Raw genomic sequence first — 57,459 nt, 5'->3', positions numbered from 1 at the left:
CCCATGCCCTGCCTCCCGGCGGCATTCACTGGCCCTGCTGGAGGTGACTGTCGGCCGGGCTGAGCTGCCAGTGCAGGTCCTGAGGCAGGGACTCGCTCTGGCCCCTCGGGAGCAGTGTGATCAGCCAGGCCAGGGCCTGCCCCAGGCGGCCTCCCTCAGGACCCACTTGCCTGGAGGGGCCCAGCCAAGCCCCCCATATTGTTCCCCCCAACTGGCTGAGACCGGCCAGGCTTCTGCATCAGTCCCAGACGGCTCAGCTCCAGGGAGACAGGTGGGGCCCCACAGGCGGTGGGAAGCAGAGACTGCCTGGAGCTGGGGGGGTGCTGGGGTCTGCCCAGGGGGCGAAGAGGAGCCTCGGCGAGCAGGCCAAGAGGCGCAGTGCGGGGCGGGGTGGAGGCGCAGGGAGCGGTGTGCTCGAGCAGGGCTGAGGGCCTCTGGGGCGAGCGAGCGAGGACCGCTCCGCCGCGCCGCTCTGACAGGGCGAGGCAGGGCGCCGGACACGCCCTTGAGCCTGAGCCGCCTGCCCGCGCGCGCGCGCGCGCGGCACGGTCCCGCCGCCGCCGCAGCCCGGCCCTACGTGAGCGGCGAGGGGAGGCGCCGGCCCTGGCGCGGCTGGCGCTCCGCCCCCGTTTCAGTCAGAGGGCCCCGCCGGCTCCTCCTCCCCGGTTGCTGAGTCGCTTCTGTGGCAGCAGCGGCAACAGCAGCAGCATGGCGGCCGTGGAGACCCGGGTGTGTGAAACGGCTGGGTGCAGCCACGAGGCCAAGCTGCAGTGCCCAACCTGCATCAAGCTGGGCATCCACGGCTCCTACTTCTGCTCCCAGGTAAGCCCCGGCCGCGGCCCTCTGCCCCGGGGTGCTCCCTGCCTGGGCTCACGCGGCGGCTGCAGTCAGGGCTCTGCTTCCTGTCCGGACACCCCCGCCAGGCTCCCGCTGCTCTCCCAGCTGGGGTGCGGGGAGCCAGCTCTGAGCGGGAACCCCCGGCATCTCCCTGCATTGCTCGGGCGCTTGCCGTAATTTCGGTTTGTCTGCGAAGTCCTGTGATTTTGGGTTGCAGTGAGCAGGCGCTTTCAGGTGGAGAGAGGGGGCAGGTATGTGACTCGGAGAGAGTGAGGAGCAGATGGGCCTGTGATCCTTCCAGCGAGGCTTCCAACTTTTCCCCCTCTTTCACTCTTTCCCCCGAGATCCGCGTTTACAGTGGACAGGCAGAAACACACACTTGGTTTTTCTAGGCTTAGGCTGGGTGGTGTGTTCCTTTTGCAAAGGCGAAGTGGGGGAAAGATTGTACTTGGACCCTAGAGGAAAGTTCACACCAGAAAATTAGACCCTGAAGGAAGGTACTTTACTAGGGACCATGCTTCTGGGCTGGCTGCAGGCATGTGGAAATGCTGAAACAGTTCTCCTTTTGTGTCTTTCACTACTACAGTTTAGCACCCTACATCTCTTTTCAGCTCTGTCATCTATTTCCGTCTCCCCCAACCCTCTTTTGCTGGACTTAATTAACTGCAAGTTAATTTGCAGTTCAGCTTGCTCTGTCAGATTCACAGTGCATTTCAGAAAGAAGGGAATGAGGCATTTCAATGGAGGGGGGGGGTCAGTGTTTACTTTTATTTTCACAGAAATCACATTGTTATTGTGTAGGAAGTTAGATGATGTGGACTAGATTTTGTGTGTGTAAATCACTGCCTCTGTAATCCCATATATGTTTGTAATATTCCAATCTCGTGTAGACAGAGTAATTGTAGCATGAAAGAGTTTTTCTCCATGCCTCACATTTGTTGTGTCCTCTTTTAAAATATGTGCTTAATACTTTAAAATGGAACCTGATAATCAAATGGCTTTAAAAATGTTCTTGTGCCTAGGGTAACATGGACTTATTGCTTTGAAAATATGGCTTTTCTTTTTTTATGGATAGGTTAATTAAACAAGCTCTTGGGGAAAAATGTTATAGGCTCTGTAGATTTAAGGTAAAATAACTATAATTCAAGCATGGTTAATCATTAGAAAGATATAAAATAAATAGTAAAACAAACAGTTGAATCCTTGCCCATTGGCCTTAGTGAATAAATAGTAATGTTTTGGTTCATAATTAACTGGTGCAATTAATTGTCAGAAGTATCATTGATGACGAGAGAAATAGGATTATGATACATTTATTTATAAGGCACACGAATCTTACTGCTTCAGGGTATAAGCCAACTATTAACTGCTTGGGAAGAAACTTCCCAAATGGGTAGGTTATTCCATATTTATCCACTACAGAATCCTGTATCTTCCTCTGAAGCATCTGGTACTGTCCATTGTCAGAGACAGACTGCTAAACTAGATGTACCACTGGGCTGATCCGGAATGGTATTTCTGATTCTCTTGGTCCTAGGAGTGTTTTGTGTATAGAGGATTTGTGGGCTTGGCTCCACCATCACGACCCATTGTAACCTGCTGCCTTATGCAAAACAGGCAATATAGATTCATCTTCAGTATGTACTATATATAGATATTACTTGGTGAATACAATGTGTTTTAAGTTAGTAGATAAATCAATAAAAGTCTGTGGACAAATTCTAGCAGTATCCATAGGGTTTTTTTCCCCTCTCAAGTCTTCAGAATGTAGAAAGGATTCTTATTTTCTACTCTTCTACCTGAATACCAAGTACTGTTGTAAGATACAAGGAAAGTTACTCAGAATTATAGTACAGCAGCTTATTTTCTAAAGCTCAAATCATGTGACACAGATAAGCAATGTGACCTAGTGGATAGAGCACTGGTCTGGGACTTGGGAGACTTAGCTTCTGTTCTTGGCTCTGCCCCTGAATGACTAGATAACCCTTAGGCAAGTCACTTCACTGCTCCGTGCCTCAGTTTCCCCATTGGTAAAACATGGATAATAACACTCACCTCCTTTGAACAGTGCTTTGAGAGCTGTGGATGAAAAACAGTATAGAAAACCTAGATATTATTAAAAGCCAGGAAACCTTGCAAGGAGCCACAGCGGGACAGGTATTGCACTACAGCTGTGCCGCTGTAGTTCTGTAATGTACATGCTGCCTACAGCAATGAAAGGGATTTTCCTGTCGCTGTAGTTAATCCATCTCCCTGAGGGTATGTCTACACTACGAAATTAGGTTGAATTTATAGAAGTTTTTTTATAAATTGTTTTTATACGGTCGATTGTGTGTGTCCCCACACAAAATGCTCTAAGTGCATTAAGTCGGCAGACTGCGTCCACAGTACCGAGGCTAGCGTCGACTTCCGGACTGTTGCACTGTAGGTAGCTTTCCCACAGTTCCCGCAGTCTCCACTGCCCATTGGAATTCTGGTTGGAGATCCCAATGCCTGATGCGGCAAAAACAGTGTCGCGGGTGGTTCTGGGTACATGTCAGGCCACCCTCTCCCGCCCTCCCTCCCTCTGTGAAAGCAACAGCAGACAATGGTTTGGTGCCTTTTTTCCTGGGTTACCTGAGCAGACGCCATACTACGGCAAGCATGGAGCCCGCTCAGCTCACCGTCACTGTACATCTCCTGGGTGCTGGCAGACGTGGACTGCATTGCTACACAGCAGCAGCTCATTGCCTTTTGGCAGCAGACGGTACATTACGATTGGTAGCCATCGTCGTCGTACTCCTGGGTGCTCTTTTAGCTGACCTCGGTGAGGTTGGTCAGGGGCGCCAGGTCATTTCCATTTTCTGCTGAGCACCCAGGAGATGACGATGGCTAGCAATCGTACTGCACCGTCTTCTGCTGAGCATCCAGGAGATGACGATGGCTAGCAGTCGTACTGCACCGTTTGCAGATGTAAAAGATAGATGGAGTGGATCAAAACAAGAAATTGACCCGATTTTGTTTTGTGAAATCAACGGCCTGCTAAACCCAGGGTTTTGAGTTCAATCCTTGAGGGGGCCATTCTGTGTGACAGTTGTTTGTGTTTTCTCCTTAATACAAAGCCACCCCTTTTGTTGATTTTAATTCCCTGTAAGCCATGTTATCAGTCGCCCCTCCCTCTGTCAAAGCAACGGCAGGCAATTGTTTTGCACCTTTTTTCAGCCCAGAACCAGAAGCTGCAAAAGCAAACCCAGGCGAGGAGGCGACGGCAGCGCGATGACGAGAGTGATGAGGACATAGACGTGGACATAGACTTTTCTCAAAGTACGGGCCGGGCAGTGTGCCCTGGCAATGTGCACATCATGCTGATGAGCCTCTGCATGGTCACCTGTTCTGATCAGTTCACCACGCTGGCCAAACAGGAAATGAAATTCAAAAGTTTGCGGGCCTTTTCTGTCTACTGTCTACTTGGCCAGTGCATCTGAGTTGAGAGCGCTGTCCAGAGCGGTCACAATGGAGCACTCTGGGATAGCTCCCGGAGGCCAATACTATCGAATTGCGTCCACACAACCCCAAATTAGATCCAGCAAGGCCGATTTCAGTGCTAATCCACTCATCAGAGGTGGAATAAAGAAATTGATTTAAAGAGCCCTTTAAGTCGAAACAAAGGGCTTCATCGTGTAGACGGGTTCAGGTTTAAATCAAGGTAACGCTGCTAAATTTGACCTAAAATCATAGTGTAGACCAGTGGATGTAGTTAGGTCAACGGAAGAGTTCTTCCATTGCACCCAGGGTTAGGTTGGCTTAAGTAAGTCACTCGGGTGTGAAAAATTCACAGGCCTAAGGTTCCAGAGAAAATAATAAATTCCTTGGGAAGATCCTGAATCCATTCATATTCAGTACATATTTCCACACTCAAAAATGGTTTCTAATTAGTAGTTTGTTTGCTCTTGGCATAGGTTGGAGAGGATAGTCTCTGTGTCCTCATATAGAAATCCATGTACCGATTTATAGAACTGCCCAGGATATGGAAAATGTCTAAAAATATAAGTAGTAATATATAATTCAATACAAACAGTTAAATTTATGCAATAGTAAAGCTGAGTGTTTAAATGCAGAGCAGTGAGGAAATTAAACATTTTAGCTCTTTAGGGTTTTCTATAGTGCCCATAGTCATAGTATTTAAGTGTACTTTCCAGGTAAATTATATCTGGATGGCGAGGTCCCTAGTGGTCTATAGTCATCTTCATTTCTCCTTTCCCTGGTAAAGGTCACTTTTCTTGTAAATGAAGTTTTTCTCCTCTCTTTCTCAGAGAGAGGAGGTTTTAGAAATTTGCCCTAAACATGGTTACTCTGAATTTGTCTGACCCTTTCTTGAATTTTGTTTCATGTCTTAGGCCTCTTTAGTCTATCTAAAATTAATCTTTCAATTTCAATTGAATACGGTATTCCTCTTTGCTTCTTGTCCTAAACTGTTGGGTAATATCCATCTGTTTTGTTACCCAGCTACTCTGTTCTACCCCCAAAATTGCTTCATTTTAATGGTGGGTAAAGTCAAGGTACATTATCATTACTTTTCCAAAAGGTTATTGTGAGGGTTAACTTATAGTTATAAAGCATTTTGAGATCTTCAAATGAAAGGTGCTGGAAAAGTACAAAGCATTTTTTACTCTTCATTGTGTCTAAAGAATGATTATCTTTATTTGTGATTAATCCTTTCCAGTAGCAAATTGAAACAGGTGTCTTGGTATCCCAGATCAGGAAGTTGATACATGGAGCTGAAGCAGGATGTGTTTTTTCTGGTAGTAGTAGCAAAGGCCTCTTTTTGGGCAGGGGTTCTTGCAACAAATTTTTTGGTGGCCACAGAGTGCGGCCATCAACTCTTGCTGGTGGCTACTATGGCAATTTTTCCTAAAATACTTAATTAACTTTAGGAAAAAAGAAAAATAGGCACATGTGTCCAAATCACAGTAATTTATTTATGTACGGTTGGGATTTTTTTTCTGACTTAATAATAATAATAATAACAATGAACAGTTGTCTCTATTCTTTACTGGACCTAACCAGAATAGAAACACAAGGTTGCATGTTCTTGTCTTTTTTGTTGTTGTTTCTTTTGCTTTCTTGGTTGCCTATTTTTTTTTTAGATTTGCTAGCTAGAAAGTCTGCTTCTGTGAAAAATGATATTTGTATGTTTGTTAATATCACAAACATACAAATGTCACTTTTCACAGCAGACTTACTCAGCTGGGAGACAAATTAAGCCTTGGATGGCAATGTAGGTAGGGAGGCAGCGAGAGCCAGGGGTGATGGGGTGGATGGGTGAGGGGCAGGGGTTGGCAGCAGGGGCTATGGATGACTTGGGGGGAGATGAGCCTGAAGCCCAGCAGCCATGGGACAGAGCCCATGGCTGCGCAGCCACAGCCTGGAGCCTGAAGTCACACGGTTGGAGCCCAGGGCTGGGGCCAGCTGCCGTGTGGCCTGAGCCTGCTGCCCGCCACCCCAGGGTTGAAGCCGGAAGCTTGAGCCCCACAACCTCCAGGAAGGTGGGGGACTCACACTGGCTGTCTGTTCCTCTGGTGTTTGTGGCTCCAGAGGGGGGCAGGGCCCAATCCCTCCTTGTGGCCCCAGGGGAGGGGCCGCTGCTTTGCTATCCACCCCTGTCACGACCCAGGAGGCTGTCGCCGCAAGAAAAAACCCTGGTGGCCTGCCACGGTGGCCATATTTGAGAAACAAAGCTTTAAGGTATATGAATAATGCGTGCACAAAGAGTACTGTACACACGTTCCATAGACTTCTTATTCCTGTGGAGATCTTCCTTCTAAGTAATGGTCAGACTCAGCACTACTTAGATTTAAAAACCATATGAAATTCAGCAACTACATATTCAGTTAAGTTCCCTGTGATTTTCCTGATTTATTTATCACATTTTATTTCAAAACCAAAAGTTTTCAAACTTTTAAAAGCTCACACTCCTCATGAATTTTCTAGGGAGGTTGTTGAATTCTCATCATTGGAGGCTTTTAAAAACAGGTTAGACAAAAATCTACCAGGGATGGTCTAGGTATACTTAATCCTGCTTCAGGGTGGGGTCGGACTAGATGACCTCTTCGAGGTCCTTTTCAGCCCTACATTTCTATAATTCTTTGTATGGGGACTATGTATTTAAGAGTGTGAAATTTTAAGGCTAAACTGTTTTTTTTTTTTTTTAAAGTTCATTCTCACATTTGTGCATTTAAAAAAGTTTGTTTCATATTCAGTAACTAAAAGCTGTCTTAAATGCCCTCAACCCTCTCCAGTTGAGTCCCGTAGGCAATTTTTGAATATTGTGAGCAGCTTAAATATCCAGTTTTAAAATGGAATGTGCCGCTTAACTCTTGGCCTTCTGGCTAAGAGAGGTGAAAACATTATCTAGTGTAACATATAACTCCACAATAGGAAAAAATGGACAATACATTTTGGGGCCAGTTCCTTGACTTGTGCAACAGGGAGGTTGCACAAGTCAGCGGTCCCCAACCTTTTTGGCACCAGGGACCGGTTTCATAGAAAAAAAAATTTCCGCGGACCTGTGGGATGGTTTTGGGACGATTCATGCGCATTATATTTATTTTTGTACTTTTATTTCTATTATTATTGTAATGTATAATTATTTCATTATATAACTGACCATAATGCAGAATTAGTGGGAGCCCTGAGCTTGTTTTCCTGCAACTAGACGGTCCCATCTGGGGGTGATGGGAGACAGTGACACCTGAAGTGTGTTGCTTATGTCCAGTCTACTCCGTAATCTCGTTTTGGTTGCTGTCACTGCAGAAATCCCTATGTTGTCAAAACTGAAATGCTCAAAATAGCACATGCATGTGAATGGACACAGGGTGCTAAAATTAAATTAAATTAACCCAGGGGTTCTCAGACTGGAGGTCAGGACCCCTCAGGGGGTCACAAGCTTATTATTGGGGGTCATGAGCTGTCAGCCTCCACCTCAAACCCCGCTTTGCCTCCAGCATTTATAATAGTGTTAAATATATAAAAAAGAGTTTTCAATTTATAAAGGGGGGGGTCGCATCAGAGGTTTGCTATGTGAAAGGGTCACCAAGACAAAAGTTTGAGAACCACTGAATTAGCCCCTCTGAAGCCTCAGGGAATGCAGGGGAGGGGGGGGTTCTCCCTTGGTAGGGTTGGGAAGGATATTGCTTTTCTCATGTGATCCTTCCCCCCAGTGGCTAATTTTAAATGAAGCTACCCTCCCCTGACATGAATCTCCCTATGGCACTGAAATTACATGTAGACTATAATTTGGCATTTGAGAAGTGAAAGGGATGGGAGCCCTAATGGAAAAGCTAACAGCTTGGCTCTCCTGCAAGCCTCAAACTGCTGAATGAGCTTTAGGGTAGGGCAGGCTGTGCCTCCCAAACAGCCTGGCCCTGCCCCCTATCTGACCCCCACCCACTTCCTGCCCCCCCGACTGCCCGCCCCCCTCAGAATCCCCGACCCATCCTGCTCCTTGTCCCCTAACCATCCCCCAGAGACCCCCCCCCCACCACCCTGGGACCGCACCCCTGCTCCCTGTCTGCCCCAACCCCTATCCACTCCCCCAGAACGCCCACAATCCAACCCCCACCCCATTCCCTGCCCACCCCCCCAACCTCTGCCCCCTCCCTGTGCCCTGACTGTCCCCAGGACTCCCTGCCCCTTAGCCAACCCCCCCCCCGGCCCCAGCCTCTTACCCCCGGCTCCCTCCTCACCCGGAGCCTCAGCGTCTCGCAGAACAGCTGCAGTGTGTCTCCGGCGGGGCCTGAGCTCCGTCCCGCTCAGAGCCGCGTGGGGAGGGGGCGGGGCTGGGAGCTCCGGGCCGAGCAGAGGCAGCTGAGCTCAGCCCGGAGCTCGCAGCCCCGCCCCTCACCACGCGGCTCTGAGCGGGCGGGGCTCAGGGGCCCTGCCGGAGACACGCCGCTTGATGTGCTAGGGGTCGGTTCGCGGCCCGGTTCCTAACAGGCCGCGGACCGGTACCGGCCTGGGGGTTGGGGACCCCTGGCACAAGTCACCTCAAGCAGAGTTGGGAATAGAACTTAGGACTCCTATGTGCAGATCCAAGTCTTAGCTACTAGCCGCAATGCCTTTCAGATTGAATTGATATGCTAAATATATGTGCTTAGATTATTTAGCAATAGCCACTACACAACACTTGCACCTGCCTCTCTGAGGCTGGGTTAGATCCTATGATTCCTGAACTGCAATATTTAAGTAGTTGCACGGTGGATCTGATTTAAATCAAATTGATTTAAATCACTAGTCAGGAAGACTCGATTTAATCATGGATTTCTACATAAAAGTGCATTCTTGTTGGTTGTTATAACCTTAATACATATTCTTCACAACTCATAGATGTAGGTTTCATTTTTAGGAGGTACACACTGTACATTTTTAAAGTGATTTATTTTGAAAACTTTTCAGATTAGTTTTACAGTTATAGCAGAAAATGAATGAATGATTGGTTATTTCATCTACCAAAAGTAATTGAAGCAGATATTTACGAAGTCATTGGGAGGTGAACAATCTCCAATTCACTAATATTTGGAGGATTTTCTTGCCATGCTGTATTAGGAGGAGAACCTCACCAGATAGACATTTAAATTGTTTTATTTAACTAAAACAACAACATTATGTATTCTGGACTTTTTTTTCCCAACAGCAAATATATAATATTTTAACAAAACAAGCATATGAATTTTTGAATTTAGTTTAACATTCACGTTTTTTAAAATGAGGTTTGTGTTTGTTAAAATTGTTTTTAACTAAAATAGTTTATAAGAAATATTTTGTGTTGTGGTGTTCTTTGTTTTTTTTTTAAATCAACGATGTCAGCCAGGTCAACGTGAGAAACTTAAAATATTGGCTTCTGCAGCTAACGCAGTCATTTTCACTTTCATTTTCCTGTTTGTTCATAATCTGGAAAGGGAAAACAAGCTTTCCTGCTTTTTCAGATCCCAAACAATTTCTCAATTTGGAATGAATTAGTCCAAAGGAAGAAGATATTATTTCTACACCATCAGAAGAAGCTACTGCTGTTAAAAGTGAGATTATCGCTTCGACTGTCTCTGAATCCAAGTGCTTAAATGACTTCCACCAATTCACTGATGTGACTTTCTTTAAAACATCATCAGCAAACATACATTCCTTGAATGGTTCGCCTTTAGCTCTGAAGTTTATTATAGTTGGCATTATGGAGGGATGATTGCTCATGTCATAGCCAGCTCCTCTTCTTCAGCAGTTAATGTTTGACCTTGGTACCGAGTATTGAGAATATTTGCAAGAAAATGAGCTGGAGATAGTGCTTGTCCCATTCGCTTTTTTAATGCTTGTAATTTAACTCTGTCAATGCAGTGAGAGGCAAAAAGGCATCCTTTAAAAAGTGGAAGTTAAATCCTAGTGAGGGAAGTAGAAAGGAGCATAAACTCTGGCAAGTGAAGTGTAAAAATATAATTGGGACAGCCAACAAAGAATTTGAAGAACAGTTAGCCAAAGACTCAAAAAGTAATAGCAAAAACAATTTTAAGTATATCAGAAGCAGGAAGCCTGCTAAACAACCAGTGGGGCCACTGGACGATTGAGATGCTAAAGGAGCACTCAAGGACGATAAGGCCATTGCGGAGAAACTAAATGAATTCTTTGCATTGAGCTTCATGGCTGAGGATGAGGGAAATTCCCCAACCTGAGCCATTCTTTTTTGGTGACAAATCTGAGGAACTGTTGCAGATTGAGGTGTCATTAGAGGAGGTTTGGGAATAAATTGATAAACTAAACAGTAATAAGTCACCAGGACCAGATGGTATTCACCCAAGAGTTCTGACTCAAAATGTGAAATTGCAGAACTACTAATTGCAGTTTGTAACCTATCATTTAAATCAGCCTCTGTACCAAATGATTGAAGGATAGCTAATGTGACGCCAATTTTTAAAAAGGGCTCCAGAGGTGATCCTGGCAATTACAGGCTGGTAAGCCTGACTTCAATACCAGGCAAACTGATTGAAACTATAGTAAAGAACAGAATTGTCAGACACATAGATGAACATAATTTGTTGGGGAAGAGTCAAAATTTTAGTAAAGGGAAATCGTGCCTCACCAATCTACTAGAATTCTTGGAGGGCATCAACAAGCATGTGGACAAGGGGGATCTGGTGGATATAGTGTATTTAGATTTTCAGAAAGCCTTTGACAAGGCCCCTCACCAAAGGTTCTTAAGCAAAGTAAGATGTCATGGGATAAGAGGGAAGGTCCTCTCATGGATTGGTAACTGGTTAAAATATAAGAAACAAAATGTAGGAATAAATTGTTCGTTTTCAGAATGGAGAGAGGTAAATAGTGGTGTCCCCCAGGGGTCTGTACTGGTCCTTGTCCTATTTAACATATTCATAAATGATCTGGAAAAAAGGGTAAACAGCGAGGTGGCAAAATTTGCATCTGATACAAATCTATACAAGATAGTCCCAAGCAGACTGTGAAGAGCTACAAAAGGATCTCACAAAACTGGGTGACTGGGCAACAAAATGACAGATGAAATTAAATGTTGATAAATGTGATGCCAATTTTTGGAAAACATAATCCCAACAATACATATAAAATGATGGGGTCTAAATTAGCTGTTACCACTCAAGAAAGAGAACTTGGAGTCATTGTGGATAGTTCTCTGAAAACATCCACTCAGTGTGCATCAGCAGTCAAAAAATGAACAGAATGTTGGGAATCATTAAGAAAGGGATAGATAATAAAACAGAATATATCATATTGCCTCTATCTAAATCCCTGGTAAACCCAAATCTTGAATACTTGGTGCAGATGTAGTCGCCCCATCTCAAAAAAGATATATTGGAATTAGAAAAGGTTCAGAAAAGGGCAACAAAAATGTTTAGAGGTATGGACCAGCTTCCATGTGAGGAGAGATTAATAAGACTGGGACTTTTCAGCATGGAAAAGAGATGACTAATGAGAGGATATGATAGAGGTCTATAAAATCATGACTGGTGTGGAGAAAGTAAATAAGGAAGTTTTATTTACTCCTCATGCCACAAGAACTAGGGGTCCCTAATGAAATTAATAGGCAGCAGGTTTAAAACAAACAAAAGGAAGTATTTCTTCACACAACATGTAGTTAACCTGTGGGACTCCTTGCCAGAGGCTGTTGTGAAGGCCAAGACTATAACAAGGTTCAGAAAAGAACTAGATAAGTTCATGGAGGATAGGTCCATCAGTAGCTGTTAGCCAGGATGGGCAGGGATGGTGTCCCTAGTCTCTGTTTGCCAGAAGCTGGGAATGGGTGACAGGGAATGGATCACTTTATTACCTGTTCTTCTCATTCCAACTGGGGCACCTGGCATTGGCCTCTATCGGAAGACTTTATACTGAGCTAGATGGACCTTTGGCCTGACCCAGTATGGCTGTTCTTATGTTCTTATAATTAGTATATATAATTAGCTGACCTAAGCCCCAGTGTAGACAGCAGTAGGTGGATGGAAAAATTCTTTCATCAGCCTAATTACTTCTTTTTGGAGAGGTGGATTTACTACAGCGATGAAAGGGGTTCTTGCATCGCTGTAGTAAGAGTCTACATTACAGTGCTAAAATGGCACAGCTGCAGCATTTCTAGTGGAGCCTTAATCTCCTCCTATGACTTGCATTCTTTTTAATTGAATTCAAGTCTGACTGCAAGAAATGATTTTGTAAATATTTAAAAGATGGTGTGGGTGTTTTATAAAGATTGTGAGAAGAAGTATGGTCCAGTATTTAGGATGCTGGTGGTCCAGTATTTAGGATGCTGGTGACCCAGTTTCAAATCTCTGCTCCACCACATCCTACCTGTGTGACCCTGGGCACAGCACTTAGTATCTCCGTGCCTCAATTCCTCATGCGTAAAAGTTGAGATACTAGTGCTTCTCTACCTCACAGGTTTGTTGTGAGGATAAATCTACAAAAGATGGAGGTTCTCAGGTACTGTGGTAATGGGGACCATTCAATATAATAGCTAGAAGTATCCTGAATGACTGCTGCAGCAAGAGCTAACCTGACATTTGCTGTATGAAGAGCAGGTCAGTGAATATGTTGTAGAATTGTCTGTTTTACAGCTTTTCTTACATACTGTTTACTGATTATATGTAACATAACATTTAACCATCATTTGTAGTACACGTGTGCCAAAAAATGCTGTTGGCAGCAAAGCAATGCTCCAGTGCGTACCTATATCAACATTTCAATCAGCAGATGTTAGCTGGCTCCCTAAGGTAGAAGCCAATTGGATCGACTGACAGAAACTGGCTCTGAAAGGGAAATAATCCCACAGATTTTAATATTGATTGTATTTGGTTACTCTTTTGGATTCAAGTTAAGTTGAACACATTGCTCCTAATGAGCATCAGGTTGAACTCATGTCTAGGTACGGAATGACTGTAATTGTTTGTAGTGTTTTGAAACCAAAATAAAAGTGTGAATTTGAAAGGGACAACATCAAATTAAAATTACAGTTCTGTTTTTCATGCTGCTGTTTCAAGTTACATCTGAGATTACAATAGCCAAGAGTTGAGGACAGTTTTCCCCTTAGTTTTTCAGTTTATTTTGTATGTAGTAATTTTCACTGTTTTCTCTTCAAGTCAGTTTTCCCCTTTATGCGGTGCTCTCATACAGCAATAGAAGAGAGAAATACATTTTGAAAAAAATTGGTTCATATGACTGTAAACCACAGAAATTGTCAGGAGGAGTCATGGAAAATGGTTCTTCAAATGGCTTTTAACTTTTAAAAATTGATTAGATAACTTTTCCCATTGAAGTCAATCATTGTTTTCAAACATAGCGACACTTTTAAAAAATTTGTGAGTCCATGTGTTGTGTCTCATCTCCTCTCCCATGCCCCCACACTTCACCACCCTGGGAAGAGAGAGGCTAATTGAGTCTCTCTTTTTGGTGTGTGTGTGTCTTCATTTTAATGTTAAATTGCACCCTGTAGTTTTCGGACCTGTTGTAGCAGTCAGGGGTTGAGTATGTGCACACACCAGTTTTAATAAATTGCTGGCTGTGGCTAGCAGTTTAAAATTATGATGATTCATCAGTAGCACTAGGCTTTCCTTATAAAGGAAAAAAGAGCTTATTTTTTCTCAGAAATTTCAGCTGTTGGTGTAAATCAGTGGAATTACCCTCTTCCAAACAGTTAATGTGAAATTGCCCTCTTCCAAACAGTTAATGTGATTAAATACAACCAAAAAATGTTCATGTGAATAAGACTTTCATCTACAAGAACAGACAGTTTAGAGCTAAGAATAGAACACCATTTGCAATTAGGCTTTCAGATATATGGAGGAAGACTCTCAATACCTGCTGTTTAGAGAGATGTGATGCTTAGCACAATGGGGAAAGTCAGTGACTTTCACTGAGGGCTGGCCTGGAAGAGTCAGGCACCCTGGCCATACTCTTTAGGCAACTCATCAAAGTGTGAAAGGCATTGTGTGATACTGTGTGTATGCATGCATGTATGTATATATTGTGCATGGTGTGTGCTATGTCTACACTTAAGGTGGCGTGTAGAGTATGTACGCTGCATGCCCCCTAGCATGGGTATGAATAGCAGTGTAGATAGCGAGACATTGCTCAGGTGAGTAAAAACATGCCAGAACCTTACTTTACATGGCTCTCTATGCACCCAAGCAGTGCCTCCCATGCCTACCCTGCTACTTTCAGCAGTGTAGTGTCCCACTGCCTCCCTGCTGCTGGGGTCTTTCCCTGCCACGCTGAAAGGCTCCACTGGCAGGGAAAGGCTCTGGTAGGGGGAGGCAGCAGGGAAAGGCTCCAGTAGCTCCTCACCGCTGGAGCCGTTTTCCACCGCAGGGAACTGCTGCCTCCCTCCCCCCGCCAGAGCCTTTTACTACTTTGTGTAGATAACATACTGCAACGTGAGGGGAGTTCGTTTTTCTCTGTGGCATGTAGGATACATGCTGTTGCAAGTGGAGACAAGGCGTGTGTGTGTGTGTGTGTGTGTGTGTAGAAAATCACATACAACCCATTGCTGTCAAATCCACCTCTTTCCCTACTCTCAGAAATCCATCTGCTGTTCTAACAGGGATTAATTTAGATTTCAGCTTCCATGCTGTCTTCTCCCAAATACCAGCCCCATTTAGAAATGGCATATTTTGGCCTGCCAGCGAGGGAAGGGGGTTCCTTTTCTGCACCTTATTCAGCCACCCTTCTATTTTAATCTCTTCTTCCCTCACTGTTTTTTACCTTAACCTATTGCTTGCCCTCAAATCCTTTCCTTATCCTCTGCTTCTCTCCTTCAACTCTTATCCATTTTCTTTTTCCCAACCATTTGCTGTACCACCCCCTGCCCATTCAGTGCTAATTCATTCCTTTGCTTTTTCCTATTCCCATGAAGTCCTCTATTCATTCTTCTTTCCATCTACATTTTCTCTTTCTTCTCCCCATATGCATCGTTCCATTTACACACATTTTTGCCATGCTTTACATTCAGGCTCACTATCTCCATTCATTTTTCTACATTTCCTATTTCTGTTCTCTCTGTCTAGTGCATGCATGCACACATATACCCATATATTTTTCATTTGTGCGCACATCATGCCAGTTGAACCCTGTTGCTGCCCCTACAGAGGTACCCAAACAGAGGCAGGCAGAATGCATGCTGCAAGAGGAATTATTCTGCCCCAACAGCCCAAGGAGGGGACCATCGTGGTCCCAGGCCTGGTTCTCAAACATTTTCATATTGCGAATCACTTCCTATGCTGGAGAACCTCTTCTGCACACCTCCCTTCCCAGTTGAAACACTAGGAAATGTGGTAAGCACCTAGCATGCATTGGCAGGGAGGTGGACTGGATGATTGAATGAGCCTTTTCACCTCTGACTGCTGTGATTCTATGAACTGCCCGATACTACATCATCCTTCTTGCAACTATAGTGCTTGGTTACACAAAAAAGTAATAGTGGGACAATATCAAGGAGATGAGAGGAAATCAAGTTGCTGTAGTGGAATGGTTGCAGCTGTTTGGCTCAGTTCCCTCCCTTTTGCATTATAAACCTGTTGAATACAGTATTTTCCAGTCTTGACACTGGCAGTTAAAGCAGTGTTCTTAAGTGTTGCTAACATAGGTAATAGAATCCTTGTTAAATATAGTTTGTCATCCGTTTTGTGGAGGTCACGTTCTGTCCCAGACAACGGTGATTTTTATATTATTTTCACTTTCAGGAATGTTTTAAGGGAAGCTGGGCCACTCACAAGTTACTACACAAGAAAGCGAGTAAGTAAGCTCCTTATCCAGTCTTTATTCAGTATATTTGTATATGAAGATCAACTATTCATGCTATTGCAAGTGTTTGTTTTTTTCAATCTAGTTTCAAAATGCAAAATAAGGGCTATATTCTGTCCTAAGTTATACAGTGTACTCTGATTCTATGCTAATGTGCATGCATGCATAAGCATCGTTGTGGGTTTTTCTGAGATACATGGCAGCGTGCACTGCACATTGGAGATTCAGCGTAGGCCCTAAACTGTTACTATAAATCTAGGTAAAACTAAAGGGTTTTGGCATATAAATCTCTTTATTTCTATTCATGCCACACCCATGTCTGACTGAAGTATTGCTGAGAGCTAAACTGTGAACAGAGAAAGGAGAACAAATTATGGCAGTGACATATTGCCAGATTTTTTGCATTTTGTGTTTTTAACGCCTGAGGCACAAGGGAAAAAAAAAAGTTTGAATGGTTATACTAAAATTGAAATGTCCCAGACAGCCAATCAGAGTACAGCTATGCTGGACATTTAGTGCTTATGTATGTAGAAAAGCTCTGTAACATCTTTTTACATTAGCACTACCAGTGGTGGAAGCTGTTGTGAAACCAGGTTACACAGTTTTTAGTAGGTGGCACAGTAGTAGAAATGTATGTGCTCGGCCTACGCTACAGGTTCCGCTATCGGTAGCACTGGTGCAGGAAAAGGCTGGCAAAGTTTCCCTAGTGTAAACTCATTTATATGTTCCACAACTGTAGAGTTGTTTGTGTGTATGCAGTTCCTTGAACTCGGATTGTGGGTGTCTAATTTACATGCCTGTGTGGTTATTTCTCAATAACAATACTTCATATATTCAAATCGCTTTACTTTGGCTGTTATAATCCATTTGCTCTGACTGGATGCATTACTCATAAAAGTCCGACATTTAGAAGAACGTGGGGAAGAAAAATACCCAACAACAAAGAAATAGATGAAAGGGAAATCAGCATTAAAAATAAGTGAGAGGGACAGAAGCCAAACTCTTGACTTCCTTCCTCCCACCCCCCACGTTACCTACCTTAAGCTCGCTAAGAGTCTTGTTCCCAGACTAAAATGTCATATGTGCTTTTATTGTTTGGGAGCAGCACAGGAAAACACTAATGAATTTTTCTAGTTTAGACTCTTCCCCAGGCAACTCTTGCCACAGTAGCATTCAGTATTGAGTCACTTTGCACCATTGCAATGGCAATACAGACAAGAAATGCAAGTATTTTAGATGCAGTGGTGCAATTAATCCTCCCAGTGCAATCCCACAGTGCTCCTGCCCACTTGTCAGTGACAGTTTTGACGGCTCAGTGTAAAGCTACTCACTTTACAGTAGCATAAAGGCCTGAGAGCACCTGAGCAGTTCTTCACTGGTCCTGACTCTTCCAGTTCCCCTTCCCCCGATGCCACTAACTACTGAGTTCTAACGAATAATTCAAGATAATTCTAAATACTACTATATTAAAGCTTTTCAGAAACCTGAAAACTGTGTTTTTTTTTGTTTTTTTTTTAAATTGTCCCATGCGGGATTCACCAAAAGAACAAAAATCCTTATGTTTATCAGCCATCGTTCAGGTAGATGCTCAAACACTAGACATGCAGACTCTGATGAACTTAAATCATTGGTGTCAAGTATCGGGGTAGCCGTGTTAGTCTGTATCCACAAAAACAACAAGGAGTCCGGTGGCACTCATTGGGGTTGCCATAGCAGACTGTTCTCATACTCCTGAGATCTCAAAATGGGAAAGCAGAAACAAGGAATCACGTCACTAGTTAAAGATGATGCAGCAAGGCTACTCTCTTACCCTTGAGTAAATTCCTTCTCTCTCTGTGGTACTCTAGTACTCCAGTCATCTCCTCCAGCACTCTTAGAAGACTGATAAAGAACTGTGTTGCATTAGCTTGGGGTTACGCATGAAGGAGGAAACTTACTGCACTACACCTCTACTCCACTATAACACGGTTGTGGGGAGCCAAAAATCCCTACCGCGTTATAGCTGAAACCCCATTATATCGGGGTAGGGCGGCAGGGCTCCAGTGATTTAAAGAGGTCCGGGCTCCAGCCGCTGCGGGGAGCCCCAGGCCCTTTAAATGACCGGTGGAGCCCCACTTCCGCAGCCCCGGGGTAGTGGCGGCAGGGCTCTGGCGGTGATTTAAAGGGCCCAGGGCTCCCCGCAGCAGCCGGAGCCCTGGACCCTTTAAAGCGCCGCCCGATCATGGGGTGGTAGGACCTGGAAGGGAGCCGGGAGCCATATGTGCTGGAGAGCAGCATTTCCTCCCAGAGCTGGGTATGTGCCATGAGTCCTGGGGAGCCTCTGGCCAGAAGGTCCATCCATGGCCCCCCACAGCCCCTCTGTAGTTGCCTGCCCACCCAAATATCCCATGCTGGCTATGCCACTATGGTGGGGAAGTAGTGGAGTGGGGCGGGGTCTGGGGCCGAGTGGCGGGTTTGGGGATCCATGAAAAATTTTAAATAAAAATGGGGGTCCTCGGCTTGCTAAAGTTTGAGAACCGCTGCCTTAATCGAAGGGGCAGAGATGTATTTTATCCCAAGAGTTAATAAAAACAAACACAGAACAGGGTATTGGGGAGTCTGAATGAAAATCACTTCCCCTCAGTAATTAGATTTCGCGTACTTGGTGTCTCCAATATCATTGTCCTATAAATCCTTGCATTTTCCTTAGAGTAAAAACAGACAAGACCTACATATCTAATGGAAAAAAAACAATCAGGGAAAATAAACTTGAAAAACAAACAAATACACTTTCAGACTTTCTTTGTGAATATTGTAAAGAAGCCCCCTCAGCTCCCCCAAAAAAAGGTGCAAATCGAGATGTTTGTTTTTCTTTTCAGGTCACCTTTCATACTCTCCCTATTTTTGGAATAGGTGGTTAATTTGTCCCAATATCTTGAAATTTAGTTTTATTTTTCATTTTGCAGAAGATGAAAAAGCTAAACGTGAAGTTTCATCTTGGACTGTGGAAGGTGACATTAACACAGATCCCTGGGCTGGTTATCGATATACTGGTAAACTCAGGCCACATTATCCCCTAGTAAGTGGCTACGTTATCTATTACAAGTGGCAGAAGTAAAATCAGATTTTTTTTTTTTCAGGTGCTTTCAGCAATGAAGTCAGAGAAGGGAAAGTCCTTGGCAATTGGGGTGTGTGTGTGTGTGTGTGTGTAAAATTTTAAGACTACGTAGTATGATCTTTCCATTCATGGATGTCTAGTATGGGACATTTTATGGTGAAAAACAGGAAGGAGTGAATCATAAGGAATGCATGAGTTAAAATTAATGTTAGAGGTTGGAAATTAGTCCCACTGCAGGAGAGTAAGGAGAGGAAGGATAATAATTAAAAATCCTCAAATAAACAAAACTTAAGTTTGTTGGAAATTTGTGAAACTATATTGGGGTAGATGTTCAAATTTATGCATCTAAACCCCATTGAAAGTTATGGACTTATGATGTATCTGAGCTGTTTGCTCCAGTAGCAGTATTGCTGCCAACACCACACTGTTGTTCCCATGGCTACAAAGCATTAAAAAATTAAGCTCCTGATCTTGCAAAAACTTGTATATGTGTTTGACTTTATGCAGTGAGTAGTCTCATCTAAGTCAAGGGGACTACTCCTGGTAGTGAAGTTACGCTTGAGTGTAATGGCTGGTCTACATGAGAAAGATACACTGGCTTAATTTTAATCAGTCTAAAAACTGGTTTCGTGAAACAAAACGTTGTATAGACACTCATGTTTTAGTTTGAGTGGCTTATTTTGGTTTAGCTTAAATTGGTAATGAATCAATTTACACTTAATCTATATAGGCCCTACTTAAACTGAAATAAGATGGTCTATGCAGGATTTTGTGCTGGTTTTACTAAAGCATTTAAAAACACAACTTTAGTTAAACTGATGAAAATTTGTGGGTAGACAAGGCCTAAGTCTTTGCAAGATTGGAGCCTAAACTATGAAAAGGAGAGAAGAAACAGATACTCTAAAATACATTACAGTTTATATTGAGGCGTAGTGGCCTAGCAGCATTTTATTTGTGCATCTGTTTATCTAATTTACTTGTAGTGTAGCCTGCGTCACCAAAGTATCCTCCTGATGTTTTTCTCAATGTACTGTGGATAGGGATGTTATTTAAATAAAACAGTAAAATCTCACTAATTCATACTAATAACTGGAGGATCAATCTGCAGTTAGTGAATTTTGCAAGTTGGAGTAAGTGAACAAACACTGTGAAACAGCAGGGATAACACATCCCAAAATCGACATGTGACGTGTGATTTTTTTTTTTTTTAAATGAAGGCTACTAAAGGTTCTGTAGTATAAAAGCAATGAGGATGCAGACTTTGGAAGAGTGCTCTACCACTAAATCTTTGCTGAAAAATGAGTGGGGAGAGAGATTTGTGTGTGTAAACCATAGGGCATGGGGATTAGCAAGGAGTATGATTTGCCAGGTTTAATTGTATTAAATTTTATGTATGTGTCTGCTTGTTTTTATGACTATAACTGCTTTTACAATCTAACTAGCTTTGATTATGATTCATTTAGATGCCAACGAGGCTTGTACCAAGTTATATTCAGAGACCAGATTATGCTGATCACCCACTAGGTAATTTGAAATGCATCACAATTAACATTTTTTACTTTTGTTGATTTAGGCTGCATGTATTCTTAAAACTTCTTATAACAAAGTAACTGGAGAGAGGAATTTGTCTTTAATAGTCCTTTCATGACAAAATCCTTTCAGCAGTAAGGTTGCATATGTTTCATAGATACTCCAGAACTTGTAGTGAGTTGTCATACACAGATGCATTTTGAACTCTGTTCTCTCAAAATACAGCACTAGGTCTGTGCCTTATTGAATAACAAAGTACATGTAACAAGGGTTATTTCAAAAGTTGACTCACATGACTTATTCCATAAAATTACTTCCAGTGACATCAGGGTCCCCGTTACAAATGTACTGTAAAATGGTCTATAGATATTTTTGCATGACTTGTTTTTTTCAACAGCAATCATTGGAGAAGACAGACAAACTAAGACACCTGGCATTTTAGTGCCGGGCTCTTACTTATGGAGAGAAAGAGTCTTCAAAACCTATTTGGTTCTTCAATTATTTTGATCCTTTTTCTTTTTTACATTGGAAAATGTTAATAAGTTAATGTTAGACAATTTAAAAAAAAGTTACTCAGAATTCATTTTTAAACCTTATACAAACTTAAATTATTTGTTATTAAACTAAATATCAAAATAATATGAAGTATTGATTTTGATAGTCATTATTTTTAACTGAAATTATAAAACTGTGATGTGGCACAAAGCCACAATGGGAATAAGTTGAACACTTTTCCATTGGATGGGTACAGCAATTTTTACAATGTTAGCTACTATCATAAGCCTTTGTAATGCTTTCTGCCTCCTGTAGAAAATTATTCATTCAACTAGCTTGTAACCAGTTCTTCAAACACATGCAAACATATAGCCTTAACTCCACCCTTTGCAATATTACTATATTTTACCAATAGACAGACAGGTGTGTTTCCTTAAAACATCTGATGTTGGAGTTAAAATTGTGTGTTTGAGCAAGACTTTGAGTAATTGGCTGTGGGCATTATGGGTGATTGTGTGCTGGAAATGGATGAGAGTTTGTGTGGAGATGAAGACCTGGGGAGTTTGTCTGGGAAGGCATGTGAATTGAGGTTGGTCAGATGTTAAGGTCGCCTTGACTGGTGAGTTTATTGTCAATGTGTTTGTTGAAAAGAGGTACGTTTGTATTACCTTAAGTACGTTAAGAGAGATTTTTGCTGTGTGTGTATGTTTATGTGTGTAAAAATTGACCCTAAATATAATCCTTTTTTTTTTTTTAAAGGCATGTCTGAATCAGAACAGGCACTTAAAGGAACTTCTCAAATAAAAATCCTTTCCTCTGAAGATATAGAAGGAATGCGATTAGTGTGTAGGGTGAGCTTGTTTTACAGAATGTGTATGCTCTCCATAAATGTAGAGAACTTGTGATTTTACTAATTTATGACAATTCTCCGTAAGGGTATGAACTTTGAAAGTTATACTCTAGTTATACTCTGAAAAGTTACTGACTAAAATTGGCATGCTTCTGCCTCTGTTTCTCTCCCAGCAACTCCAGATTAAATTTGCTTATTTTGCAAATGAAAAGATAATTTTTCTACCTGTCACCACTGCAAAATCAACCTGAGATCTGAAAGTCAAGCTGGCTACTTTCTGGCTCTGATATATCCAGTAACAAAGATTCTACAATGAGAACTTAGCCAATAATTCTGTTGATAATGTATAAGTGAGAACAGAATTCCACCCCTCTTCCCCCTCCCCCCCATAGTTGTTGATGGTGGTGCTAACAGGACTAGCAGCCTCCAAAATAAGTAGATCTGTTGAATAAGAACTTTCCAGTTGTAATTAGTTTCTTGATAATAACTTCCAGGTTTAATTAAGTGGTTCATTTCACTTGGCAGGATTCTATGTCCAATTAATTATAAACAGTGAGTGGGATTTTCAAAGGTGTCTGAGTGATTTAGAAGTTCAAGTCCCATTGATTTCCAGAAGTCCTAATTTTCCCTTTCATCCTAGCACAACTTCCCTAGCACCCTAGTTGTATCCACAGGCGATTGACTGCTCCCCCCTTGGGGGTTACTCAGTGTTCTAGTGACTCAGGCTGTGTATATTTTTTGAATAAGTAGTTCCTGATCTCTCACTTACAGCTTGCTAGAGAAGTGTTGGATGTTGCTGCCATGATGGTGAAACCAGGCATAACTACCGAAGAAATAGATCATGCCGTCCATCTAGTAAGGCTACTTTAACATACTTTTGGAGTTGTGTGTGCTCTTTTATCCCTTCTATTTGGTAGGACTATGTGGTGTGTGTTACTGCCAAAACGTCTGTCTGATTTTCTGTATTTCCAAACTACCTTCAATTTCCAGCTTAAAAAACCTCACTCCCTCTCAGTTTAAAGCTACTAGGTAATAGACAGTACAACATTTACATAGCAAGAATGTTACATTTAAAACTCCGAACCCCACCCCAAATGTAGAGGCTCCAAAGGTCCCCTGCCAGGAATCACACTGGGGAGCTTCAGAGAACAGGGATGGAGCTGGCTGTTATGCAGAATCCATGAATATAGCTCATGTTGACCCAGTAGCCTCCCCTGCTCTGGAACCAGCTGTCGGGTACAATTCAGGCAAATTAAGGCTCAAATCCAGCAAAATACTTTAAGTCTAGTAAGTGCTTTGCTGGATGAGGGCTTAAGTTGTTCTAATTTATTTTGATTTTGTGGTTTTCATAAAGTCCACTTAAGAATTTGTTTATATTGGGGCCAGAGTTACTGTGGAGTGTACAAAGAGTGCAGCAGTTCCCGCATATCTTGTAATGTCAGGTGCAATTAGCTGAGGCGGAGGAGCCTTATGTTAGCTACTTTGCTATCTGCATTTAGGGCAGCTGGGCCAAGAGCAAGAGGGAACAACCTGATTTGAGCTGAGAGGAGTGGAGGATGCTGAGCACTCCTGAAGATTCATGTTTAATATGGTTTAACAGGGATGAAACTAACTTACTCTTAAAATTTTCAATAGGAGCAGCTAGCTTGTAAATTGTTAGAGGCAAAAAAAAATTAGTGGCTGGCTAGCCTTGCATAGAACCAACTGATAGCAGTGAATAATGTTGTTAACTGTTTCAGGAGCAATTTTATTTTTCCAGAGTTACCTTGGGCTTATCTACACTACAAAATTAAGTTGACTTTATCTAATTTGACCTCAAGCCTCCAAATCATAGAATATCAGGGTTGGAAGGGACCTCAGGAGGTCATCTAGTCCAAGCCTCTGCTCAAAGCAGGACCAATCCCCAGACAGATTTTTGCCCCAGATCCCTAAGTGGCCCCCTTAAGGATTGAACACACAACGCTGGGTTTAGTAGGCCCATGTGCAAACCACTGAGCTATCCCTCCCCCCTTTAAGTTGGTTGTGCGTGGCCACACCGTGCTCATTGGCTTGATGGAGTGCGTTCTCACTAGCAGTGCATCATGAGTAGCTATCCCAAAGTGCAACTTGTCACAGTGTTTTGGAAAGTTTGTGCAATTCCTCATGGGACCAAAACATTGTTGCAGGGGAGAATGGGAACATTGCATTGGCATCCCATGATGCACTGTGCTCCTTCCCTCATATCAATGGCAAACAACACAGTGGTTTTCGCGCCTTAAAACTGCCATGCATATGCCATAATCCCATAAGCATGGAGCCTGCTCAGTTGAGCACTCTTGCTGTGAGCATCTCAAACACCTCGTGCCTTCTCCTGCAGTATTTCCAGAGCTGAGGTAGGGTCCATTCCGTGGAACATAATGCTGTTCTGCAAGCAGCCCTGCTGCAAGCCATTGAAGAAAACAATTCACAGTTGCTGCTGGCAGTCACAGAGCAGCTGCACTCTGAGCACCGTTTCTGGTCCCGTGAAACACAAGCACTGACTGGTGGGACCTCATCGTTTTGCAGGTATGAGATGACGAGCAGTGGCTGTAGAACTTTTGAATGTGGAAGGCCACATTCCTGGAACTTTGTGCAGTTTTCCCCTGCCCTGCAGTTCAGCAACACAAAAATGAGAGCTGCTCTGACAGTGGAGAAGCGAGCGGTAATCGCTATTTGGAAGCTTGTAACGCCAGATAGTTATCAGTCGGGGGGAATCAATTTGAAGTAGGTAAATCATCCGTGGGAGCTGCAGTGCTCCAAGTATGCAGAGTCATTAAGCAATTTCTGCTACAAAGGGTAGTGAGTCTGGGAAATATGCAGGACATAGTGGATGGTTTTGCCGTGATGGGGTTCCCTAATTGCAGTGGGGTGATAGATATCCCCATCTTGGCACCAGACCACCTTGCCAAAGAGTACATAAATCAAAAGGGATACTTTTCAATGGTGTTGCAAGTGCTGGTGGATCACAGGGTGCAATTCATCGACATCAACATAGAATGGTCGGGAAAGGTTCGTGACGCGCTTATCTTTAGGAACTCCGGTCTGTTCAAAAAGCTGCAATCCGGGACTTTCTTCCCAGACCACAAAATGAACATTGACAATGTTGAAATGCCTATAATTATCCTGGGGGACCCCACCTACCCCTTGCTACCATGGCTCATGATGCCATACACCAGCTGTCTGGACAGCAGTAAGGAGTGGTTCAGCTATAGGCTCAGGAAGTGCTGAATGGTGGTTGAATGTGCCTTTGGTCGTTTGAAGGGGCGCTGGAGAAGTCTATTAACAAGGTTGGACCTTAGTGAGGAGAACATCCCCGTGGTTATAGCTGCCTGCTGTGTGCTCCATAATATCTGTGGTGGGGGGGAAAGGGAGAAACTTTTCCGCAGGGGTGGGCAGTTGAGACAGATCGCCTGGGAGCCATTTTTGAGCAGTCAGACACCAGGGCAATAAGAAGAGCACAGCAAGGGGCGCTGCATATCCCCGAGGCTTTGAAAAGCCGTTTCAGTAATGAGTCAGTAATGTGAGCTGCTTGTCTGCATTGTGCTTTCTCAAACCTTCACCTGGCTTGTATCACTGTCCCTGTAAAACCACCCCCCTTCCCCCCGGCCCAAGCCCACTGCTTCTACTCAATAAAGAACAATTATTTCTTGAATCCATTTACTTTATTTAACAAGCATAAGTAAAGAGGGAGAACAGGGGGAAAAAAGGTAATCTTGGGGAAAAGGGGTTGTAAAGTTGGAACGGGAGAAACATTTTCAATTGTGTAACATAGCACCACATTTCAGACCATCAAAGGTCTGTGAATGGGCGCCTTCTGTTCCTTGTACCCACCCCTGAGTTAAGTGAAAGGGATAATGGACTTTTCGCCCATGCCTCATGGAACGCTTGGGGGAGGGTGATTCTGCGCGAGGCGATGCTGGCTGCCTGTCCACCAGGGTCTGCGGACGGACTCTACCCTCCTGCTTCTGTTCCTGCAGTTCAACCAGACGCCTCAACATGTCTGCTTGGTCTCTCATCATCTGAAGCATCTCATCCGTGCTGCACGCTCTCACTCATTGCAAGCTTTCCTGCTCTCCATGTCCATGTCTAACTTCTTGGACAATGAAATCCTCCACGCTCTCCGCTCTGTGTCAGCTGTTCCAGAAACGTTCATTATCTCAGTGAACATGTCCTCTGTGTTTTCTCCTCCTCCTTATCAGCGAAAGTCTGCTTTCAGGTGTTGATGACACGCCGAAGGACATATTTCCAGCTGTCAGTCATGAGGAAAATATAAAGGAGCCATTGTACATGAATAAAATGTTTTCATAGTAAGGCCATTTCCATAAAAAAACCAACTTTATTACACTAGGTGAAGCCATAACATAATCAGAATCTGTAACCATTCACTGTGCCATTTTGCTGCTCCAGCCAGGTGAGTAGTGCCCTTCCCCAGGTCATGGGTGACCGCACTTTTAATGAAGTTTATGGCAGGCTCATGTCGGGAGCAGAGATAGCTAGTCGAACAATGGCCCTTTCCAGTAGCACCATGGGAAGCTGGTTAGAAACGGGGTAGGGGGAGGAGGGGTAAATGTTTTCACTCCCAAATTGCAGAATCTCTCATGTGGGGCCCCAGTCCTATATCAGCCACTTTAAACTACTTGCTGACCCAGGCCGAGCACAGTAAAGGCACATTAGTGGCAACGTGGTTTGGTGATCTGGAATGTAGGGGTGGGTGGGTCTACATGCCCTCTTCCCCCTCCCCCCCTTGTCCTTGTAAGAGCACTTTTAATGAGAACTTCCCTAGGTGATCCCATGTGATATCAGTCTCCTGAGGGTAACAGAGGCAGAAAGGAAGGAGATGCTGCAAGTGTCCGGGTATAGACCTGGTCTTTATGCTGCTATGCTGTGTACCGCAATGATGCCAGCAGAATTAATTCAGGAGTTGCATTGGAAAATGTCCTACCATGGTGGAAGAAATGAGACTGCCCTGCCCAGAAACTTTCTGCAAAGGATTGCAGAATACCTCCATGAAAATTTTCTAGAGATATCCATGGAGGATTCCCAGGCTATCCCAGTCCACATAAACAGTCTTTTCCAGGGGCCACCCTCTGCGTAGCTAGAGGGCCCTCTTGTAAGCAGAGAACCACAGCACCTCACTTTTTCTTCACAGTAAACATGCAATTCCACTGAATGTGTAGCCCGCTAAAGTTTAACTGGACTTTGATTGTAACTGTATACTCACGAGAGGTTCCTTCCCCGGCATCACGGTCAGCCACCGTGATGTTCGGTGACCCACAGGGCTCCAGGGTTAAAAAAAATTTCCTGGCTCTCGGGGAGAATGGATCCACTGCTCACCTCTCTCCCATCCTCCTCCTCTTCCTCATCCACCATATCATCCTCCTTGTTTTCTCTAGACTCTCACACCGGTGAGGTGTCCACATTGCTTGTGGGGGTGCTAGTAGGGTCACCCCCAAGAATCCCATGCAGCTCGTTGTAGAACTGGCATGTGTGGGGTTCAGCACCAGAACGACTGTTCACCTCCCTTGCCTTCTGGTACGCTTGGCTAAGTTCTTTTATTTTCACACGGCACTGCTGCGTGTCCCTCGTGTAGCCCTTCTCCCCCCATTCCCCAAGCAATCATTGCATAGATGTCAGCGTTTCTTCTGCTGGATTGGAGCTCTTCCTGCACAGACTCTTCTCCCCACACAGCGATGAGATCCACCACCTCCTGTGCAGAGCAGGCTGGAGTGTGTTTGCGGCGTGTAGTCTCCATGATCAGCTGTGCTCAAGCTGGCATGTGACCAATGCTGATCAAACAGGAAATGGGAAATCAAAAATTCCTGGGGCTTTAGCAGGGGAGGAGATGTTTCCTGTGTACCTGGCTGCAGTGCAGCAGAGTTGAGAATGATCTCTACAGGGCTCACAGATGAGCATTGTGGGACACCACCTGGGGGGCCAATTAAATTGAATTACACAACGCTGTGTCTGCACTACCTCGCAGTCGACCCATGAAAATCGAACCTCGTACTATGCCTCTCCCAGAGGTAGATTACAGACTTAGTTAAACTGATGAAAATGTGTGGGTAGACAAGGCCCAAGTCTTAGGTTGGCGTAAAGGACCCGCTAGTGTAGATGCATACATTAACAGGTCAACTTACGGTGGCTTCCTTCGACCTAACTTCTTAGTGTAGACTGTGTCTGTGTCTGTATAGAACGTTTAAACTGTTAGAGAAAGACAAAAGAAGTTAGATAATTAAAAAAAAAAAGTTTTAAAGGCATGGTGCCAACTTAAATTTTGTTCAGCCTTTACTTTTTGTAAAAATAAAATTTCATAAAGCTGTAGGCTAGCCAAAATATTTCCATTGTTTAAAAAAGCACCCCCTCCAAAATAGTTAGCTTTTAAACTAATAAATATGCCCACAAGATATTTAACAACCCAAACATTGCAGCACTGATAACTGGCTATAAACAATATAATGGCAATAAACAAAAGAAAATAAATGAAGTTTGTTTCATACTGTCAATATTCAGAGGAAATGCAAAAAATAAAAATAAACAAACTAAACTAAACTGAGAGTGAGCATGTCAGGAGTCTAAACAAATTGGGGGAAAAAAAGCATTTGAGGAAATATTTTCAAGCATCACTGCTAATACAGAGAGAATTTAAAATATCAGCCATACTGCAAATCTGTTCTACTCCTTTACGAATTACTTTGCTAATCTAAAGTGTAATATGTATATGTTTTCTAAATCTGTTTTAGGCCTGCATTGCAAGGAACTGCTATCCTTCCCCGCTGAATTATTATAATTTCCCTAAGTCATGCTGTACGTCAGTGAATGAAGTGATCTGCCATGGAATTCCTGACAGGCGGCCATTGCAAGAGGGTGATATTGTTAATGGTAGGTGATGTAAAAGTCAGACCTTTCAACAGCTCTGCTTGCATCTAGTCTTTACAGCTGAAACACTCAGTGGGGCAAAGTTTTAATTTAGGATTGGCGTATCATGGTTGGAAGTTATTTCTTCAAGCATGTTTTGTTTTTCTTTACTCATTAGTTAGCTTTTTTGTTACGTTTAGCATCTACTTATACAAATTCATGGATTGAATAAAATTTAAACTAATTAGAGTTGGACAAAAGATTTTAACAGCTTTTTAATTATAATAGTATATTTATTATTATTATTTATTGTGATAGTGCCCAGGAGCCCCAGTCATGGATCAGAAACCTATTGTGCTAGACAGAACAAAATGATGGTACATTGATTGTTTTAATGGTAGAAATAATTATCCTTGATTAGTTTGGGATAAATTGTTAGTAGGATAGTTTTTGATCATAGTTATTATCATGTTATGTCTATTGTATAGCATCCTAGTGGCTCAGGGTGTTTTATAGAGACACAAAATGGCAAGCCCTTTCCCAGAGGAGCTTGCAGTCTAAGTGCAATATTATTTTTGATTGTGGTGTTCTGGGCCCGTGAATCTTTTTGGCTGGATGGAGTACTTTAGAAGTAATTTTTTAACTTTTACTTTTTGCATTTTTTCTTAGCTTTGACAATGAAAATAAATGAAGCTAGTTTCACTTTTGTTCATAGTCCTTTTCACCTCCGGTTCTCACATGGGACTACTTGTGTGTATACGGTTAAGTGCATGCCCAGATGTTTCCTGTATGGGGGCCTGGGTTTCTATTTAATTTTGTTTGTAAAGCAATTTTGGATCCTTTTGGGTTGAAGAGCATAACATAAATGTACAACGATATTTGGTCGATACTGTCATGGTGACAGGGCTAGCTGTATCTCTGTCTCCTTTCTGTGGTTTCTGAGTACAGCCCTGTAGTATCAGGCCTCGTGCCTGCCCCTTTCTTGGGGTGGAATTCTTCCACTCAGGCCCCAGGCTTCAGCCTTATGTGGAACAACTGTGCTTCGCCAGAAGGCCCGACTGGGTTTGGCACCTGCAGGTTTCCCTTTGGGAGCTGTGATCAGTAGTAAATACAGTAACCAAAAACAGCTTTCTTCAATCAAAGCATTGTTCAGTCTTAATAATAGGAATAAAACATAACATAAAGGAAAAGGGGTTTTAAAATACTAAAAGGACTACATGCATGTCTATCTTTCCTAAAGCTAACCGTCTCTGTGGAAGTTTGGGAAGGCCTGACTTCTCCAGACCTCCAAGGGCGTTTGTGTGTCAGTCTGTTCCCAGGGAACAGCTCCTTGACAACTGTCTTCCCCCTGTGGATAGAGAGTGACTTTTTTTTAACTGTTTTAAGTCCTTTTGATCCGTTGGCTCCCAGCACGGGGGAAAACCAGTCTATAATTTGGCTGGCACCTAGAAGTAACATCTTTGCAGCTAAAAGCTCAGGCGTTGGTTTAATGACTCCCAAAAAGTTTACTGAGAGGTTGATTATGTGGATCCATTGTGATACTGTCCAGCTAGTTTCTCACAACCCTGCTATTAAACTAAACCAACATATGCACCTAGTAAACATTCTAGTCATCAATATAGTTGTCATATAGCCATAGTCAGATCCCATATAGTATTCATACATTATTGCAGTTCGTCCCCATGTTCTTCACAGATACCTGCCATAATCACTGTTGCAAAATAATTCTCATACATAACTCTTTTCACACGCTGATAACTTTCTGAAACATTCCCTATTTGGGGCTGAAAACTTCCACAGTCTGTCTCTGTCAAAATTTAAATTTTAGTAAACTTTTTTTAGAATAAACTTTTCCCATTCAAGTAAACTTTCCATTCACACTGTCTTGGACAGGACTCCATCAAAAATAACTGAACTTTGTTTGTTGGTATGGATTTAGGTATCAGAGGGGTAGCCATGTTAGTCTGGATCTGTAAAAGCAGAAAAGAGTCCTGTAGACTAATCTTGTAGACTAACAGACGTTTTGGAGCATGAGCTTTCGTGGGTGAATACCCACTTCGTCGGATGCATGTAGTGGAAATTTCCAGGGGCAGGTGTGTGTATATATATGCAAGTTTCTTCATGAAGTTGATGGATTTCCACTCCATACGGCTAAATGCAGTGCCTTACATGATGTCAAGTATCAGAGTAAAGGTGTGATTGTAACACAGGTAGGCAGACCGATGCTAGCTTTAATCTAAGTAGCACGTGTAACAATAGTAGTAAAGATGTGGCAGCACAGGCTTGAACTTAGGGTAGCCGCCTGGGTATGATCAGGTTGCTAGCCTGTGATAAAGGCTGTGCTGCCACATCTTCACTACTGTTGTTATCCATGCTTGCTAGATTCAAGCTAGTCATGGGTATTGTTACTTATGCTTTGCAGTGAAGACATGCCTTTAGTGATCATTAAGGACTGTTGCCTGTTTTCATTTGGAAACAAATGGGGTTTGATTTAATAAAGAGGTGACAGTTTAAAAATTATGTACTGAGCTTGCACAGTAGAAATTACTTATAATGGGCTAAAAGGTAGGGATATTGCACAGCTACTTAAGTTTCAGAGACTGGCAGAGATACAAGAGATTCTAAGGCAGAGGTGGGCAAACTATAGCTCGCAGGCCACATCTGGTTCACGGGACCATCCTGCCTGGCCCTTGAGCTCCCGGCCGGGCAGGCTAGCCCTCGGCCCCTCCCCTGCTGTCCCTCCTCCCCCGCAGCCACAGCTCGCCATGCTGCCAGTGCTCTGGGCGGCGGGGCTGGCTCCAGCCAGGCGGCGCGGCTGCCAGACATGCTGCTCAGAGCAGCATGTAAGGGGGCGGAGAGCGGGGGGGTTGGATAAGGGGCAAGTGGTCCTTGGGGGCAGTCACGGAACAGGGGGCGGTTGGATGGGGCGGAGGTTCTGGGGGGGGCGGTTAAGGGCAGGAAGCCCTGGGAGGGGGCGGTTAGGGGACAAGGAACGGGGTGTTGGATGGGTCGGGTGTTCTGAGGGGGGCAGTCGGGGCGGGAAGTGGGAGGGGGCGGATAGGGCGCAGGGGCCAGGCTGGTTGGGGAGTGACAGCCTTCCCTACCCGGCCCTCCATACAGTTTTGGAACCCCAATGTGGCCCTCAGGCCAAAAGGTTTTCCCACCTCTGTTCTAAGGTGTTTATGTTGAATACCCCCCTCCTCCATTTAAATTATACAAAAAAAAATTGTTTCAGCAACATTTAAAGTTGTTAAATCAAGCACTCCGAAATAAGCTTGCTATGGCAGTATTGCACTTATGTTTTCCTTCTGCCTTTATTAATATGAGCAATTTAACTACATAACACTTTTATTAATTCATACCGTAAAATCTATAATATGGACAGTGTGGCCAAGTCAGTGTTACTGGAGTTTTGGAATGTTCTTATTTCTGAGCACTTGGGCATGTAACTCTAGCATTGCAACAGTACTTTGTATTTAATTACTATTGTGGAAAACAAGGGCCAAGAAGTGAGAAGTTTTCTCTCTCTGATGTTCTTTGCAGTGGATATCACTATATATCGCAATGGTTATCATGGGGATCTGAATGAGACGTTTTACATTGGGGAAGTTGATGAGGGTGCAAGGAAACTAGTTCAGACAACTTATGAGTGCCTAATGCAAGCAATCGATGCAGGTAAGTACCATTGCTGAAGCCTAAGGTGTAATGCTATATTGATTTTCAATATTAGAACTCTCGTGTGAACTAATACTTAGGAATTGCTACTGTTACAGAACTGTACTTAATGCATGTTGCTAGGATAATATGCTTATAATGTACAATGCAGAGTCACTCTTAAAATACTGTATCTTAGTTTCTATTGATGGTTCTTGCAACATTACACATTGCAATGAGTAGTGACAAGGAAAAGCAATAATAATCTCTATTTGATTAACTGATCCATATATATGACACTGTTTGTTTGTTGCATGCAAACATGTATTTGATTCTCTGCAAGATAAATAAGAGTACTTGTCCTGAGTTGCTCAGTCTAGAAAAAAGATAGATTGCATGCTTTGGGAAACCCAGGAGGGGGTAACTTTTAAACCCCCCCCCCCTCCCCAAACATACATTTTCTTTATCAACTCATTTAACAAAAAGCACCATTTGAAAAGTGAAGAAAATTGGTTTTATAACTTGATAGTGCTATGAATTTACTAATTGGGAGCCGGCACCTGTAAGCTGTCTCAGTGATGGGCATCCAGATGGGTTTAGCAGGGCTTCCACACACACAGTTAACAGGATAGAGTTCTAGTTAAATTTGTTCTCTGAGAAGTATATTTTGAATCTCTCTCTTAAAAATGCTCAAAATAATTATTCCAAACCATTTTGTTTGCTTAACTTTCTGCCTCATGTGGACTGCTAGAGACAGAGTCAAATTTAAATTTACACTCCTGAATGAATGTTTTTACCTGTTACTGTTACAGCTGACATCTAAAATGAGATGAGAGAGAGAGAGACACATTTCTTCTCTGTTTTTTCATGGTGTTTATTTTGTGTACCTGACAGCACTATGTGTACAATTGGATTCTCTTGTTGTTTGTGTGGTCTTTTACCTAGCAACAATACAGAGAGATTTAAAAAAAAAAAATTTTAAATAGGAAAATGTGATTGCTAAGCCCACAAAAATTGTCTGGGGAACTCAGGGGCAAGTGTAGTGTCTCAAACAAGTTTGAACTCTTTCTTTGAAATCTAGTTGATTTCAACTATGTTCCTTTTAAGATAGGAACTTGTGTTTATGAAAAATTCATTTTTTGGTGGAGAAGGTATTTCCCTCTATCTCTCATTTGTCTTCCTCTGTGTGAGACTGAGACAATAGAAGACAAGGCCCCCTTTGGTTTCCTCTCCCAACTTGTCAGACTCAGCTCATTTGCACACTGAGCTTCTGTTGAATTATATTTAATGCTCTATGGTGCAAGAGGCTGTGCACAAAGGCAGATGGACATACTGGCTATTGCTATTATATAGCTACTGGTAGCTGAAAGCCTGTGTTGTCACACTGGTATAATTCATAAAGTCATGTGTAAAAAAGCCCCAAAATGGCTGAGAACTTAAACATTGGACGGTAACAGACCGTGAATCCCAGTGATGATTGTACCTGGTCATATTCTAAAAAAGAGCCCTACACCACGCTTGTAGCTGTTTCCATTACTTCACACTGACTCACCAGACATTCTAGGCTACAGAGTGATGCCTAGACAGAGTGGCAATCCTGGAATCTTAATCTATAAAGAGATGCAGGTGGCAACCTTTGCCTGTACTAAGTAGATGGTAAAATGTGTTGAAGGAGGGCTCTTTTTAAAATGGTGCATGTCTTATCTTGCAGTAAAACCTGGTGTTCGATATAGAGAGCTGGGAAATATTATTCAGAAACACGCCCAAGCAAATGGATTTTCAGTTGTTCGGAGCTACTGTGGGCATGGGATCCATAAGCTTTTCCATACTGCTCCCAATGTGCCACATTATGCCAGTGAGTATTGTTCAGTTATCTGCTAGTGATGAATAAACATGATTAACTTTTGTTCCTCTCATACTAAAGTTGTGCACATGGCTTGACAGCCTGTCACTTTAGATTTTTGTATTCACAGAGTGATTTCTTGAATGTTGGATTTAAAGTATGTTATGAACAAGCTGAGCCAATGTGCATCTGCTTTGGAGGTGGGGAATGGACCCTAGCTGTGGTGGATGAGTGACAGCTTACCACATGACCATTCACAATTTTGTTGATTCAATTACTCAGTTTTCTTAGTGCTGGCTATTTGGAATGGATGGGGTTGAGCTGAAACTTTGATGACCTAGAGCCATGATCATCAAGTTTGGGCTGCTGTGGTAGCTGTATCTGTTTTGGATCCCTTTATCTCCACTTGAATTACTTGTGATGTGGTGTGCTCTGGGATTTGGAACAGCACAGATTTCACTGCACGCCAGTATGTACCAAAGTTCAGTGAGGGGGAGAGATGTCTTAGGCTGGCACAGCTGGACTCAGTTTGGAAGATGACAATGCACGAGCCAGAGGTTTGCAGTCACAGCAGGGGTGAAATGAGGAGTGAAAGTAGGGAAGAGAGAGAACTTGAAAGACCAGTGGGGAATTGAGGGAGGGAAGCAAAGGTCACTTAAACCAACCAGTTCTCCAATGACAAGCAGCTCCAATCCACTCTAGCTGCTGAGCTCCCCTGACATGATGCCTTCTCTCCCATAGCTGCCAAAATCCTTCAGCTTCCTACTCTTGACAAGCTCTGTATCACACACAGATGGTTGTGTTGTTGTCATGGATGATAACATAGAAGTCACTGCCTCTTGCTCAGGCCCTTCTTAACATGTCAGCTTTAATGGGAGTGAAAAAAGAGATCATCTAATGGTATGGTGGAAAAGTAGTACTTCCTTTTTTTTTTAGTTTTGTCCTATAAAACTCTGTGAATACCCAGTCTCTGTGGAAAAGGAGGCATCTTATACCAACCAAAAAAACAAATTATTTCTGGATATTAGCGACAATGGACATTTTTTTTTTGATGGAGACAATAAGCAAGCTTCATTTTGAGGAGAGAAAGGCATTATTTTCTTTAGGCTTCGGTGAGTGACAGAAGCAAAAAGGAAAGATTCAAAGCAGAACTGTTAATGAGAAAAGAGTGGAGTGGCCATTCCTTTCTGGCTAAACTCAAATAGATTTTTTTTTTTTTAAGGGAGAGAGGGAGAACCCACCAAAACCACTCAATTTAGTCCTCAAATTCTGCTGAACAAGATTAGAGGAAAAATCTACAACAAGAGGATGAAACTGGTACAGAGACAAAAGGGTGAAGGCTTAGCGTAATTGCTTGTAGCATGCAACAGCAGCACATGATCAGGATAAAGGGAAGCCTCTTTAAGTGTAAGATATACTGTACTATATTCAGTAAATCAGTCTGAAGACATAATGGTTGAAATTTTTCAAAGCCATGTAGGTGACTTAGACATAACACTTCCATTAAAATTGATACTTCTCTATTCAAACTTTATTAATATACCTAAATCCCTATACTGCTTTGAAAATCTCCACTAACACCTTAGCTAAATAAAATGTAATGCAAAAATAATAGGTAACAGAATGACTCTTTACTTGCCAAAGTAAACACAAAAGAACTGTTTGTTGCCATGTCTCCTCTGGACAGCAAGATTATCTGAATCTCATCCCCTCTTGACTTTTGTATATCACATTGCTCGGAGGAGTATCAACAGTGATGGAAACAAATTGACATTTTAAAATTTTCTTTGAATTTTTATTTTAAACAATTATACTATATGCTTTTTATTCAGACTGCCACTTGTGCTTTTTCACCATTTAAAAAAAAAACAACTCTGTAGGAGTGTCTACATTACGTTTGCTCATCGCTTTCATGGAGTGAAAGCTGAGGTTTAGAAAAGACAGGAATTAATTGCAAGCACTTTTCCTGAAATAGAAGTATGACAAAAATTTATACTAGGTTGAGAAGGAAAGGAGGGGAGGAAGATCGAAGTATAACCTGGAAGAAAACGGGTTGCTCTGCAGTGCTGTTTTGACTTTTCCGCTCACCTGTCCTAGTTCAGGCATACACTGCATTAAAGGGATTCAACCTTCTATACACCCTCTGTCCTTCACTCTTGAAAGATGTGTTCAACCATAATTCAGATTCTAATTTCATTTCAGAAAATAAGGCTGTTGGTGTGATGAAGTCTGGTCATGTGTTTACAATTGAACCAATGATCTGTGAAGGTAAGCGGCCAGGAGTTCGAAAGGGGGCTAAGTAAATAGAGCGAGAATGTGGGTTTTGTTGGATTTCATTTGTTATGGAACTTCCTCTAAACTAGGAGTGTCAAACATATGGCCCATTGGCCATATCCAGCTCTGAGGGCCCTTTCTTTCATCCTGCAGCTACCTTTGTAATTTACAAAGGGTTCCTACCTGCAGCTGCCTGGCTGTGGCGGTTCTGAGGGGCTGGGAGGGAGCTAGCTTAGAGCTGCTGAGGGAGCCTGTTCTGGACTGGACACAGGACACTACTCCCTTCCCCTCCAATATCCTAGCATTGAAGCTTCGTGCAGCCAGTGGGGATGCCATAACCCCCTACATGCCAGGGTTCTGAAGAGGCACCTTTCCATCCTTGTTCCTCCTCCCCCATTCTCCCCACCAAGCCTTGTTTCTCTACAAAATCCTGCAGGAGCTGGGCTCCTTCTCCCTTTTTTCCGTCCTCGCTCCTTCCCTGGCCCCCGCCGACATTCCTTCATTCTCTGTGTTCTACTGTTGCTGAGTCCTGCAGGAGCAGGTTCTGGGAATTAGGTGCATTTCCATTCCCCCTGTTCCAGGGAACAGGATGGGGGCAGTCCTGGATGGGAGGAGGAGAGATTCCTCATTGGGAGGAAGATTGAGGGAAATGAGAGAATCTCCCAAAGGTAGGGCAGGTGTGTGTGTTTTCACTGGTGAGGAAAAGTGAGGCTGAGTAGGGAGAATTCATAAGAAGGTGGAGGGTGTGACCTGTATTCGGGGGGGGGGGGGGGGAAGCAGAGGTGAATTAATGGGCAGAGGGAAGGAGGTTTCCTAATGCATTTTTTTTAAATACATTTAATTGTCTTTAAATGTGATATTGAACTTGGCTAGCTAGAAAGACACACTGTGATCTGACTTGGACTCCAAAATTTTGCCTCTTGCCAGTCAACTTTATACCCCCAGCTTAGGGACTCTCACTGCCATGGTAAGTCTGCTGCCATCACAGGATGAGGTTGACAACCTTAATAAGCTCTAAAAGAGTGTAATGACTGAAGTGAAGAAAAATGACTTTGAAGACTCATCTGCATTTGTTGTCTTTCATATGTTTTGCTGTGTATTATTAACAGCAGGCATGGTATGGCAGTGATAGAAGCCAACTAGATTATTATGCCCAAAACTGGAAGTTTTAAAAGGCTTCTGACTAATTGATTCAATGTATAATACACATTCATATTTATAACAGTCACCGCATCTATACTATTTAGAAGGGACACATTTTAAGAACTAATGTTGTCCATAATTTGTTTTAATTTTTACATAATTATCTTATTAGGTGGGTGGCAAGACGAAACTTGGCCTGATGGCTGGACTGCAGTGACAAGAGATGGAAAGCGGTCTGCGCAGTTTGAGCACACTCTTCTGATCACAGATACTGGCTGTGAAATCTTAACTCGGCGGTTGGACAGTGTTCGTCCTCACTTCATGTCCCAGTATTAGTTTAGACTGAGCTGATGGATCTGAATGATATCTTTTGTCTCTGTACTATGCATTTTATTAAGAGTACAGAACAGAGGGGGATTTTATCATTTGTTTTGTTCTCATTGACTGTAGATAAGAGAGGAATACAGCATTTGGTATATATCTTGAAGAACCTGACCCAACATCTGAAAAAAGGAGAGAAGTATTTAAAATATTTTCTGCTTCCCTCCTACCCACAACACTTGTACTGTATTTTTTTATTTTTGTTTTTCTTCAGTTGTCCGTTTAGCACCTTTCTTTCAATCAGACCTGCAGTTGTTTCTGTCACATGCATGGTATTAGCTAGAAAGTGCAGGTTACTTTCCCACTGGGAACTTGACGTGTTGGGCATCAAGTCTTTTCTCACTTCTTCAGTGTGCCCGGCTTTTGTCTGTGTATGAATGGCACCTGGGATTTTAAGTGTTTCTCCTTCCAAAGACCTGCTTAGCTACTTCTGCAAACAATGGGCTTTGTTTATAACCAGAGAGGGGGAATAGGTACTTAAAAAGAGGCACATGTTGCCATGATTCATCTACATTCAAATTTAGTTCTGTCCCATCTCTTTGTCAGTTGCCTCTGCTGTAATTGAGACCATAGACATCTTGCTGGAAATTTAGTGCTGATTTCTTGCTGTAAAATTACTAAAGTTGCTTCCTGCAAAGAGCTGCCTTTTATGAAGAGCAGTGGTTGGTAGAGTTCGGTGCTCCAAAAGTTCACTGTGAAACTGCTATTTCATACTTGACAGGGAAAGGAGTGAGCCAACTAACCAAGAAAAAAAAAAAGATTTACAAGCTCCTGTGTGTTTTTACTGAGGGACCTCTCCCCTAGAGGTATTAGGGGATGGGGATTGCAAAGTGAAAGACATGACAGCAAGATGAATTTCAAAACTATTTCAAAAGAATGCTCATGTTTGAGTGAAGAGGAAAAGTTTTAGATACTACTGCTGCTGTATTAGTTGTTTTCTTGAATTTTAAGAAAGTTTTTAAGTGAATTTTGTGCTCTTGAAAGGTGTCAGGCTGACAGGCCTGGAAACTGAAGTGCTTTGCCCTCAGACCAGATACAGCGTGGGCAGCAGTAGTGCAATTTTCCCCATGCTTCTTGACTAGTATGTCACCCTTCTGATCTGAAAGCTACCATCTCCAGGACTATGGGAATTGATTAGCCGCTGCCCCCTACCCTTCTCAATCTGTAGTGTCTCTGCTGAGATTTTTTTCTTTTCTGAATCAGTAATGAAAATTTCACCCACAGTTACAGACCTAATGTCTGTCTTCCTTACAACACTGTAGTGCCAGAAAAACTTAAACCAATGAAGACAAATCAAATCATAAAATCATGGGCATAAAGTGCACATTTTACTAGGTGTCTGACTTCTTGTCACATAGGGAGCCTGGTCTTTGAAGGTACTGAGTGTCCTCACCTCTCCTTGGCTCCAATTAAACTGAAGGGCAGTTAATGCTTCACAAAACTGGACCCATTGTGGTCACAATGAAACACGAAACTTGCCAGAAAATGTCTTCTCTTCCCACAGTGCCTCAAACCTTTATTGCTGTAAGAGTATCATTGTGATAACATTTTCATTACCTTTATTATTTTTAATGATACAGTAAAAAATGACCTGAAATGGTTCCCGTGTGTGTGTGCGTGTAGATTTTAACTAAAGAGACTGCAATACTTGAGTGGAATTACCTGTGTTCAGTGCCATGTATGTAATGTATTAAGGAGATTAAAAGTCGGGATGACTATCATGGAGATTTGCCCACCATGCCAGTCACCTGAGTGGGTACAATTGTCTTTCCTTTTTTGTGTCTGCATGCATGACAGGAAGTCTTGACTTTGGCATATAAATTAGGAGTTGTAGCTTTTTAATGGAACCTGTATTTTCATAATATAAAATGTACATAGCATCTCTGAGGCCATATGCAAATTTGTTTGAACCTGTCCAAATCTCTACCATAGATGCACTTAAACCAGTGTAGATAAATTCCATTAATTTAACGATGTGCTAAACTGCTACAAGCATGGTTTAATACACATCTATGTTAAGTATTTGCACCAGGATAACTAAACAGACCAATGCAACTTTTAAAATAGACAATCCCTGATCTTGTGCATTCTGCAGGTAAGCTACAATTACAACAGCATTTCATACTTATACCTGCCTCTGGAAATTTCCATTACATGCGTCTGATGAAGTGGGCATTCACCCACGAAAGCTTATGCCCCAATACATCTGTTAGTCTTTAAGGTGCCACAGGACTCTGTTGCTTTTTACAGATTCAGACTAACACGGCTACCTCTCTGATACTTAACAGCATTTCAGTTATCTCTGAATTAATGTTTATTATATAATAAGGTCTAAATTTAAATTAACTTTGTTTAAAACAGCCTCCTAGTTTATTTACTAGATAGCAAATCAGTCTGAAGCCCAGATCAGTTTGGTTTTTCTCCCCACTATTCCAGTATTTTTTCCCCGTTTCTAGACGTGTCAAATTGTAGTTCTCTTTACAAATGCATACTATATTTCTTTGTCTTCCAAATTTTGGAAATAGGTTAGATCTTATAAAAGATTTTAGGGAAACTGCTTAAATTTCCGTGTAGCATTTAGCAGTTTTTGCTGACTCTTGTGGATATTTTCCAGGAGACAGATTGTTATAATTAATGCTGAAGAACAATGCACTGTATGAAATCAAACAGACACCAGAATGACTAGAAGGGGAAGTGGGGGAAAGAGAAGCAGGGTGAACTCTCCGTCCCTTAAATGACTGCCATCGAACTGACTTGGCCTACAGGCTTGTATTACTCCTAAATGGAGTTAGATTTGTCCCATAAAGTTCTTAAAATTGGTAAATCTTCCACATGCCACATTTCATGAGTGGAGTTAGTCCCTCATCAGCACTATTATGAGAAAACCTTTTGATGATCTATCCCTTCCTTATCTGTGTAATTCTTCAGCAAATGCTACCTCAAAAAAATTACTCTATTTAATTGAACGGTCAACTGGTCAACATATTAGGTAAGAACTTAACTATATAGCTTTTAGGCCATTTTATTTATTTTGTGGGGGTCGGGCTCCCTATCAGTAATTGTCCAGGTATTACAAAGCTGGCTTTTCACTAATTGAGCCAGATACATATAAGGTACAATTACAGTTAAATCCTTCTATCTCATTTTTCTAACAATGGGGGTGTGTGGTTCTCCTCTGTCACATGTTACTTACTCATACCATTATATTTGCATGGTAGTAAAGGCAGTGCATCCTAGAAGTTATGGATGCTGTGACTTAACAAGGACTGATAGCTGACTGACTGAAGTTGCAGGTTAAGAAACCCTGCTTGGGATGGCCCCAGTGGGCCTCTTCATTTCCCTACTTTAAATTTTTCCTTAGAACTGTATAGACGCAAGACCAGAGAGAGCTTTAAGTCTAACCAAACTACAGCCTAGTTATAAGTGAATCAGGTAGTTCCTTCTAAAACTTTTGTCAGTGTGAAACCATGTTTAAACACTGGACTAAATTGCAGCATATGAATCTATAGCCAGGTGTATGGAATGATAGTGTAGGATTTCCATTTATACTATCTGCTACAAGGCCTCTACCATACTTTATTTACTGCTGATCTGCTGACAGTTGGTTAACTGTAATACTACAGCACAGGAACAGAAGGCATATGCCCAGCACAGTAAACTGGAATTACCCAAATGGGAAATGAAGCAGGAGTGGAACAACGAGAGATTCTTGTGAAGTTACCATGGGATGTTCATGTTACTTAGTCCAGCCCTTAGAGTTGGTCAGATTTACTACAGATTGCCCTACACACTCATACTAGGGCAGCAGTTTATTGGCTAGGAGGGAGAAAGTGAATCCCCAATATCACTTTCTACACAGTGCTCAGTTTTCCTGCAACATTATTGTTGCAAGGAGGGCACTTTCCTCACCTCACTTTCAGTAAGAGCAGACAAATCACAGCCCACACAGCTGGGGCTTTGGGCCTCAGACTAACAACATTGTCACAGAAACCTTTGACTAGTTTTAATGTTTTTTCAAAATAAAGGGTAAGTCTTAAACAAGTTCGTTTTTGAATTATGGCTATTTACAATAGCGGCAACAGGTTGGCTGGATGTTGGGCCTTGATTTAAATCACTCCCTCCCATGCCTCTGGGTTCCACAGCGGTTAAGTCAGGACAGGAGTTTGCTCAGAGGTCTTCTCCTTAGACTGTACTATGAAAGATAGTTTACATGAAGGATAAGGTCAGCTTCAGCCTGTATTGCAGTAGTTGACAGGCAGCCCAATCCTCTGCAGAAACTAAGCTTCCCATGGTAAGAATCTAGTGGTTGTGGTTGAAAAAAACCTAGTTCTGAACTAAATAAAATGGTATAAAATACTCCATCCATGGGGTTCTCTGCAATGTGAGAGCTTAACTACAACATTTAACTTTTACTGCTGATGAGCACTGCAGGAAGATCCCCCATCATGAAGATTAGGAAGCTGTTGCAGATACAGCTGGGTCTCCTCCCCATCCCATTTTGCATGGGAGGGAGTTTCTTTGTACACCTCTGCAACCCGCAGACCGTTAGGTCTTACACGCTCCATCTAATAACTTTTTTAGAAGTAGAGAAAACATTTAATGACTGTAGAGGAATGAAAGTTTCTAGGTGGTGTTTACAAAAAAAAAAAAAACTATCAAGCAGCTTTAAAGATTTAGGCGCTGTCAGAATTCAGGAGTGACTAGTATAGAATAAAACAATTTCATGACCACAACCAGCATTAGTTTCATAACTGGATTTAGTATTTATCATTAGTCTGAGATCAGGTTACCTATGATTTAATAGAGACTGATCCTAAAGCAGATGGTTTTCCCATCACAATTGAATTTTCTCTCCAGCTGATCCTACACCTCTTCAAAAAGCTCCATTAACTAGTAGACACAGCATAGTGCTAAGACTGGTAGGTTCCATCTTCGGGATCCTTAAAATTTCAGGACACTTCGAATGCTTCAAGAAAAAATAAGACAAAATAGGTATCAATAAGACTTTCACCACTGTTTTTGAAATGTTACTTAATCCTACCTCATCTAAGAGCAAGCCTCCCATCCCCTCTCTCAAATTAATATTTCTTTTTTATCTGAGTTATCTGGTAAGTTGAGAAACCAGTCAGTCATGTTGGTTAATGTCTTCAAATTCCCTACATTATACTCTTTAAACGCTCACTTCAAAGATGTAAATATGTTCTTCCACACTAAATTTAGTTTGAGAATATTTATAAACAAACCTATGAAAAAGTTCTGAAGTCAATTTTCAGTATTTGTGACCGTTTGTCAACTGAGTCAAATGGATGGCTTTAAATGCATTTTCTTCTTCCTCAGCCTGAATTTAAAACAGCTTTCTCTATTTAAATTTCAGAGGGTGCTCACATGGGAGCACAGAAGTGCACTAAATAGTTACAAATTGGATACCTTTTAACTCTAATTTCCTACAAGTTAATTGGGTATGTGTGGGCAATGCAGTGTCTGCAGCTGTCAGTGTTTAGAAAATATACAATTTAATTACTAGAAAAAACACACATGTTTTTGTCTGATTCCTATCATGTCCACCAATTGATTTTCCCTTCTCCATTTATCCATGCTCTTAATAGGTAGGTGACCTAGACCATTTATTAATCCTGCTTCTATTTCTAGGGGGGAAGATTGTTTAGAAACTCAATTAGGAGTTGGATTTAAAGCTCTCACTATCCTGATGAATTCCCAGTAGTCTGGCCTTTGACGTCTAGGCATGGAACTCATCAGCTTGGAGAACAAAACTTAATGCTATTTCTAAGACAAACTGGATGTTGCCTTTTCCTTTGAGTTAAACCATCTTAGGCTCTAAGTCACAGCTGTGGATTCTGCTGTTGTGTCTATGGACAGGCTCTGTTCTCCTTCACGTACAAAGAGAAATGTTATATAAAATCCATGAGTGGATCCAGCCTTTGGTTTACAGGGAGAGAGCCAGACCATCCCTTTCACAAAGGTTGCCAGGGATATACTATGACTGGAACAGATCCTGGACTGTGTATTATGCTTTTGTGATATGTTTTGTATTCACCAGGTGGCAGAATTGCTCCTGCGCTGATTCACAATCTATAAATAAAAATGTTTTTTCCTTCAGGCCTGCACCAAGCTCAATGAGAGCCTCAGTTAGCCTTTCCTGAGGAAAAGTGTTTTGAATTTACTTATTGCTATAGCTGAGGCTTGCTTTGCAAACAACAGCACAATCTTGCCATTTACCTGAGCTGAGAAGAAACTTGAGGCAAGATAACATGGGCAGAGTTAAGTTACATAGTCAGTGACTGAAGGTTCTTTAGTTCTGCCTCCAGTCACATTAGGGGAAAAAATCCATTGGTGAACAAGATAAGGACAGAACAACTCCAGCATGTTGTTAAATGTAAACTGGACATTAACAGCTCACTACCAGATAATATTGAATCTAACCTTGCTATCAGCCAATTTTTAAGATACTTTGAGGAACATGAAATTCAAATCTATTTAATCAAGTATATTAGACTCTCAGAGTTATGAACATAGGCATGGAGGTTGTTCGTAACTGAACAAAATTTGGCTTTTTCAGAAGTTTACAACTGAACATTGACTTAATACAGCTTTGAAATTTTATTATGCAGAAGAAAAATGCTGCTTTCCCTTTATTTCTGAAGTAGTTTAACAGTGCTGTATTGTATTTGCGATTTTTGTCTTATTTTTTTTGGGGGGGTCAGCTGCTGTCATAGAATCATAGAACTTAAGATCAGAAGGGACCATTATGATCATCTAGTCTGACCTCCCGCAAAATGCAGGCCACAAAAGCTGACCCACCCACTCCTGGAATAATTCTCTCCCTTGACTCAGCTGTTGCAGTCCCCAAATCCTGGTTTAAAGACTTCAAGTAGCAGGTAATCCTCCAGCAAGCGACCCCTGCCCCATGCTGCGGAGGAAGGCGAAAAACCTCCAGGGCCACTGCCAATCTACCCTCGAGGAAAATTCCTTCCCGACCCCAAATATGGCGATCAGCTGAACCCCGAGCATGCGGGCAAGACTCTCCAGCCAGACACTCAGGAAAAAGACTTTCAATATCCCAACATTGACCCTCGGTACTAATTACCAGTGGCAGCACGTTATTGGCCTATTGACTAAATAGTGTTATCGTATCAAACCATTCCCTCCATAAACTTATCAAGCTTAAACTTAAAGCCAGAGAGGTCCTTTGCCCCCACTGTTTCCCTCGGTAGGCTGTTCCAGAATTTCACTCCCCTGATGGTTAGAAACCTTCGTCTAATTTCAAGCCTAAACTTCCCGACTGCCAATTTATATCCATTTGTTCTCGTGTCCACATTAGTACTGAGCTGAAATAATTCCTCTCCCTCCCTGGTATTTATCCCTCTGATATATTTAAAGAGAGCAATCTCATCTCCTCTCAACCTTCTTTTGGTTAATGAAAACAAACCGAGCTCCTCAAGTCTCTTTTCATACGACAGGCTTTCCATTCCTCGGATCATTCTAGTGGCCCTTCTTTGTACCTGTTCCAGTTTGAATTCATCCTTCTTAAACATGGGAGACCAAAACTGCACCCAGTACTCCAAATGAGGTCTCACCAACGCCTTGTATAACGGGACTAGCACCTCCTTATCTCTACTAGAAATACCTCGCCTAATGCATCCCAAGACCACATTAGCTTTTTTAACGGCCACATCACATTGCCGACTCAGTCATCCTGTCTGATTGTGTACTTCTGGTTCCAAATGAGGAATGTGGTTGATTGGTCAGTTTGTAACTCTGAGGTTCTAGTGTAATCTAAAATAATGCTAATTGTTCTGAATTAAGTTTAATTGAGATTTTAATAGCCAAGTACTTTCTTTTGTTATTTCTTTCTCGGTCTCTACTTTTATTCTGGTGCTTGAAGTTAGCTTTTTTTATTTGTGTCCTTATTGGCTTTAGTTCTTTCTTTTTTCTACTTTGTTTGTTTGTTTCCCCCTCTGCTCAGACACCACCCATTGTAATTTTCCTTGCCTTTCACCTGTCCCCACCCAAAATAGAGGTTGATGTTGCAGCACTAACTTAGGAACAGAGAGTGAGCAATTAGTTGCTCTAGCTGTGCATGAACACACTTGGTGCATAGCACTTCACACAGCATATCTGAAACATGAAGGGGATGCATGAGTTGGGGGGAGGAGGGTCAGAACAACAGGTAGCTAGAGAAGAGAAACATAGCAGTGCCCTACCAACTCTTATTGAGCTATTCAATGTTACGGACATAAGACATTTAAACCTACCTCTTCCCTGCATGCATCAGTTCAAAAGCCTCATTAATTTTGTCAAAAGGCAGAGTGTGAGTCACAAATTCATCAACTTTGATCTTTTTTGACATATATTCAGCCACCAGCTTTGGTACACTCTCTACACTCTTCCAACCTGGAAAAAAAAAAAAAAAACTTTACCTAGTAAATTCAAAACCATACTAGGGTAGAGGTAGGAAATAAAATGCATCAACCCTGCCTACAATAGTATTAGTGATTAAAGCTCAGTTTTCTTGGTATGAGAGAGATCCTGGGATTATGTCATAATATCCATACCCATCAGGCTCTAGAATAACACTGGAGTAAAGAATGGAAGAGTACAGCTAAAATTACCAGTCAAAATGGAGGGCCTCATTTGCGAAGTGCATTACCTTTCACTGCAGGGATCTGTGTTCAATGTCTAGCTGAGATCACCTCAGAAAACTGGCTCTGAGCCCTCATCCTATTTTACATTTGTGTATTTTATAACTAGACCACAGCACAGCTTTGTATTGCGTGGAAGAGAGTTGCATAAAAGTGGCACTTTGCGAAGACTCCAGCAGCTTGTCATTCCCGAATGTCTAAACAGTTTCTTCTTAAAAGGATCCTGTTTTACTGTCTAAAACCACTCCCCACAAGCTATGCATCCTCACAACAGAGCTCAATGATTCCATTTGCTCAGTGATTAAACAGTGCAGTTACTTACACAAACATGTTTACATTATTTCCCATTTCCCAGGTTAGCAGTTCTTTGTTATTGCTCAAGTCTTCAAGTGATTATTTGCACCTCAGCCATGATACAGCCATGGAATTGCACAAGAGAAATTCTCCCATTATGGCTGCTACTTGCATTTTAAATTCATAATGTGCAACAGAAGGCTGATCATTTACAGCTTGTCTGTGGGGGGACAGTTATTTATAAAAGGTTATATTTGAAAAGCCAGTATCGCATTGACTAAGAATGACCTGATAGGAACCAGTTTCTCACACAAAATACAGAGGAAGACAGTACTTTTCCCCTCTTTTAGTAGATAAGAGATCATGAGTGTGCCAGAAAGTTACCTCCAAAGGCAGTCCCTTTCCACGTGCGACCTGTTACTAGTTGGAAAGGACGGGTAGAGATCTCCTGACCAGCAGCAGCTACTCCAACTATAACGCTGACTCCCCAGCCTTTGTGACAGGATTCCAAGGCAGCCCTCTTTAGACAAAGAAATAAAGCTAATCACTGGTAAGAAGCATCTATTATATATTGATGCTATGTAGCCTGACAAAGAGGTCACCATTTTTTTTTAAACATTGAGAGTAAGTGTCAGTGATGCTGTACCTAGTTAAAGTGACAAGTATATATAATGTGTTTCTTAACTGGTAAAATAGCCAATATTCCCACACCTTGCCCCACACTTTTGTTTTTAAAACACTGTGCACTCCCATCTCCCACCTGGAGTCAAATGGAGTCTTTCTATTGCAATGGATGCTGGATTGTACTTCGAAAGAACAACCTGGTCTACGCTGTTACTGAAAGAATTATTTTCCACCTAGTGTTACTTTCTAGCAACATTGTAATTAAGGTATTAAGTTTGTCATGTGGGATGAAAGGTGAAAATGTGAAGTCACAGGGAGCGTACTGTATTTGCTGATATTTTGTTTTTCAGCACTGCCAGGATTTGCATGCCTAATTTTCTTCCAATAATTATATTTTAGAATATAAAGGAGCTGTTTTCCACCTAAGCAGTAGACTTGTCTTTCATTTTATAATTAGGATTGGTTGAAATAGACCCTTTTAGTCTACTGTATAAGTAGTACCAGGCTACTCTCAATAGAAAAGAAAGATGATAGAATGCTCCCTTGTAAACAGAAAGGGGCTTGTCTTTCTTTTAAGATAATTAACTAGCCCAAGTCATAGTTAAACTTCCTTTTCAGTACTGCCATGTGCACACTTACCATGACACCAACATTCCCAATGCACTCAAAGGAGTAGTCCACTCCACCATCAGTAAGCTCAACCAGCACCTCCTGTATGGGCTTCTTAAAGTCCTGAGGGTTGATGCACTCAGTGGCTCCAAACTCTTTAGCTTTGGCAAATTTATCTTTGTTGAGATCAACACCGATGATCCGGGAAGCTCCAGCCACTTTACAGCCCATAATAACTGCCAGCCCAACTCCTCCCAATCCAAAGACTGCACAGGTAGAACCAGGTTCCACCTAACAAAGCAAGAGAAATCTGTCAAGGAGGGAGGAAAGAAAAAAAACATCCTTCCACATGTATGAAAAATACAGATTTAAATATTAAGGAAAATAGATAATAGAAATCCAGAGTTAGAGCAGCAAAGAATCCTGTGGCACCTTATAGACTAACAGACGTTTTGCAGCATGAGCTTTCGTGGGTGAATACGAAGAAGTGGGTATTCACCCACGAAAGCTCATGCTGCAAAACGTCTGTTAGTCTATAAGGTGCCACAGGATTCTTTGCTGCTTTTACAGAACCAGACTAACACGGCTACCCCTCTGATACTTGAAATCCAGAGTTGCGAGTCATTATTGCTCAGATGTAGGGAAGTAAGCCAGAGATTTTTCTTGTCTATGAATTGTTTTTGAAGGGCTATAAGGGGCTAACTTTACTCCTTGCCCAAAATGTGGGCAATGGCTCTGTCTCCACTAGAAAAGTGGGAAGTCCCCCCCCAAACAAAGAGGGAGAACTTGACACTTAATGGGATGGTGGCATGAAAACAGGTGGAAGCAGCGATCACTGCGACATTGTCAATATGTACAAGTCTCCTTACTATAAGGTAACCCCAACTGACCCATCATATCCATCCACAAACAAATCCCTGAACAGTGCAAGGTGGCTCCTCTCCACATCCACTTGCCTCCATCAAGACATGCGTCCTCTACCCCACTCTGCACAAAGAGAGCTGGGAGAAGGAGCAACAGGGTTTTTGATCTGACTTCATCTGCTGAGGCTAAACAGGTGGGAAGCCCAGGTTTCCTACTAGGTCCGGCTCCCTGTCAAATTTGGCAGTGGAAGAGGAAGGAAGGAAGTGGTGAGCACATGTCCTTTCTCCCTCTGCCCACTCAGTGGCCGTTCCTCTGGTCTTACTTTCTCCAAGCCCAGCCTTAACAGATTTTCATTGCAGTACTTTATCGCCAGTTTAATGTCATTAGTCACAGTTGTGGGGAAGAGAGAGTGATCAGCTAGACCCCATACCTTGGCAGTGTTGATGACAGCTCCATAGCCTGTTGAAATTCCACAGCCCAATAGGCAAACTTTATCCAGAGGAGCTGCAGCATCAATTTTAGCCACAGAGATATCAGCCACAATGGTGTATTCAGAGAAGGTGCTAGTCCCCATGAAGTGATAAATCTGCTTCCCTTTGCAGGTGAACCTGCTGGTACCATCAGGCATCAGTCCTTTTCCTTGGGTAACTCTGAAAAAACACAATACGACAACAGATATTTAATACAGTGTCACAGAAAGTGATGGGGAGAGTCTAGGAAGTGACTTAATTTCCATCAAGTGGTACAGTTTCTGAACAGTGCATGGAGATTTAGCTACATGATTACTCAGAGTCAAAATTTTGAAGACATTTAAGTAAAGCTTGAGTTCATGAAAGTTAGAGACTACAGGCCTGTTGCAATCTTTCTACTGACTTTAACAGGCTTTGGATCACACTCCAAAGCCTCAATTCATCAAAGTTCTTAAGAATGCCTTTAAGTCCCACTGACTTCAGCGGGATGTAAGCACTTTAGGTCCTGCTTCATCAAAGCACTTAATAGCACTCTGACACAGACATTCAGTAAACCACACAATGCCTATAAACCATAACTGCTCTTTCCAACACACCCCACTCCTGCCCCACTGTATGCTCTGTTCTTTTAGTCCCAGGGTATGCCTATGCTGCAATGGTGGGGTATGATTTGCAATTTGTGCAGTCATACCTGAACTAGCTTTACTCTAGCTACTTTGGGTATCCGAGCAGTGAAGCTGAGGCAGCACAGGCTTCAGCATGGGGTAGCCACCCAAGTAACTACACTGGTTCCCTAGCTAATCTTAATCAAGATAGCTTGGGTACGTTTACATGAACTAAAAAAAAAAAAAAATCACAACTGTGAGGTCATGCTAGTGTTTACATGCGATTTAATTGGGTCTGCTAAAATGGTAGCCACCATAACTGCTGGAGTTCTGCTGCTGGCTGAGTCGTTTATATCTGCAGTTCTCAACCAGGGGTACATGTGGCCCTGGGGGTATGCAGGTCTTCCAGGGGGTACATCAACTCATCTAGATATTTACCTAGTTTTACAACAGGCTACATAAAAAGCACTACCGAAGTCTGTACAAACTAAAATTTCATACAATGACTTATTTATACTGCTCTATAGATGATATACTGAAATGTAAGTACAATATTTATATTCCAATTTATTTATTTTATAATTATATGGTAAAAATGATAAAGTGAGCAATTTTTCAGTAATAGGGTTGTGCTGTGACACTTGTATTTTTATGTCTGATTTTGTAAGCAAGTAGCTTTTAAGTGAGGTGAAACTTGGCAAGTAGCTTTTAAGTGAGGTGACAAGATAAATTCAGCTCCTGAAAAGGGTACAGTGGTCTGGGGAGATTGAGAGCCACTGGTTTACATGACTGAGATCTAAACATGCAACAACATAGCAAAGGCTAATTGAAGTGCATCACATATTAGGACAAAGACATTTTAAAGGGCAGAAAACAGACTGTGATTCTTTTTTATAAAGGGAGAACTTCTGTTCCTTGGGTTAAAAATATTGACCACAGCAAGACATTTTTTTCCCATTCAAAGGGCAATAATTTTCTGCAATAAGCTACCACTTGAATCAAACAGAATTTTTAATACATCCTCGCTTACTAGATACCTTGACAAATGATATTATTCGTGGCACAGTATCACAGCCACACACAAAGAAGTGAATTTAAGTACGATCAGAAAAGGAGACCAAAAAAAACAACTACTAAGCTTTGAAAGGAGGGAGAAAAAAAATGGGTATTGCATAACAAACCTAAAACATACATCTTTCCAACTAAGTGACCTTGCTCTGCATTTAATCAGATAGTACATGAAGTCAAAACAATTTGATACAAATTCAGTTAACTTTGTTACATAAGTGAGCTACACTGAACAATTATTGTTCTGTGTGTATCAAGAAAAAAGTGCACCAACCTTATCTTTTGGCAGAGATTGGTTTTAGGGTTCAAACAGAACTTGCATTCTCCGCATTGTGGGACGTACAGTGGGATGACTGTGTCACCTAGAGAACATAATGAGAGAAACATTTCACATGACTAACTGTTTAAAGGCTGAAAGGATAATATGAAAGAAACATAACATACATTTGGTATGTGGTCAAATGTAACATGGTCAATACCAGGACATTTTAATGGGGGCAATCATTCATGCAGTCTTATTTGTGCATTTGAAGTCTCCAATACACTTACAAATATAGAATGACAAAGTTCAGGTTTGTCAAGTGCCGTGTATAAAAAACCCTGATTCATCTCATGTCTGAGTAAATAATCAATTTCCATCTAAAGTTAAACAAGAACAAATAGGAACAAAGATGTAAAACCTATATGGAAAAACCAGAATATTTAGACAGCTGTTATCTCTAATTGTTCAATTGGTTAAAAACAACGGACACTTTTAGAACACAAATAATTTCTCCATACAGTATTACACTTATGAGGAGAGGCTGAGGGAACTGGGATTATTTAGTCTGCAGAAGAGAAGAATATGGGGGGATTTGATAGCAGCCTTCAACTACCTGAAAGGGGGGTTCCAAAGAGGATGGATCTAGACTGTTCTCAGTGGTAGCAGATGACAGAACAAGGAGTAATGGTCTCAAGTTGCAGTGGGGGAAGTTTAGGTTGGATATTAGGAAAACTTTTTCACTAGGAGGGTGGTGAAGCACTGGAATGGGTTACCTAGGAAGGTGGTGGAATCTTCTTAGAGGTTTTTAAGATCAGGCTTGACAAAGCCCTGGCTGGGATGATTTAGTTGGGGATTGGTCCTGCTTTGAGCAGGGGGTTGGACTAGATGACCTCCGGAGGTCCCTTCCAACCCTGATATTCTATGATAATCCTGTAAACGACTCTCTTCTGAATAGTAAACCAAAAGCACATTAGTTAGGCTAGTATTGGATCACCCACATGAAGGAAAATTTTAGGCAGGTAGAGCCCAACAAAAACATCACGGCAGCTCGCTAATTCTGCTTTTCAATGGACAAGTCAGAGCAATTTATTCTCATGAAGCAAGATTTCCAAAGAAATTAGAAAAAGCAGTTGTGAAGAGCCAAATGTTTTCCTACCTGGTTTTAATTTAGTTACTCCTTCCCCAACACTCTCCACAATTCCTGCTCCTTCGTGACCCAAGATCACTGGGAAACACCCCTCAGGATCAGCACCACTCAGCGTATAGGCATCTGTGTGACAGACAGCAGTGCCAACAACCTAAAGGAACATTATAATAATTTGAAATATTCTGGAGGTAATGAAGGAGAATCTAAAGAGAGAACTGGTATTGAACTATTTCTTCTGGTCAGTAATCCAAGACTAGTGCTAGGATGAATTCACTGATTCTGAAGACTTTTGTAGTAGTTTAACCAAAGTGTTTTTAGCTCCGGCAACTCTCAAGATATATTGGACCTGAAAAAATAATCACATTGCTTTGATCTCTGCTTGTTTCTCATCCTTTCAGTTCTGACGTGAAATTGGCAGCTGCTGGCTCAAGATCTGCTAAAGCCAGTGCTCTATGCCATTTGAAAACAACCTGGGACTCCAGATTTCAAATGGGATCAATCTCCAACAGTGAAAAGAAATCACCCCGTAGAGAGGGTCCATATAACATTATAAGCACCACATAAATCCAGTGTAAGTTCTTAATAGAAGTGTTAAGCAGCACACAGGACCTCATGTGGACTCTTTGCACTGAGGCACATTGCCGCCTATATATTAGTTTGGGAGATACTGCCTAGTCAAAGTCTTGTTAGAATCAGAAGTGAATATCAGGAGCATGCAAGATGCTAATCAGAGTGATGAGTTTAAGGTCTGATAAATTATGACCTGAAATGGCTAGCACTGAATGTCTCATACAGTTTGAAAAATTAAAATAAATAAATGAATGAGGTCAGGTTTCCATTGGGATAAAGCAAGTTTCTCGCTCAGATAGGTTAAAATTGTCACTGATCCCTCAGAATAGCAGGAATTTTTAGGCTTCGTCCCAAGACCAAAATAAATGTTAGGCCTCAGACCAGCAGCCATTTCATTTTATGCCATCCCAAAAACGAGACACCGTCATTTTCTTTAGAGTCTTACCTAGGTTTCAAACAAACAGAAAACACAAACACTATAAATTCAACATTTTTTCCTACAAGGGCAAACAAATTATTCAGCTTTATTATTTGGTCTCCCAGAGTACAAAGTGTAAAGCAGGCAATAAACATTTGCTTAAGTTACCTTAATACGGACTTCATGTGCTTTTGGTGGTGCAACCTCTACCTCTTCTATAGAGAGTGGTTTACCTGCCTCCCAGGCAACGGCGGCCTTGCATTTAATAACCTAAATGAGAAAGAGGAGCAGAGTTATTGCACTGTTCATTTATAATATTACTTGTGCACTGGAGGGAAAAACAAAACAAAAGAAAGGCTACTAATTTTTGGAAATAATCCCAGATATGAAGTTATAGGTCAGATCCTACCCTCAACTCCCAATGACTTTAGAACAAAGGGACAGTTGCCCTACATTTGCTTTCAGGATCTTAAACAAGAACCACCAAGATCTGGACTTAAAGTGTTATTTTAGTACTTTGAAGACAATATGTTGTGCTAAGAGGCGGGGGAAGAGAAGAGTCATATGAAAAATGTTAGATAATGCTAGTGACATTTTAAAATAAACAATCAGCATTTATGTGAAGCACATGGTGTTTTTCTGTAGCTAGTGCCAGCAGTACAAGTAATCAAGATTACAAAACTTGGAAAATGTAGTTTAGCCATTTGTCTCACATAAGAGTTTGGATCAACACAGAGGTCAATCTGTTGCCCCACACCCAGCCCGCTCCCATTGTGGCTTTCTGCAGCAGACTGTATGTGGCCAGCACAGAGAACTTTTATGCGATGCATAGGGGATGCACAGATACTTACTTCTATGTGACCACTCTGCCAGCAGAACTGCCCACAACCAAGGCTCCGTGTAGGCTTCAGCATCATGGATGAATTTCACCCTAAGACTACACTGCATTTATTTATCTAGGAAAGCTCACTTTTTCTATTAAGTAGGGTAGAAACATTTTAAAGATAAACAGAACTCAGATGCTTGAAAAAGCAACCTTTTTTGGAATCAATGGCTCCATTTCTGCCTCCATGGATGCACTTCCAGCTGAGGAAGTCAGCAGGAGTTACATCCATGCAACCAAGAGCAGAATTGGGTCCTGTGAGAATGAGGATCTGGACTGCTCTTAGATTTCCCTTTTTAAAAATCTGATGAGCTTCAGTTCCATTGTCTGAGGAGCTATGGAAAAATCTTATGCTGGTAGTACATCTGTTAACCTAAATTATTCTCCTTTTTAACCACACAAGGCAGCATCTTCTTCAGTGAAATGCTACATGCAATAGCTTGCCACAGAACACAGAGGCCTATTCTAATGAACTCTGAAGCTGAATTTAAGGCTTTGTCTGCACTGGGAAATTGACTGGCATAGCTATAACTATTGCTTTGTGAGCAGAGTAATTATTCCAAAATTGAGTGCCAACATGGGGGAGCTATTCCAAAATAGTTACCTTATACTGGAATAGCCATAACAATCAATTTCCCCCAAGCACAAAAGGCCTTTGTTACTTCTTTCCCAGCCCTTTCCACAAACTTAAGGCTAGTTTATTCTGCATTATTGTCTGTATGCATATAATAAATGTGATATATTAACTTTGGGAAAGCAGCTGCATAGAAACCAACAAGTTACACTGCTTTGCACTTGGGGAACTGTGACTAAACTCCTGAAAGTTTGCCAGGAAATCTAGTCAATTTCTATGGATCAAAGTACAAGAGGAATTGTCAACCAGTAAATAACTTGGGAGTTTTCAATTAAGCCTTTTTCCACAATATGAAAACTGATTTACTCTTAAATGCTCACATTTAATTTGAATGAATGTTTTCAAAATGTGAATGAGTATGGGTTATTTAAATAAAGAGAAGGCTTAAAAAAAAGTTATAGAATAGACATAGACCTCCCAAGTAGGCTGTGAACATTCAATGAACAAACATTACACCTCTTAAATTTACAATAAAAAGGTAGAAGTTCATAGTTTTCCCTGCATAAATACTTCTAAAAATAAAAATGATCTTATAGCTGTAGAACAGCAGTTCTCAAACTGTGGGTCAGGACCCCAAAGTGGGTCACGATCCCGTTTTAATGGGGTCACCAGGGCTGGCTTAAACTTGCTGAGGCCTGCGGTCGAAGCTCAAACCCCCACACCTGGGGCCGAAGCCCTTGGGCTTCAGCTTTGGCACCCTCACCTGGGGAGCAGGGTTTGTGCAGGCTCAGGCTTCAGTCCCCTTTCCTGGGGTCCTGTAGTAACTTTTGTTGCCAGAAGGGGGTCTCAGTGCAATGACATTTGAGAACCCCTGAGGGATAGATTGATATACCAATCTTTTTCACAGCAACCACAAAGGGGCAAACAGGCAGATGATAGTAACAAGTTTCCCAACTAATTATATACCCAGCCTTCCAGATTGACGTATAAATATGTGCTCCTTTGAGGCAAACACATTTATAATGATCATAGTTCTTCTTAGGAGTCAAAAATGCATGGATATTTCTCCCTGATCTTATCTGTGAAAGGCTACTTGTCATCTTAGGCCTGCACTCCTGCAAACACATACATGAAAAACGTTATGCATGTGTGCAATTCTACTGAACTCACTGGGACTCCAGATCATAAACTCTTTGGGATGGGACAGGACCATGGCTTTGTATACAGCACTTAGCACCCGTGCTCCCAACTGGGGTGCTTGAGCGCTACCACAACAGAAGCGATAGATGATAAATTCCATGCTGTACTCTCAACGATGCTGTGTGCTTGCACCGCGAAGCTTGAGAAAAAGCAACAATACAATTTAACCTCATGCGATGGATTCTATGTATGAACATCCTCGATGTCCAGCTTCCCGTACTGTGATTTAAGGAAAACACCTACTTGCTCCAAAACCCCCGGCCAACTCCAGCGTGAGAAGCCCCCCGGGCCTTGCAAACCCCAGCTCCGGCAGGTGGCCTGCTGGGAGTGCGGATCAGCAGAGCATGCAGCGCAGCTAGCGAGCTAGGACACGGCCCCCCTGCACGGCAGCCGCCCGGCAGCCCCCTTCCCCGCCCGCTCGAGCCCCGCTCCGGCCGGCGCTGGCCGAGGCGCGGCCGCGGGAAGCGCTCGCGTTCCTCCCCGCCCGGGGAACGTTCCACGCCCCTTACCCCGCTCGCCATGGTCCTCCCGCGCAGCCGGTCCTCCCCCGCAGCCGGGCCAAGCGCGCTCCGCAAAGGGGCCGCCCGAGCCGGGGCATGCGCGCTCGCTGCCGCTGGAGCCGCCTCTTAGGGCCGGGCGACAGGCTGCCACTTCCCCTTAGGGCGAGGAGCGAAGCGTCGCTCCGCCGGCGAGGCGCTGGGCTGCCCGTTGGCTTGCAGCGCTCAGCCCCGAGAGGTGGAGCCCGGTAAGAAGCGGCAGGGGCAGGGGAGCCTGTAAGGCAAATGAATGGGCCCTACACAGTCCCGCTGTGTTTGAAACGTCAGCAGGACCGTCCGGACGCTAAAAAGTTTCCCGGGGAAGGCAGGAAAACGTGACCCCCCCCCACTAGTGTTCCCCTCCCCGCCTCCGTTTGTCCCTGGGCCGTGGGGCTCTTGTTATTGTGCCGTTATGCATC

General features: G+C 42.4%; 2 protein-coding genes across 2 annotated transcripts; one reads left to right on the top strand and one right to left on the bottom strand.

Annotated features, from left to right (window-relative positions):
* The first annotated feature begins 629 nt into the window (after positions 1-629).
* METAP1 (methionyl aminopeptidase 1) lies at positions 630-40,003 on the top strand. Its single transcript, XM_045020027.1, has 11 exons — positions 630-822; positions 16,056-16,107; positions 19,062-19,174; positions 20,677-20,737; positions 21,998-22,089; positions 22,860-22,943; positions 28,847-28,985; positions 32,505-32,636; positions 34,327-34,470; positions 36,661-36,726; positions 38,048-40,003. Exons 1-11 carry the CDS (start codon positions 709-711, stop codon positions 38,209-38,211), a joined length of 1,161 nt encoding a protein of 386 aa, XP_044875962.1. The 5' UTR covers positions 630-708; the 3' UTR covers positions 38,212-40,003.
* A 2,992-nt stretch (positions 40,004-42,995) lies between these two features.
* LOC123372059 (alcohol dehydrogenase class-3) lies at positions 42,996-57,193 on the bottom strand. Its single transcript, XM_045020028.1, has 9 exons — positions 57,014-57,193; positions 54,016-54,117; positions 52,869-53,010; positions 51,725-51,812; positions 49,738-49,957; positions 48,474-48,734; positions 47,595-47,730; positions 46,530-46,668; positions 42,996-43,222 (listed from the first exon to the last, which is right to left on the bottom strand). The coding sequence occupies exons 1-9, from the start codon at positions 57,023-57,025 to the stop codon at positions 43,198-43,200; spliced, it is 1,125 nt and encodes a 374-aa protein (XP_044875963.1). The 5' UTR covers positions 57,026-57,193; the 3' UTR covers positions 42,996-43,197.
* Positions 57,194-57,459: the final 266 nt, after the last annotated feature.

The sequence above is a fragment of the Mauremys mutica genome, chromosome 5, assembly GCF_020497125.1.
Source record: "Mauremys mutica isolate MM-2020 ecotype Southern chromosome 5, ASM2049712v1, whole genome shotgun sequence".
NCBI classification, from domain to species: Eukaryota; Metazoa; Chordata; order Testudines; family Geoemydidae; genus Mauremys; species Mauremys mutica.
Note: the sequence above shows the minus strand (reverse complement) of the source record. Positions and strands in the feature narration are given on the sequence as shown.

What these genes read in the sequence shown, in the direction of transcription:
- METAP1 (XM_045020027.1), top strand. Translation starts at nt 709, where the DNA reads ATGGCGGCCGTGGAGACCCGGGTGTGTGAAACGGCTGGGTGCAGCCAC. An exon ending in GTTACTACACAAGAAAGCGA is followed by an intron (nt 16,108 to 19,061) that starts GTAAGTAAGCTC and finishes TTCATTTTGCAG; the next exon opens with AAGATGAAAAAGCTAAACGT. An exon ending in TGAACCAATGATCTGTGAAG is followed by an intron (nt 36,727 to 38,047) that starts GTAAGCGGCCAG and finishes TTATCTTATTAG; the next exon opens with GTGGGTGGCAAGACGAAACT.
- LOC123372059 (XM_045020028.1), bottom strand. An exon ending in AGTAACTAAATTAAAACCAG is followed by an intron (nt 51,813 to 52,868) that starts GTAGGAAAACAT and finishes TATGTTCTCTAG; the next exon opens with GTGACACAGTCATCCCACTG. An exon ending in GAAAGGGACTGCCTTTGGAG is followed by an intron (nt 46,669 to 47,594) that starts GTAACTTTCTGG and finishes TTTTTTTTCCAG; the next exon opens with GTTGGAAGAGTGTAGAGAGT.